This window comes from Notolepis coatsorum, assembly GCF_963971535.1.
Source record: "Notolepis coatsorum genome assembly, chromosome: 4".
Classification (NCBI taxonomy): domain Eukaryota; kingdom Metazoa; phylum Chordata; class Actinopteri; order Aulopiformes; family Paralepididae; genus Notolepis; species Notolepis coatsorum.
This window is the reverse complement of record NC_140168.1, coordinates 81947572-82019067: the sequence shown is the minus strand read 5'-3', so window position 1 is coordinate 82019067 and position 71496 is coordinate 81947572. Positions and strand designations below refer to the sequence as shown.

General features: G+C 45.2%; 3 protein-coding genes across 6 annotated transcripts in view; 2 read left to right on the top strand and 1 right to left on the bottom strand.

Moving 5' to 3' along the window:
* LOC311226581 (protein MTSS 1-like) overlaps nucleotides 1-27120 on the top strand; it is a gene marked incomplete at its 3' end in the record, with an annotated part of 147949 nt that extends 120829 nt beyond the window's left edge. The window contains exons 11-19 of the mRNA XM_084312001.1: nucleotides 7933-8090; nucleotides 10706-10813; nucleotides 11730-11827; nucleotides 12849-13062; nucleotides 19052-19183; nucleotides 21584-21832; nucleotides 23681-23836; nucleotides 24717-24873; nucleotides 26465-27120. Coding sequence (XP_084168127.1) covers nucleotides 7933-8090; nucleotides 10706-10813; nucleotides 11730-11827; nucleotides 12849-13062; nucleotides 19052-19183; nucleotides 21584-21832; nucleotides 23681-23836; nucleotides 24717-24873; nucleotides 26465-27120 — 1928 coding nt within the window. The remainder of the gene's footprint in view (nucleotides 1-7932; nucleotides 8091-10705; nucleotides 10814-11729; nucleotides 11828-12848; nucleotides 13063-19051; nucleotides 19184-21583; nucleotides 21833-23680; nucleotides 23837-24716; nucleotides 24874-26464) is intronic.
* Nucleotides 27121-35208: 8088 nt separating this feature from the next.
* Nucleotides 35209-44110, bottom strand: ndufb9 (NADH:ubiquinone oxidoreductase subunit B9). Its single transcript, XM_084312507.1, has 4 exons — nucleotides 43978-44110; nucleotides 42945-43137; nucleotides 40434-40547; nucleotides 35209-36122 (listed from the first exon to the last, which is right to left on the bottom strand). The coding sequence occupies exons 1-4, from the start codon at nucleotides 44064-44066 to the stop codon at nucleotides 35991-35993; spliced, it is 528 nt and encodes a 175-aa protein (XP_084168633.1). The 5' UTR covers nucleotides 44067-44110; the 3' UTR covers nucleotides 35209-35990.
* Nucleotides 44111-44673: 563 nt separating this feature from the next.
* Nucleotides 44674-58205, top strand: tatdn1 (TatD DNase domain containing 1). 4 transcript variants are annotated; one of them, XM_084312967.1, is made up of 12 exons: nucleotides 44674-44806; nucleotides 47627-47692; nucleotides 48591-48640; nucleotides 50359-50422; nucleotides 51105-51248; nucleotides 51418-51460; nucleotides 51581-51666; nucleotides 53066-53106; nucleotides 53468-53544; nucleotides 55654-55724; nucleotides 57515-57641; nucleotides 57900-58205. In XM_084312967.1, the coding sequence occupies exons 1-12, from the start codon at nucleotides 44725-44727 to the stop codon at nucleotides 57994-57996; spliced, it is 948 nt and encodes a 315-aa protein (XP_084169093.1). In that variant the 5' UTR covers nucleotides 44674-44724; the 3' UTR covers nucleotides 57997-58205. The 4 variants fall into 4 exon arrangements, with proteins under 4 accessions (XP_084169093.1, XP_084169092.1, XP_084169091.1 ...); XM_084312966.1 differs by lacking the exon at nucleotides 57900-58205 and adding an exon at nucleotides 56243-56583 and having other exon boundaries at nucleotides 57515-57566; XM_084312965.1 differs by lacking the exons at nucleotides 57515-57641; nucleotides 57900-58205 and adding an exon at nucleotides 56243-56896.
* Nucleotides 58206-71496: the final 13291 nt, after the last annotated feature.

Sequence of the window (71496 nt, the reverse complement as noted above, 5' to 3'; positions counted from 1 at the left end):
GCGTCGCTCTCGGGGGCTAGGTGGAGCAGTCTGCTGTCTGATGGGACGGGCTTTGCTCCCTGTAGACAGGCTAGCTCATCGGGGAACGAGTCTCTCTGGGCTCGTTGTAGTAGAAGAAGTTCTGCTTCTTCGTAGTCAGCTGCTGAAATGTCAGTCGTGGGCTGAACCTCTGGGTGGTGCCACAGAAATGTCTTTAGCTGCGCACTCTGTAGGGTGAGGCAATCGTCTATGTCGGGGTCTGTGGAGACGAGTGTGTTCAATCCACAGAACATAGATTTCTTGTTTTCGGCCTCCTCTTTACTCGCCTCCCGTGGGGTGGGTGTAGGCCACTCTTCTTCGGGGAGCTTGAGAAACTCTGGTCCGTCACTGTAGAGGTTGTGACGGGTGAGGTCATCCAGGGACATTCCCCGGGTGATGACGTCAGCTGGGTTGTGTTTGGTGTCCACATACCTCCAGCTCGCTACTTCTGTTAACTCTTGAATCTCGGTGACTCTGACTCCCACGAAGACCTTGTATCTGCACGAATCAGACCGGATCCATGTGAGTACTGTCGTGGAGTCTGACCACAAGATTGTTCTTTGCACCGGGATGGTGAGTTCACGTTGGATTAACGTGGCGAGCTGCGCTCCTGCTAGGGCTGCGCAGAGCTCTAGACGTGGGATAGATTGTTGCTTTCGTGGGACTATTCTTGAGCGAGCCAGGATGAAAGCAGTATGTATTTCTCCTCCCTCCTCTCGGGCACGCAAGTAGGCCACCGAACCGTAGGCTACTTCGGAGGCGTCGCTGAATACGTGCAGGTCCATCTTGCATGTCTCTGGCCTCACTGTGGGTGGGAAGTAGCTGCGGCGTATATTAACACCTGGGAGTGAGCGGAGTTCCGTCTCCCACTCTCTCCATGTGGATGCAAGGTGTTCGGGTATGGGATCGTCCCAGCCCTGGTCCTTGTCCCATAGCGCTCTTACAATCATCTTTGCCCTGGTGGTGTAAGGTAGAATACATCCCAACGGGTCATATTGTCTGGCGAGTGTTCTGTATACACTCCGTCTGGTGGTCGGTATTGCCGTCGACCTTCCCTGCTCCTTGGTCAGGGGTTTGTGTCTATAATGGAGCGAGTCTGTTTTGAAGCGCCAGACTAGTCCTAGTGTCATTTCTTGGGCTTCTCCTGGGATGGTCGCCATCCAGGTGTCGCTGCTCGCTGCCTTGTCCTCGGGGGAGAGGCTGCGCAATACTTGCGGGTCGCTGCTGGCCCACTGCCTGAGATCAAAGCCGCCTTTGATCAGGGAGGCGCGGAGCTTGAGTAGAAGAGCCTCGGCTTCTTCTGTCGTCGAGACGCTTTGTAAACAGTTGTCCACGTAGAAACTATTTGTCACACTTTGTCGGACCTCTTCATCTGCTGCTGGGTCCTCTGCGACGTGTTTTTGTAGTGCAAACGTAGCACAGCATGGGCTGCATGTGGTTCCGAAAGGGAGGACTTCCCATTGATAGATGGCTGGGTGCTCATCTCCGATCCTCTCTCTCCATAGGAACCGCAGCAGGGGCTTGTCCTCCTCCACTAGTCTCACCTGCAGGAACATCCCTTTGATGTCGCCGCTGATAGCCACCTTGTCCTGGCGGAAGCGTAGTAGCACGCCTAGTAGAGAGGGGCCGAGTGTTGGGCCGGGCAAGAGCTCTTTATTCAGATTTTGTGATCCGATCTGGTAGCTGCAGTTAAACACAATACGATCCTTGCCGTTGTGGTGGACCTTGTGGTGCGGCACGTACCATGATTCGGTCGTCTGATCGGCCTCTTTAATGTAAATTTTCTTTATGTGTCCCGCTGTGATTAGCTTGTTAATCTCAGCGCGGTACACAGCCTCTTGAGCGGGGTCTTTGGCTAGGCGCCGCTCTGTGTTCAATAGATACCGCTCCGTCGCTTCTTTTGTGGCGTGAAAGGTGGGCATTCCCTCTCGCCTCAGGAGTGGAGTTGCGTATCTCATCACTCCGTTGACTGTGACTCTCTTTGTCCCTTGCTCGAGGAGGGCTATAGCGTAAATATCTTCCTTAGAACGAATGTCTTTCTTTTCGTTCTTAAAGGGCATTGTCTCTAGTGTCCATAGCCTCTTGACATGCTGCAGGAGTGTGGTGTCTTCTTCTGTCACTCTGGAGTGGAGGCAGCTAGTGGCTGCTGTTCTGTTAAGAGACTTGGCGAGGGGGCCTTGTAATGTCCATCCTAGGCGGGTCTCGACTGCTGCAGGACAACCTCTGGGTCCTGTATGGACCCGGTCTATCGGGACTATGAGGTCTGCATGGTCGGAGCCTATCAGCAGGGTCGGGGTGGCACCGTCTATGAGCGGGATAGGTAGTTGACGCAGGTGCACATATTTATCCATCAGCTTGGCGATGGGGTAGGTGTACTGCGATAGTCCTATTTCTTGGCTGGTGAAAGCATTAGTAATCCTATACCGTCTCTCTGGCTGCCCGCTTGCTGCGATAGTGAAGGAGACATTCTCGCCCTTTATCGTCTTTAGATCTCTTCTTATTGTCCGAATCGTCATCTGGTTCTCGCTCCCCCGCAGCCCCAGCTGGGCCGCAGCGGACGCGAGGAGAAGGGTCTTCTCTGACCCGTCATCAAGGACAGCGTAAGTGTCCATGACCTTATCTTGGTAACTCAGTGTTACGCGGACCACCTTTAAGAGCACCTGGGCGCCCCCGCTGCTAGCGGGGTCAATGTACATAACACTTGCCTTTGTGCTGCTGGATGGTGCAGGCTTTCTTCTGTTACTGTCGTGTAGGACATCTAGGTGGGCTCCGTCACACCGACTACACCTCTTCTTGAGGCGGCACTCGGCTGCCATGTGACTGCGCGCACATCGGTAACAGCGTCGGTTGGACTTTATCCATTGACTCACTTCTTCAGCGGTCATCTTCTTGAACAGGTCACATTGTGACAACCAGTGTTCCTTTTCGCAGTACGGGCACACCATCTTCCACTTCTCTTTCATCGAGGGGGTACTGTGGTTCTTGCTGCTCGGTACTGATTCTGATTGGTGCATGACAGTCACCGATCTTCGGCCATCGTTTGCTCTCCTAGGTCCCTCTCTGGAGCTTGGTGTGCTCCGCACGAACGTATCCAACCGTAGGCTGCTGACTTCTCTCGCCAGGAAGTCGGCTAGGTCTAGGAGGGATGGCTCGGGACCGTTAGGATCACGGTGGTCTCTTTGCCGCCTGAAGCGCTCCTGTCGGGCGGGCGGCAGCTTCTCTAAAATCCTCTCGACATTCGAGTTTGCGTATAGTTCATGCATACCCTTTTCTCGTTGCGCCCCCAGCATCCCTACCAGGGATTGTACTTTGATAGACAGGTCGTCTAGTGAGCGATTGTCTGTTGCTGGGGGTAGGCGGTCAATATGCCTTATCTCTTGTATTACGTAATCCCATATACGTCCATATCTTTGGTCTAGTGCTGCTAGAGCCGCTGTGTATGGGGTAGTAGAGGTGGCATAGGCCAGCGCTATGTTGTGCGCTCTGGGCACTTTCAGGTGCTTCAATAGGATAGCATACTTGTGGCGTTCATCAGCTACATCCACCATCATTGTCTCTAAGCACATCCGTAGCTCCGTGTACTGTGCTCGGTTCTCATGGGTGAAGTCTGGAAACGTCGGTGTGCCAATGTATGACGCCGTGGATGGCTGGCACATCGGTGAGCGTTGGAAGAGAGGCCTCCTAGGCGAGTCTCCTCTTACGCCTCTCGGTGGGCTGGTACCGGCAGGGTACCATGGCCCGCTGGTCCAGGTGCTATTCCTCGGGACTGGTCGTGCGTCATGCTCACCCGTGAATAGAGTCGGGGGTCTGTAGCGCAGAGCCGCGGGGGTATAGCCTGGGCTGTACTGGACCTCCTGGTCCTGTGGAGTACGGTGCTGCTGTCGGGCTTGACTCTCCTCTTCTCCCTCTTCTTCCTCTGTCAGGTCATCTAGATCCTGTAGTCGTCTATTTAGCCTCTCCGCGGTGTACGCCGTTCCTTCCTTGTAGCTGGGTCTCACTGGGACCAGTCGGGGAAGGAGTTCGGAGGGGGGTATAGGCTCTCTCTGGTGGTCGGGCTCAGGGTCGCTTAATCGGTTAGGGGAGGGTGCCCTTGACCCGTGTCTTGACGAGGCCCTGGAACCCCTTGTGGAGGGAGGGGGTGTTGCCCTGGCGATCAGCTGCTCCATTAGCTGCGCTTGTAGTCTGTCGCGCTCGGCTTCGCGCTTGGTGAGATCTGCTTCTCTTTGGGCACCGGCAGCGGCACGCTGGGTGTCGGCCCGGTCTCTTGCCATATTCTCTTCCGTCTGAAGGCGTCTCATCTCCAGACGTATGCGCTCTTCGTCGCTCCGTTGCTGCGCTTGGAGGCGTTCTCTTTCAATGGTAGAATGTTCGCGCTCGCTAAGCATCTGTGCTTGGAGTTGTTCGCGCTCGCTAAGCGTCTGTGCTTGGAGTCGATCGCGCTCCGTAGAGGCTGCTAGGCTGGCGAGGAACGCCTGTGCCAGCATCTTGTCCGCCTCGCTGGGGGAAGACGCTGGTTGAGGTGATCCGCTCCTGGCAGTACTCGTTGGGGATGCGTTCCCCTGCGGGGAGTCCTGGAGCTCTATCTCCTCGGCGCTCTCCTCATCTTGTTCCGTGCAGAGTTCCATCTCTGGAGGGTTGTCTTCCTCCCGGAGCTCTTCGGGGACTACTTCTTCGGTCTTGGCGGGGGGTAAAGTCGTGTCAGTTCCCTCCTGGTCCCCACCGTGAGCTTGGTCAGTTACATTAGAACCCACTAGGGCCTCTGTGGTCAAGGTATCCTGGTTGATAGGGTCGGACATAATTTTACTTTCTACTTTTACCGCGTTTACCGTTTGTAGAAGGCTAGGTAGTATACTGGCGGCGTAATCCTCTAAGTACTGAGGTGGCTGCCGTCTACGCTGCGGGCGTTCTACTTTAGGAGGACCGTTTCGTGGAGTGTTCATCATAGGCCATTTCAATATTAATACCACTATATTAATATTACACTAATTACCCTCCGGCTCGAAGGACCAATTGTAACTGAGGGGTACAATTCCCTGACTGTATTGATAAGTATGGTATCATTAAACCACTACCGCTTTATGTACTTTAACTACTGGCCATACAGTACACGATATCTAAATATGATGAACACTTTCCACAATGAAATCGGTTCCAGACAAAGGTAATAATCAAATATTTAATATAGCAAAAGGTACATATGATATTCACTATTACATTTATGATTTGAATGCACTTGTAAGGCAAATGAGTACTCGTAGGCAAATCAACACTGAATGTCCAATCTCTGGTTACGCAGGAAGCAAGTATACAACCTGGCTCTTAGGGAATTAGATCTATGGTACACTTAATGATATAGCGGGATACTCTGGAAGGGGTCCTCCCGGTTGTAAGCCGGTAGGGGGGGTAGGAGAGCCGTCGGTAGTAGACCGTCTGGTCAACGATATCTAGGGAGACTTCAAGTACAGAAGACAGTGCAGTAGACTCTTGATCCGCAGATGAATACACCTTGGTTCTCTTGTAGGCTGTAGCTCCACAATGAAGAAGAAGCTAGGCGACCTCAGTCTCTCTGAGCGCCGACTCAACTTGACTCCTCTCGGGGGTAAATCCAACACTCACAGGCGTCGGCGATTATCCGCTCCACAAATCACAGTACCAAAGCAAATATATATTCCAGCCGCATAGGGCTCAGCAGTCGTCGGGTAGGTAATCCAGTGTACATGTCCCTCGGTCCTCGCCTAGATCTCCTCGGATGAAAGCGCCATGTGGTCGGCCCAGCCTGGATAAGACTCTAGATAACACGAGGAAGCGTTGGAGATGCTGGTCACTTTAGAACTCTAACCGCACGATGCACCATACACGATAGACTATTATTACTTAATAGAAATACGTCGCACTCGACGGTACAGTGCCAAACTCTGACAATTCAGTTATTAATTCGCACGAGGTCTCGATGCTATTCTAAGGCCAAACAGGCCATACTTCACCGCACGTCGTATCGTGGGTGAGGCTTCGCGTTCTGTTACTAAGTTGGGTAGAAGGGTAAGGGACTAAGGGACTTCTACATTTACTTGCGCCATATTTATATGCACGGTGAACAAATAGTGCCACTCTCATTTCGGTAGCCGTATCCCTGAGCGGAGCCGGGGCTAGTACGGACATGTCTCGTCAGTACCTTTGAACTTGACGCCAGGGGCTGGTCCCCTGGCGCCTGGTCCTTTTGTCCAATAAGAGAATGAACTATTATGGGCTATAGTAGGCTAAAGGGATATTCCGTGTATATGTACAAGGAATATACAAGGGATATCAAACGATATACAAATACTATTCAATATATATCAATAAATAAATATATATACTCGGTTTAATCTGATCCTTCGTAACACTTGCTATCTAATACAATACATACATATATGCTCTCGCTCGCTCTCCCCCCTGGACCCCCACTTGGATAATCCATCCATTTTCATTAATTTCTAACCAGGCACTAAAATTCATATGCTAGTCTTTATTCTCTCTTATTAATACCAGCATTCTATGCTCTGCTTGGTGCCAGACTTCTATTGAAGCCTGTATAAAAATTCTAAATATACAAGCAAATATCTGAAGAAGTATATATCAACCAGTATATCAAACGTTAGCTAGTTAACAATGCAACAACTTGCAGGCGATTGTGACATCTGAGGTAATAACCTTATAAATTACATGATGTCATAAACGAGGAGATGACAATATCATTCAACACAGTGTCAGCCCAACTGAAAGTTCCCACACTTGTCACCGATGTGAGTTCACACGCTACACAGTGACGTGATGACCCTTCCTTCTTTTATAGTTTCCTTGCAAAAACACGAGAAAATAAACTTGGGTCTGTGTTAGAATGTTTATGTTGTTAAGAAACCATCACGATATTTTCAACAAAAACAAACCAGCATTCTAGAACTGCCACTACAGCCAAGGAGTAACTTGATGGGAAAAGATGTTGAACCAATATTCTTTGGGACTTTAAGATATAGAAGAGGAATGTTATTTATTTAGCTAAACTGCCCATAATGGCCATGATTTGATATTAGCACTAACATAATAACAAACCGTTTAATATAGTTCTGTTTATTTAGGATCCCCATTAGTTGTTACCTCAGTAACAACTACTCTTACTGGGGTCCTCTCAAAATAACATAACACATTCAAACATAAAATCATTGTACAATCAGAATAAAACAATACTTCCATGCACATTGTACAAGCAACAACACCAAAACAAAGAATAATAATGACAGTAAAGATAGTCATTTGTCTGTCTACGTGAATGAAGCTCCACAGAAGTGGAGAGGTGACAGAGGTCCCAACTCTCACCTACCACCACACAAATGCCCTCATTTGGATTTTTTTTCCCATCAAATTATTTCTTTCTGTAAAATCGCTGTTTTCATTTTATTTTTGAAACTTGTCTTACTGGTAATATGTGTTGGATGTAATGGCAGTTTGTTTCAGTTTGACATAACTCTATACATTACAGTTTTCTTTAATGAATTAGTTCATTAATGTAGTTCAGTTCGGTCTAGTCTGATTCTCTCTCTCTCTCTCTTTCTCTCTCTCTCTCTGTCTCTATCTCTCTCTGTCTGCCTGTCTCTCTCTCTCTGTCTCTATCTCTCTCTCTGTCTGCCTGTCTCTCTGTCTCTCTCTCTCTCTGTCTGCCTGTCTCTCTCTCTCTGTCTCTCTCTGTCTCTCTCTCTCTCTCTCTCTCTCTCTCTCTCTCTCTCTCTCTCTCTCTCTCTCTCTCTCTCTCTCCAAATAATCCATTCTACCTTAACCTCTAACAAATATCTGTCTTTCTTCTGTTGTGTGTGCGTGTGTGTGTGTGTGTGTGTGTGTGTGTGTGTGTGTGTGTGTGTGTGTGTGTGTGTGTGTGTGCAGGTCGTGGAGACATCCAGCCTCAGCTGGACAGCGCCATGCAGGACGTGAACGACAAGTACCTGCTGCTGGAGGAGACGGAGAAGCAGGCGGTCAGGAAGGCGCTGGTGGAGGAGCGGAGCCGCTTCTGCACCTTGGTCTCCATGCTGCGGCCGGTCGTGGTGCGTAGATCTCCACTGTCCATGAGAGCTACATGGGGGTTATTCATGGAGAGGAGGAGGGGTTGCCCCCTAGTTGAGCTATGATACCAAAAGCAACAGTTCATGTTCTACCAAAACAACAATATATATTCTATTAAAACAACAGTATACGCTCTACCAAAACAACAGTATGTTCTACCAAAACAGCAGTGTATGATCTTCTACCAGAACAACAGTATAGGTTCTACCAAAACAACAGTATACGCTCTACCAGAACAACAGTATATGTTCTACCAAAACAACACCAAAACAACAGTATGTTCTACCAAAACAACAGTATATGTTCTACCAAAACAACAGTATATGTTCTACCAAAACAACAGTATATTCTATTAAAACAACAGTATACATTCTACCAAAACAACAGTATGTTCTACCAAAACAACAGTATATATTCTATTAAAACAACAGTATATTCTATTAAAACAACAGTATATGTTCTACCAAAACAACAGTATATTCTATTAAAACAACAGTATATTCTATTAAAACAACAGTATATGTTCTACCAAAACAACAGTATGTTCTACCAAAACAACAGTATATGTTCTACCAAAACAACAGTATATTCTATTAAAACAACAGTATATGTTCTACCAAAACAACAGTATGTTCTACCAGAACAACAGTATATTCTATTAAAACAACAGTATATGTTCTACCAAAACAACAGTATATTCTATTAAAACAACAGTATACATTCTACCAAAACAACAGTATGTTCTACCAAAACAACAGTATATATTCTATTAAAACAACAGTATATTCTATTAAAACAACAGTATATGTTCTACCAGAACAACAGTATGTTCTACCAAAACAACAGTATATGTTCTACCAAAACAACAGTATATGTTCTACCAAAACAACAGTATACATTCTACCAAAACAACAGTATGTTCTACCAAAACAACAGTATATATTCTATTAAAACAACAGTATATTCTATTAAAACAACAGTATATGTTCTACCAGAACAACAGTATGTTCTACCAAAACAACAGTATATGTTCTACCAAAACAACAGTATATGTTCTACCAAAACAACAGTATACGTTCTACCAAAACAACAGTATATTATATTAAAACAACAGTATATGTTCTACCAAAACAACAGTATATTATATTAAAACAACAGTATAATGTTCTACCAAAACAACAGTATGTTCTACCAAAACAACAGTATAGGTTCTACCAGAACAACAGTATGTTCTACCAAAACAACAGTATACGTTCTACCAGAACAACAGTATATGTTCTACCAAAACAACAGTATAGGTTCTACCAAAACAACAGTATACGTTCTACCAGAACAACAGTATATGTTCTACCAAAACAACAGTATAGGTTCTACCAAAACAACAGTATACGTTCTACCAGAACAACAGTATGTTCTACCAAAACAACAGTATATGTTCTAACAGAACAACAAAGGATGGAATCTCGTTGAAGAATGGTGTTGTTTCTAATGGGGTTCCAGACAGCGGTGGGGTCTTTGTAAAAAGGCACATCAAAGCTGCTGTGGTTCCTGTTGTATTCTCTTTCAGGTCTTTATATGTGTCTCTAGTAGGAGGAAATCACCAGGACCCGCCTCGACAACACAAACTCTTATTGTTCCACTAATGGGCTTTTGTCGATTAGGAACACGCCAACATTATGGGAAATGTGCTTACCATCTTCTCCAGAGAAGATACCAATTTCCTCTCTGTGCCTTTAGTAGAAAGCTACCTGGCTGTGAACAAGCCTAGTTTAGCACAAATGAATGGAAGCGGATATGGACCACTAGCCTAGCTGTTGGTCAAAAACACCTCTCCCGAAGTGGTCCGTATCCGCTTCCAATATAGGATCGATGCAATGTAAAAAGATTGGTTCATATCAATACTCTTATTATGAAATTCCCGTGACAAGCCTCATTTACGCACAAGCGCAGCTCCGCCAGCTGGATTCGCGCGAGAACAAACCATCTGGCAGCAACAACAAGTCGTTACAGCAGGGCTCCATAGTGCACCTATTTGGTCACATTTTGCGACCCGGGTGAGCCAGTCCCTCGCTCTCTCTCCCCCTCCCTCTCTCTACGTTCAATCATTTTATGTAGCAAAAGGTTACACTGTAAAAACCAACTGGATAGTTAATGATAATAAACATTTAGCTGAAATATTCAAAATTCATTAAGTCTGCTATAAGCCATTATCCTTTTCTGTGTGTGTGTGTGTGTGTGTGTGTGTGCGCGTTTGTGTCCCAGACCAGATGAGGTCAGAGGAGTTTGATAGTGGCCAGATAATGTTGAGATTTAAACATAAAAAATATAATACATAAAACAATTGTTGTATGAACGGTTTGGGAGGGGTTTTAGGTTGTGAGTTCCAAAAAAATTGAACTTAAAAGTGATTTCAAGTTTCTTTAATAGAATGTGAACATTTTAAAGCTCAATATATCAAAACGTGGCACTTTACAGTGAACAGGTCTATTTGCCGGCTCTGCCAAGACGGGTCTGGAGAGATTCCCAGTATAATACGTTACTATAATATATGTATCTAACTGACAGTATATACCGGTGTGTGGCGTCTGTGCTGCAGGAGGAGGAGATGTCGATGCTGGGAGAGATCACTCACCTACAGACCCTGAACGATGACCTGAAGACCCTCACCATGGACCCCCATAAACTACCCCCATCCAGCGAACAGGTCTCTTCTCTTCTCGTCTCGTCTCTTCTCGTCTCGTCTCTTCTCGTCTCGTCTCTTCTCTTCTCGTCTCGTCTCTTCTCTTCTCTTCTCTTCTCGTCTCTTCTCTTCTCGTCTCGTCTCGTCTCTTCTCTTCTCGTCTCTTCTCTTCTCTTCTCGTCTCTTCTCTTCTCTTCTCTTCTCGTCTCTTCTCTTCTCTTCTCTTCTCTTCTCTTCTCGTCTCTTCTCGTCTTGTCTCATCTCGTCTCTTCTCTTTTCTTCTCTTCTCCTCTCCTCTGTCCTTCTTCTATTCTCTTCTCATCTCTCCTCTCCTCTGTCCTTCTTCTCCTCTCATTTCCTCTCTTCTCTTCTCTCTCTTCTCTTCTCTTCTCTTCTCTTCTCTTCTCTTCTCTTCTCTTCTCTTCTCTTCTCTTCTCTTCTCTTCTCCTATCCTCTCCTCTTCTCTTCTCTTTTCTTCTCATCTCTCCTCTCATCTGTCCTTCTTCTCCTCTCCTCTCCTCTTCTCCTCTCTTCTCTTCTCTTCCATGGACTGCCAAAGAGGCTGGTCATGTAATACAGATTTCCTCTAGAATATAACACAAATTCTATTCTATTCTATTCTATTCTATATGGAGAAATTGTTAGTTAAATTTTCAATACCTGCATTTATTAATCCCCCCCTCTCTCTCTCCCTCTCTCTCTCTCTCTCTCTCTCTCTCTCTCTCTCTCTCTCTCTCTCTCTCTCTCTCTCTCTCTCTCTCTCTCTCTCTCTCTCTCTCTCTCTCTCTCTCTCTCTCTCTCTCTCTCTCTCTCTCTCTCTCTCTCTCTCTCCCTCTCTCTCTCTCTCTCTCTCTCTCTCTCTCTCTCTCTCTCTCTCTCTCTCTCTCTCTCTCTCTCCCTCTCTCTCTCTCTCTCTCTCTCTCTCTCTCTCTCTCTCTAGGTCATTGTGGATCTGAAGGGATCAGAGTGTACCTGGACCTATCAGACTCCACCCTCATCGCCAAGCACCACCGTGTCCAGGAAGTCCAGCATGTGCAGGTTGGTTGTCATAAGAACATCGTGCATGACTGTGCTTTTTAAACTGCATTGAAAAATTACTGAAAAAAATTAAACAAGTAAGCCTAGATACTAGATTTTCAAACACACAACTTGGGTTACCATGACAACCTGCCACTACAACCTACATGTAAATACAGCAGCAGCAGCAACAACAAAAAACACCAGCTACACCCAAACAAACCTATCTCCATGGTTTGATGTGTCACCCTACAGTACTGCAGCTTACAATACATGACAGACACTCAACATATAGAGAGGTAGATAGACTTGGTGACAAATTAGACGTTTTAATATCCCTAGCTCTCTTTCTCTCCCTCCCTCTCACTTCATCTCCCTCTCTCTCACACACTCTCTCTCCCTCCCTCTCTCTCTCTCTTACACTCTCTCTCTCCCTCCCTCTCTCTCTTTCTCTCTCACACTCTTACTCTCTCTCCCTTTCCCCACATCTCCCTCCCTCTCTTTCTCACACACTCTCCCTCTCTCTCACATACTCTCTCCCTCGCTCTCTCTCCCTCTCTCTCCCCTCACCCTCTCGCTCCCCTCTCTCTCTCCGACCTCTCTCTCTATCTCTCTCCCCCACCTCTCTCTCTTTTTCTCTCTCTCACTCTCCTCTCTCTCCCCCTCTCTCTATCTCCGTCCCTCTCTTTCTCACACTCTCTCTACCCCCCACCTCTCTCTCCCACTCTCTCTCTTTCTCTCCCTCCCCCCTCTCTCTTTCTCCCCCCCCCACCTCTCTCTCCCTCTCTCTATCTCCCTCCCTCTCTTTTTCACACACTCTCCCTCTCTCCCCCCACCTCTCTCTCTCCCCCCCCCTCTCTCCCACCTCTCCCTCACCCCCCCCCCCCCCCCACACCGCTATCTCTCTCTCTCCCCCCACCTCTCTCTCTCTCTCCCCCCACCTCTCTCTCTCCCCCCCTCTCTCTCCCACCTCTCCCTCACCCCCCCCCCCACACCGCTATCTCTCTCTCTCTCCCCCCCTCCCTCTCTCTCTCCACCACAGTAGTCTGAACAGTGTGAACAGTAGTGACTCTCGCTCCAGTGGTTCTCACTGCCACTCCCCAACCTCCCACTTCCGGTACCGCAGCTCCTCCTCCGCGCTGCCCCAGCAGGCCCCGGCCCGCCTCTCCTCCGTCTCCTCGCACGACTCTGGCTTCATCTCACAAGACGCCTACCAGTCCAAGTCACCCTCACCGATGCCCCCGGAGAACTCCCAGGTAGGGGAACACACACCTTAAAGTCCCTAGTCCCAGGCACTTTGTACCACAAGGGCTAGCACCAGCCAACAGGCACTTTAAGGCAATATGCACTTTAAACTGGAACACTGAGCTATTTTAGATACTGTAGCATTTTTTCTTTATTGTTTGTGTAATACTTTTATCGTGGGGATTGTATTGCATGTATTCTTGTGTTTTTATATTGTATGTTATTGTTTTTATACTGTATGTATTGTATGTGCTGGCACCATGACAAATCCCAATCAACCATGTGTTGAAATGGCAATAAAGTTTTCTATTCTATTCTATTCTAAGAAACAGTCGAGCCACTACAAGATACCTTTATTGCCACACAACCAGTTTGGTGGTATTTGTGTTCAGTACAGAGTGTTTGAAGCTCTGGATATACATAAAACAAGAACATGGATACATTTACCCCCCCTTCCCAGCAATAAATACATAATTAAATACAGCACACCACGACACAACACAACATAACACACGGAAGAGACTATAGTCCATCCGGTCAGGAGCTTGGTTAGTGTAAGGGCCGGAGAGGGGGGCCAAGGGAGTTCAGGGTCCGAATGGCTGTTGGAAAGAAGCTGTCCTTGAAGCGGGTGGTTTTTGCAAGGATGGACTTGAAGCGCCTACCTGAGGGCAGGGGCTGAAACAGGGGGTGTGCTGGGTGTGAGGGGTCCTTTCCAATTTTCCTGGCATGGGTGGTTGTGTGGGAGGTGAAGATGGAGTCCAGGGAGGGAAGGTCACAACCAATCATTTTGGAGGCCTTGTTGATGATGCGCTGAAGTTTGTGAATGGAGTGTTTTTGTGCAGAACCGTACCAGACGATGATTGATGAGGTGAGTATGCTTTGAATGATGGCAGTATAAAATCGGACCAGCTAGCGAGATAATGTTAGCAACGTTACACAACATTAGTACATTTACATTTACATTTACATTTAGTCATTTAGCTGACGCTTTTATCCAAAGCGACTTAGTAACATTAGCTAGCAAGATAATATTAGCAACATATGTTAGCAACGTTACACAACATTAGTAACATTAGTAACATTAGCTAGCAAGCTAACATTGATTTTTTTTTTCAATTTAGTTAAAGAGGCCAATGTGCACATTGTGCTGTAAATGTCATTATCAGAAAGCATTTCATTGGATGCTAAATTAGTCTCCGCCCCCATGTGCAGGATGACTCATCAACATTTGATTCATTGTTTTCCAGGAAATAACCATTCTTAATACCATTTAAGAATACCTACAGAACAACTTTTCTGTCATTGTCGGGCAGATACTGGTGTATAAGTGACAATCAATGCAAGACATTATGTGATAAAAGAACATAAACATCTATTTTGATAGATAGAAGTGGAAACACTCACCAGTCACATAATCAATGCGTAGCCTCTAGCTGATTCATGGAGACCTGTGCTCAGAGGTTCTGGCCGTGTTCGGAGAGACCCGGACAGCTTCAGTACAAGCGCAACTCGCCTGAATCGCTACATCGTTGAAAAAACCACAATAACGGTTTGTGTTTTCGGTTGGGGCTAGGCGGGAGTTCTCACATAGGACCACATTAGGACATGCAAACCAACATTTCAACCATCCACAGCAGAATACAGTCTGCATGTGTCTCCAGACACTTGATTCTCCTCTCAGACCAATGCATCATTACTGTATGGGAGTGTGTAGTAATACTCACAATCCTTTGGGGTAACATTACCTATTTAATTTCATGAGCAAGCAGGTAAGGACACACACACACACACACACGCACACGCACACTATCGTGGTGATTGTATTCCACACCAGTCCTCTTGTCACCTATGAGGTCAGAGAGTCCTCCCAGGTTGCTAGGTGACCATTTGCTCATTAACTGTAAGAAGTGGTGGTTTGGCTGTGGGAGCTCTTGCGTGCGTGTGTGCGTGTGCGTGCATGCGTGCGTGTGTGTGTGTGTGTGCGTGCGTGTGTACGTGGGTGGAAGGGTGAATGTGTGTACAGTATGTGCATCTGTGTACACGGGTGTGTGTGGGCCTGTACGTGGGTGGAAGGGTGAATGTGTGTACAGTGTGTGTATTTGTGTGTGTACACAGGTGTGTGTGTGTGTGTGTGTGTGTGTGTGTGTGTGTGTGTGTGTGTGTGTGTGTGTGTGTGTGTGTGTGTGTGTGTGTGTGTGTGTGTGTGTGTGTGTGTGTGTGTGTGTGTGTGTGTGTGTGTGTGTGTGTGTGTGTGTGTGTGTGTGTGTGTGTGTGTGTGTGTGTGTGTGAGACTCTTTGCCCCTGCTAGTGATGAGTCACCATGGCGACTAGTCAGAATGACAGATGTGAGCCTGACAACCAGACTGTTGTTCCCTCAGTACAACCTAAAGTGACCAGGCAGTAAGCACAGACCAGACTCCACTACAGACCAGACTGCACTACAGACCAGGCTCCACTACAGACCAGGCTCCACTACAGACCAGACTGCACTACAGACCAGGCTCCACTACAGACCAGGCTCCACTACAGACCAGACTGCACTACAGACCAGGCTCCACTACAGACCAGGCTCCACTACAGACCAGACTGCACCACAGACCAGACTGCACTACAGACCAGACTCCACTACAGACCAGACTGCACTACAGACCAGACTCCACTACAGACCAGGCTCCACTACAGACCAGACTGCACTACAGACCAGACTGCACTACAGACCAGGCTCCACTACAGACCAGGCTCCACCACAGACCAGGCTCCACTACAGACCAGGCTCCACTACAGACCAGGCTCCACTACAGACCAGGCTCCACCACAGACCAGGCTCCACTACAGACCAGGCTCCACCACAGACCAGGCTCCACTACAGACCAGGCTCCACCACAGACCAGGCTCCACTACAGACCAGGCTCCACTACAGACCAGACTATCTTGTCTAGCACAGTCTCTGGAGCGTAACAGTAAGAATCATTTTGTATGAAAGTATTCTGTACTTCTGTATGACAACTATTAAAGAAACTTGAAACTTGAAACTTGACTGCACTACAGACCAGGCTCCAACACAGACCAGGCTCCTCCACAGACCAGGCTCCACTACAGACCAGGCTCCACTACAGACCAGACTGCACTACAGACCAGGCTCCACTACAGACCAGGCTCCACTACAGACCAGGCTCCACTACAGACCAGGCTCCACTACAGACCAGGCTCCACTACAGACCAGGCTCCACTACAGACCAGGCTCCACTACAGACCAGGCTCCACTACAGACCAGGCTCCACTACAGACCAGGCTCCAACACAGACCAGGCTCCACTACAGACCAGGCTCCACCACAGATCAAGCCACGCCGGGGTCGTAGTCCAGAAGCAGCAGCTCCCTCTTTGTGTGGACTAAAATGATGCACTAGTGGACCTGGGCATAATGTCCACTTACATGTAGACACGTCCGCTCACCACAGAGTGTCTCTGTCCACGTGTACATAGCGTGCGTGTACGATACGGCTCGACATGTGCGCCGATCAAAGGAGACGGATGGATCAAAAGGCTGAACGTGTGTCAGTTCACTCTTCCATACAGGTTAAGTTTATTTGGATCCCCATTAGCCACAGCAGTGCTGTGACTATTCTTCCTGGGGTCCATAACACGTAACGTAAAATACAGTTACAGACTTTATACACTCACAACATTCACATGGCATACAGACAATTAAAACAACAATAAATACTCCTTATCAAATTCATAATACAATACAACAATACCTACTCGTAATTTATTCATAATACAATACAGCATAATATACTATTTAGCTTTTACATACATTATCTATGTTCATATCAACCAATTATACAATCTTCTAATAATATATCCATACAGTATGACAGGATGCAGCATCAGGTCCAAATCACAAAGCCCCTTTATTCGCCCCGAGTACTGTACATGTTTCTGTGTGTTCCTAGACCTGCTTCACACATTACACACATGTCCTACATCGCAGATACCAGTTGTAGTCGAGTCACTACATCTTGAGTCCGAGTCGAGTCTCGAGTCCCCAGTGTCCGAGTCCAAGTCGGAGTCACCAAAGAAGAGCCAGAGTCGAGTCCCCATTACCTGGCCTAGTCCGAGTCCAAGTCATCAAGGTTGAGTCCACTCCACTCTGGCGGTCAAAGAGCTGACATACAAATAAATAAAGGTCTACATTAAACATAAATGACATCAACATTTCAAAGGGAGTTTATTTACTTTGTGACACAATAGCCAAACAAATGCACTAGCCATCAAAATCGTATATGCCAAATGATTAGGGCCTATTACAGAAAGGAAATAACTATTTATCAATTAACAAGTCTTGAGTCCTCGTCTTCACCTTCCGAGTCTGAATGCAGTCAATGCTCGAGTCCAAGTCGAGTCACGAGTCTTGAAAATCAGTCCTGGACTCCAGTACTACAACACTGATATGGATGCAGTGAAGCCTGTTATCAAAAGAGATTCACCATGTAGCTCATTATTCTGCAACACTGTCCTCTTCCCTCATCGGTCCATCTGCTGAAATGTGCTTCTGTCTCTCTGAACATGAGGACAAGCTGTGTCCATCTGCTCATCCCGGTGTCAAAGCTTCTTAGAGTATACCATAGACGTGTGTCCCGTCCACGACGGACTCAGTGTGCGCACTGCACCAAGGAGGCGAAAAGGAACGTAATCCTGGTCAGAACAACGGGGCAGACTACAATACAGTACAATATGTGTACAGTATGTGCATTTGTTAGCCATGCTAGCGATCTAAACAATCAATGTAAAAGGTGAGGAGAGACTCGCACTAACAGCCATGTTGATCTGTTTAAATGACATCCAGACGTTTTTGTTTGAAACAACTTTTCGTCAGGGGCGTGCCATGGTTTCTCCATAGAGCTCCATTATACTTTTAATCAATTATTTCAAATGTTGTCTAAAGGTGTGGAAGTCAGCAGGAGAACCAGGGACTGTCTGTTTTGAATTCTTACTTTTTTGACAGGGGCATGCATGTTAATAATCCATGCATAATAGTCCATGCATATTTCTGTGACCTGTTCAGTGCCATCATTAACAATTGATCTTTTTCAATTGATCTTTTTCTTATTAATCAGCGCCATCAGTCATAGTGATCTTTTTTAAAACTAATTAATCAACATCATCGATCACAACTGCTTTTCTGCCTTCTCCTTATTCTCTCCCTCTGTTTATCTCTTGTCTGTATGTCCGCTGTCCTGTCTGTCTCTCTGTGTGTCTGTCTGTCTGTCTTTCTCTGTCTGTTTTCTCTCCGTCTGTCTCTCTGTCTGTCTGTCTTTCTCTCTGTCTGTTTTCTCTCTGTCTGTCTCTCTGTCTGTCTCTCTGTGTCTGTCTGTCTTTCTCTCTGTCTGTTTTCTCTCTGTCTGTCTCTCTGTCTGTCTCTCTGTGTCTGTCTGTCTTTCTCTCTGTCTGTTTTCTCTCTGTCTGTTTTCTCTCTGTCTGTCTCTCTGTGTGTCTGTCTTTCTCTCTGTCTGTGTTCTCTCTGTCTGTCTTTCTCTCTGTCTGTCTTTCTCTCTGTCTGTCTCTCTGTGTCTGTGTGTCTGTCTTTCTCTCTGTCTGTTTTCTCTCTGTCTGTCTCTCTTTCTGTCCATCTGGTTTGTCCTTCTCTGCGTTGCCTTATGTGGCATTTTCTTGGCTGCCCTATGCGTCCTCCAAACTGCTGACTGTGTGTATGTGTGTGTGTGTGTGCGCGCATGGCATGCGTGTGTGTGTGTGTGCGTGTGTGTGCGCATGTGTGTGTGTGTGTGTGTGCGTGTGTGCGCATGTGTGTGTGTGTGTGCGCGTGTGTGTCTGTGTGCGTGTGTGTGTGTGTGCGTGTGTGTGTGTGTGTGTGCGTGTGTGTGTGTGTGTGCATGTGTGTGTGTGCGTGTGTGCGCATGTGTGTGTGTGTGTGCGTGTGTGCGCATGTGTGTGTGTGTGCGTGCATGGTCCTGCTCTGCGGCATGGCTCTGCTGTAGTCGTGTGTCTCTCTGTCATCGGCCTCTGAGACTCAGCCTGTCAGTGAGAACGCCTCCTCTTCCTCCTCCTCCTCCTCTTCCTCCTCCTCTCCCTCATACAAGGAGCCCTGCTCCACCACAGAGGGAGAACAGGTGAACTAACAACACATGGAGCACACAGAACACACACATGCAGTACATACACACTCACACACACACACACACACACACACATACATTACATACACAGTCACACACACACACACACACACACACACACACACACATACACACTCACACATACAGTACATACACACTCACACACACACACACACACACACACACACACACACACACACATACATTACATACACACAGTCACACACACACACACACATACAGTACATACACACTCACACACACACATACAGTACATACACACACATACAGTACATACACACACACACATACAGTACATACACACTCACACATACAGTACATACATACTCACACACAGACGTACAGTACATACACACTCACACACACACATACAGTACATACACACTCACACACACACATACAGTACATACACACTCACACACACACATACAGTACTTACACACTCACACACAGAACACACACACATACAGTGCATACACACTCACACATACAGTACATACACACTCACACACACACACATACAGTACATACACATACACACTCACACACATACAGTACATACACACATACACACACAGAACACACACACACATACAGTACATACACACTCACACACACAAACGGTGCTGTCCAGGTTCTGATTTCATACAATACACACACCCACTAGGCTACTACAGCGAGCCCCACTCATTTCATATAGTGCAAATTAATTGTTCAAATGAAGGCATCCAATATGATTAACCATTGTCTTACCTTAATGCAACAAAATAAAAATACGACGTTTCGCGCATCAATGATCTTTTCTGCTTTAAGTTTGTCTGTGAGATCACTTTCAATGTGAAGCGGACTCAGAGTTGACTGTCTCTCCTGGCGCATATTGTTGTTCTTCTTAGCCAGTTTCGGATGCGCCTCATTGGGAAAGACCATTCACAAGTTGCGGTGCCGACGGCAATGAAGGAAACGTTTTCCGTAATTTGGATCTCATCATGCTTTGAAAACAATGTACATAGTAGCTCTAAAAAGTTTCCACGGTTTGATTAACTCTGACTCAGTCTCATCATGCCCTCGTAGAGTAAGCCCTTGGCCTCAGGTGATCTGTGTTATGCCCAGGCGGCATGTAACTTGGAATGGAGTTCCAGGTCTTGGCAGCTCTCACGGAGAGGGCTGATTTGCTAAATGTACTTGTCCTTAATGGAACAGCCAAGTCACCCGGTACAACAGTTCTGGTGAACCTGGAGGTGAAAAAATCAGAAAGTGGGGGTGGGGCTAGACCATGGAGGATTTTGAAGACCAGACTGGCATCGGTTAGTTTGATGATGTGGCGTGATTGGTTACTGCCTGCAGTCTGGAATGTTAAACGGCCACCACACCTACTGCCATTGACACCTTGGTTGGCCAACCCTTGCGTATTGTCACCACCGGGCTGCAGCAGCCCACACACACACAATATCGTAGCCTAGGCTGCCTATAATAATGCGCAGACTGGGGCTGCCGGTTTGGGTAGGCATAGCCTAGCCTGGCCTTACATACCCGCCGCCTATGATACTCACACAGACAACACGCACACAGAACACACAACACACACACACATGTACACACACACAGAACACACACACATACACAGAGAACACATACGCACACAGAACGTGGAACACACACACACACACACACACATACACAGAACACACACAAACACAGAACATGGAACACACGTACAAACATGAGAACAGACAGACAGACACACGCACACACACACACACACACACACACATACACAGAACACACACAAACACAGAACGTGGAACACACACACACGTACAAACATGCACAGGGAGAACAGACAGACAGACACACACACACACACACACGGAACAAACACACACATGCCTCTTGGGTCAACTCAATTTCAATTCAATCAATTCAAAATGCAAATAGAAACGTCAAGTAATTAGGTAATGAGAGCGGTAGAGCATAACGCTTTCATCTGTAATTAGCACCTTTTCTTACCAGGGTGGATATGACACCTCATGAAACACCATCTTGAAGTCACACACACACACACACACACACACACACACACACACACACACACACACACCACACACACACACACACACACACACACACACACACACACACACACACACACACCTGCTAGGTTTGAAGGTTGATTCACTCTTCATTGCTTGTGCAGTAGGACCACACCTGGTATCCACATTCATCACGTTTGATCATAAAACATTTTTGACAAGTTAATTTATCCATATTATGCATTATCCCGCCCATTCTGTCACGACATCAGCTCATTGGTCAAAATCATTGTCACCGATTTTGAATGTTCATTCACGTTCTTCCTCCTTCATTCACATTCAGTTGTCAAATGGTTTTGACCACCACGCCGCCCCCTACCTGTACGGAGCGGTACCGCAGGCCCAGGACAGCCACCTCTTTCCTCCGTCATCCACCTGCTCCTCCCCCTCCCCCCTGTCCTCACCCTCCTATTCGTCCACCTCACCCATGTGGGCGTGGTCTCGTCCAGGCTCCGGCCTATTGGCAGAGTTCCCGCCCCTTGGCCCACAGGGGGCCGGAATGATCCCCTCATCCAAAGTCCCAACCTGGAAGGTTTGTGTCTCCCGAGTCCCGACCTGTCCACCTGTCTCCTGACCTGTCCCCCCATGTCCTGACCTGTCTTCTGACCTGTCTTCTGACCTGTCCCCCCATGTCCTGACCTGTCTCCTGACCTGTCTTCTGACCTGTCCCCCCATATCCTGACCTGTCTCCTGACCTGTCCCCCCATATCCTGACCTGTCTTCTGACCTGTCCCCCCATATCCTGACCTGTCTTCTGACCTGTCCCCCCATATCCTGACCTGTCTTCTGACCTGTCCCCCCATGTCCTGACCTGTCTCCTGACCTGTCCCCCCATATCCTGACCTGTCTCCTGACCTGTCCCCCCATATCCTGACCTGTCTTCTGACCTGTCCCCCCATGTCCTGACCTGTCTTCTGACCTGTCCCCCCATGTCCTGACCTGTCTTCTGACCTGTCCCCCCATGTCCTGACCTGTCTTCTGACCTGTCCCCCCATGTCCTGACCTGTCTTCTGACCTGTCCCCCCATATCCTGACCTGTCTTCTGACCTGTCCCCCCATATCCTGACCTGTCTTCTGACCTGTCTTCTGACCTGTCCCCCCATATCCTGACCTGTCTCCTGACCTGTCCCCCAATATCCTGACCTGTCTTCTGACCTGTCCCCCCATATCCTGACCTGTCTTCTGACCTGTCTTCTGACCTGTCCCCCCATATCCTGACCTGTCTTCTGACCTGTCTTCTGACCTGTCCCCCCATATCCTGACCTGTCTCCTGACCTGTCCCCCAATATCCTGACCTGTCTTCTGACCTGTCCCCCCATATCCTGACCTGTCTTCTGACCTGTCTTCTGACCTGTCCCCCCATGTCCTGACCTGTCTTCTGACCTGTCCCCCCATGTCCTGACCTGTCTCCTGACCTGTCTTCTGACCTGTCTTCTGACCTGTCCCCCCATATCCTGACCTGTCTCCTGACCTGTCTCCTGACCTGTCTCCTGACCTGTCCCCCCATATCCTGACCTGTCTTCTGACCTGTCTTCTGACCTGTCTTCTGACCTGTCCCCCCATATCCTGACCTGTCTCCTGACCTGTCCCCCGACCTATCCTTCCATGTCCACCTGTGTTCTGACCTGTCCCTCCATATCTTTCTTTCTGTTTCTTTATTTGTTTTCTTTCTTTGTTTCTTTCTTTCTTTCTTTGTTTTCTTTCTTTCCGTCTTTCATCTTCCTTCCTTCCTTCCTTCCTTCCTTCCTTCCTTCCTTCCTTCCTTCCTTCCTTCCTTCCTTCCTTCCTTCCTTCCTTCATTCCTCCTAGCCAACCAAAATGGCGGAATTCTGTACAAAACCACAAACCTTTTAGCACAAGACATTGGTTCTTTTGGGGACCAGTGTCTTGATGATTTTCACAAAACAATCCTATTTTTTTGCTCTCATCTCATTCTCTCATCCCTATTCTGTTATCTTTAGCAGCATTCCACACACACCTGTTGCAGACATAATGTAGCTGACATTGCGCTAAGTTTTCCTGTCTCCCGCGATATGTAATAATAATAATAATAATAATAACTTTATTTGTATAGCACTTTTCATACAGAAATTGCAGTTCAAAGTGCTTCACAACAGTAAAAAATACAGGCATAAGCGAGCATAAAAAATGAAATACAAAAAGATAGAGAGGTAGCAAGGTAAGGTAAATCACAGTTTTTCAGTAATACAAATAATAAAATAGAATAGATTAGATAGAGTAAAAAAGTGCGGTTTGATTCAGTTTAAAATAGGCTAAAAATAATATATATTTAATATATATTTGCTGTTGCAGTAATTTGCTGGCAGCTTTACATCCCAGTTTGACCCACGTCTGATTCTAACAAGAGCTCCTTACACAGGACTGGGCCAAGCCAGGTCCCTATGACCAGCCCACAGCCAACACCCTGAGGAGGACCAAGGACCGGAGGGAGACTACAGATCCCAGCAGCCACCTGGGCAGTGAAGCCACCACGCCGGGGGAGGAGCCACAGAGGAACGCCAGGGGAATGCCCAAGGTGAGAGGACGCTCTTAACGGGTCACTGTGCAACTTGACGAGTTGTTTACATTGGCAGAGCCTGCGTTTATTCTACAAAACACATTTACTATATACACGACTACACTATATACACTACACTACTACTAATGTTTTTATCTTGTGTTGGTCATGAATCTAAATCAAATAATTTTGAGGTACTGAACCAAACACAAGCATAGAAAGTAGTTATTTGAACAGTAAATTGGGTGGTACAATGACATGGCATATTTAATCTGTAATATTTAAATTCTACTGTATGTATTTTATAAATTCAAATAAATGATTTATCACCGACATCTAAGAAGGGAGATCCCCCCTTGAATGGCCCTTCTAAGGTTTCTCTCCTCCACATTGCCTGTGGTGCATTTTTTCCTATTGCTAGGTTTTAGTGAGTTTTTCCTTACCTTCGCATGGGGTATGTCTGGGAGTGTTGCATTTATTTTGCATTTATTTTAAATTGTTTGGACTTTATGGTGTTTTTGTTTTGTTCTTGATTGTTCTTATTCTTATTGTGATGTTTCTTCTTGACTTGTTTAAAGAAGACGTGTCCGGCCCATGGGGACATTAACGTGTGTTGTCGGGCCTTACAAATAAATTTGATTTGATTTGTGTGTGTGTGTCTGTGTGTGTGTGTGTGTCTGTGTGTGTGTGTGTCTGTGTGTGTCGTCTGTCTGTCTGTCTGTCTGTCTGTCTGTCTGTCTGTCTGTCTGTCTGTCTGTCTGTCTGTCTGTCTGTCTGTCTGTCTGTCTGTCTGTCTGTGTGTGTGTGTGTGTGTGTGCGTGCGCGTGTGTGTGTGTGTGTCTGTGTGTGTGTGTGTGTGTGTGTGTGTGTGTGTGTGTGTGTGTGTGTGTGTGAGCAGGAGGAAGCGGAGGCCCATGAGGAGCTCGCCAGGGCGCTGGCCAGGGGCCTCCAGCTGGACATCCAGAGGTGCAGCAGAGACTCACTGCAGGGCTCCTCTGGATACAGCACCCAGAGCAACACCCCCTGCTGCTCAGAGGACACCATACCTTCACAAGGTAACACACACACATACACACACACACACACAAATAAATGACAACAACAACAACAGACAGCAGTTAAAAACAGTGAACCAAATAAAATAATAGAATAAAAATAATTTTTTTTTTTTTTTATTATTGCTAAACAAAAATTATTAAAAGTCAGTACTCAACACATAATGCATAATGAAACTAACAGTCAAGGTGGTTAAAATTACATGCAAGTACAGAAACAAGACAAAAAAAAGTCTATAATAATATTTTAACCGTATACAGTGTATATCCAGCGAAATTAACAATTATACAAATGCTTATATAGGACATACCCCTAATACCTATTTTCTAAAACCCTACACACATATGCTCCAGCTCGAACCCCCCCATAAAAATAACTTAAATAAAATCATCAGTCAATAACTAAAAACTATAGGAACAGTGAGGACAAAGGGTGCCTATATCAAAAACCTGTCTGAACATGTGTGTTTTTAGCAGTTTTTTAAGAGTTGTCTGAGGACGCACACACACACACACAGCAGCACCCAGAGCACCACCCCCTGCTGCTCAGAGGATACCATCCCTTCACAAGGTGAGAGAGCGTACTACGGGTATTGCACTACCACCCCTGCAGGACTTATATAACAAGAGGTGCAAATCCAGAGCCTGCAGAATAATGAAAGACCCTCACCACCGCAACAACAGCCTGTTCAAGCTGCTGCGGTCAGGCAAACGCCTGCGCACACCAGCAACTAGGACAGAGAGACTTCGGCTCAGCTTCTTCCCCCAGGTCATCAGAGTCTTGAACACTGAACTCTCCACACACAAGCACACATGAGCACACACACAACACACAACACACATACTGAATACACTCACACCAAACGTCACTTTAGACTTTACTAAATGAAAAGGTCACTTTACTTTATAATTTTTTTTTTTTTTTTAATTAAATAAAGAACGGGAGTGGTTCTTGTATAGCAATAGATGGATATAGCAAGATAGCATAAGGATATATAGTATAACTGTATATTGTATAGTATAGTATTGTATAGTTGTGTATATAAGACCCAGTGCCTGTAAAGGAATGTGAATCACTACCCACTTTCAAAACCACTCTCAAAGAACACCTACGGGAGACTGCAATTCGAAACTGGCCCCTGTAAATGTCCTAACCCAACCCCCTCCAATGTACAGTAAATGACCTAACCCAAGAATACACGAGACCCTCCTCTTGGAACTAAGTATGGTTTCGTCGATATTACAATGTACAGTTACCCCCCCCCCCGCCTACCCATCCCAACCCCCTCCCCCCCCGCCACCCCACCCACCCAACCACCTCCAATGTACAGTCCACCACCCCCCCAACCAAACGGCCCCCCAACCCCCCCACACCACCTCCTACAATGTACAGTCCGGACCTGGGGCGACAGGGCCTTTGCCGCTGCTGCCCCCTCCCTCTGGAAAGCTCTTAAACTCATCCTCTGCCGTGAGACTGACTAACACGAAATCCCGTTCCCTCTTCCAGTGTCAGACTGCGACTAACACGAAATCCCGTTCCCTCTTCTAGTGTCAGACTGTGACTAACACGAAATCCCGTTCCCTCCTCCAGTGTCAGACTGCGACTACTTCTCTGTGGGCGTGGACCCGGACGGGGACCAGCAGGACTTCGACAAGTCCTCCACCATCCCCCGGAGTGGCGACATCAGCCAGTCCTACCGGCGTATGTTCCAGTCCAAGCGGCCCGCCTCCACAGCGGGCGTCCCCTCCAACGGCCCCGCCCAGATCGTCACCCCCGGCGTGGCCACCATCCGGCGCACGCCATCCTCCAAGCCCAACCTGCGGAGACCCTCCGGGCTGAGCCTGGGCCCCATCCCCATCAAACCCCCCATGATCCCGGTCAAGACCCCCACGGTGCCGGACCACCCCTTCTTCTCCGGCGGCGGGGCAGCGACAGTGGAGGAGAGCGACGGAGGGGGCCCCCGGACGCCGCTCTTGCCGAGCGGCGGCAACGGGCCCCTGTCGCCAAGGACCGGCGGCCCCTGGGACGGCGCTCAGAGGCTCCAGGGCCAAGGCGCGGGGTCCGACCCTCCCACCCCGCCGCCGCAGCCCGGAGGCCGGCTGTCTGAGTGGGACCGCCAGCCTCTCCCGGAGGTGCTGGAGGAAGCGGAGGCTGGCGAGGTGGAGGACGTTCTCGTGGCCATCCGGCGGGGCATCAAGCTCAAGAGGACGACGACCAGCGACCGCTCGGCGCCACGGATCTACTGAGGGGAGCGGGGAGGGGGGAGGGGGAGGGGGAGGGGGGAGCGGGGAGCGGGGAGGTGGAGCGGGGCTGCTTTCACTCGTGACATTTTACATCCCCACTATGATTTTTAACCAAACGCTTTCTAGACGGGATGCAAAATGTCCTCTGAAAAAATGCTCACAGATGGTGGGAGCTTTGACGTCAGGTGAAAAAGCAAGGGATAGAGGGGGGGGGGGGGTTGCTTCAAGATGCTGATCTGGTGTCAGTTTTGCAATTTCCGTTCAAAATGTTAAGAGGATATTTCACTTTGCGTAACATTGTTCTTTCTTGACGGGCGTTTTCCCGCAGAGGTTTCAGTAAACAGTTCACCCGCCAATACTGGCCGGTTGCCAGTAGGAATCTCACTATCAACAGACGTTTTCCAATGTAATTTTGCCAGTTTACAATCATGGAGAAAGAGAGTAAAGCGTATTCCTGATCATAATACATTCCTCAGGGCAAGCAAACATCTGGGACTTACCGTTCATGATGTCGGGCTGGAAAATGAAAAATAAAAATGCTGTACCAAAGTGAAATATCCCTTTTTAAGTTCAGGTCATGGAAACAGGAAACTGATACCTTGTCGGCCCCTAAGGGAGACCTTGGTAGTTCTTCACCAGACCTTGTCGGCCCCTAAGGGAGACCTTGGTAGTTCTTCACCAGACCTTGTCGGTCCCTAAGGGAGACCTTGGTAGTTCTTCACCAGACCTTGTCGGCCCCTAAGGGAGACCTTGGTAGTTCTTCACACGCTTGAGGGGGAGATGTTTCCACATAAAATGTCAAAAAGATTTCATAAAATTGATAATAAGGTTCCTCATTGAAACTATGGGGACACTGTTTGCTAGCAGTGGCCCCAATGCTAACATGGCAGGTCAAAGGAAACGTATTTCCCCCGATGTGACAGCTGTCTGGTTTAAGGGACGTACCGGTGCGGCCGTGAGCCTACCGTGACTCTTATCTCCCGGTTGCAAAAACAAAAATGTCGACCTCTCGTCAAAGACGATCGATGTGCGCATTGGACCAGGAGGGAGCATGTCTATGTTCCCCGGGTCCTATGTTCCCCGGGTTCTATGTTCCCCGCTTTGATTGATTGATTGATTGATTGATTGAAAATTTTAGACCACCAGCCCTCCAAACTCTAACCTTAACCAGTTCGAAAGAGGGCCTAAGCTTAACCGTTCGAAACAAGGCGGACATTAATAATTAATAAAATAATAAAAATGTATAAAATGTTCAATCTATTAATAAATCAAAGCGGGGGAACATAGGACCCGGGGAACATAGGAATGATCCCGACCAGGATAGCAGCGGTTTTGTGAACGTAAACAAGGAAGTACATATGCAGAGAGAGCGAGAGAGAGAGAGAGAGAGAGAAAGAGACAGACGTTTTCTTGGTAGTGACGTCTTTGCGTGAGCGACCAGGAGATCATTTTTGGGTAGATTTATTTCTATATAATTCAGATGGTTTCTTGTAAACAAACCAAAAATTCTATTAAATATAAAAAAGCAAGCTATGCTCAGGAAAATGATTGTCAGTAATATATGTGTGCTGATTAGTAAAACAGGCTAAAAAATAAAACATATTTAGACCTGTATGGGTCTTTTAAAGGAACACGCCAACATTATGGGAATGTGCTTACCGAGTCGGACAAGAAGATAGAGACCAATTTCCTCTCTGTGTGCATTCAGTAGAAAGATATCCGGCTGCAAGCTAGACTAGTGCAAAGGAAGCGGATACGGACCACGGGCCTAGAACTCCGGGAGAGGTGTTTTTGGCCAACAGCTAGGCTAGCTGGTCCATATCCACTTCCATTCATTCGTGCTAAGCTGGGCTAGCTTGCAGCCAGATATCTTTTTACTGAACACACAGAGAGGAAATATCTATCTTCTGGTATGATTCTGGAGAAGAGAGTAAGCGCATTTCCCATAATATTGGTGTGTTCCTTTAAGAAAACGACCAACGTTAAAATGACAAGATATCTTCACACGTAACTTCTGTCCGGAGTGGGAGGGAGAGAGAGAGGGAAGGGGTTTAGATCTAATGACCTCGAGAGGTTCAAGGTTTGAGATTATTGTAGCAGTTATGAATATTTAAAACACAACTAAATGTTTATGCGTGTAGTATAGGAAAGAAAGGGGGCGGGGCTGTCAGATGGAAAGTGAAAGGGAAAGAAATGCTGTAGAAAAGAGGGGGAGAGGGACGATGGACAAACAAAAGATAAAATCTTTACTTGTATGTACATATTTCTATTCCGTTGCGTTTGTACGTTACGTTGTCATATATTATGGTCCTCTCGCGTGTGCTCTTTCACACTGCCCCCCCCCCCCCATTTCTCACGAAAAGGTGCCAAAAGCCTCAGCGCTGAATTTAACTTAAAATAACTTTTTATTTTATCGCAATTTATTCTTAATATATTTTTTTTCTTCTTCTTCCTTTGCAAAAACATACTAGCAAGGTATTTCCGAAGAGGAAATATTTGACGGAGATCGAGGAGTGAACGAGAGAAATAAATTTCTAGATAGACGGGTTGATTTAGAATGTGTCCGCGTAGCATATTGAATAATGGTGTGTAAACCCTTTTCTAGATCCATGAGGATTCTCTTTTTTACTATAGTATTCAAAACCACATACGTTAACCTGCATGCACTAAAGGAGTTTACCCAGAGTATAAATCCCTGTGCCTCTCCGAATTAGAGTAACCATAAATGATGTCTATTTATTAGCCTACTAAAAACATGGCGGACGGTCTTGTGTTTGCCCTCCCACCTTATGAACAGTGACACGTTGCTAAAATGTCTGCCAATTGTAGACCTCTCACAGGTGACGTATTTTGCAGCAGCTCCGGAGTCTCCGATCTTTGTTGCAGCTGATGGATCTCCTGGCTTCGCCTGTTGGTTCATGCAGCTGTGGTCCTGTGAACGAAGCCTTCTAATATACATTTCTCTCTCTGATAAGGTAGTGGAATTTTTATTTTAAGCATCAGTTTAGACATTTTAAAAGAATTGCTAGCCAAAACTAGCCTAGTGTTGCTAAGCAGTCACCAGCGTCAGTGCATTCTCTGCAACATCCAGTCGTTTAAGGTTAGCAGTTTGGATTTTTTAAATAGGAACGTTCTAAAATCTGTCGGTGAAGCGCAGTGGACTAAGCACTCGCCTACCACCGCAGAGACTCTGGGATGGAATCCAGCCGTCAGCGGTACCTCCGTCTTGGTCAGTCGTCCCTACTAACACAATTGGCAGTGTTAGTGGGTGGGAAGCCGGTGGGGTATGTGTGTCCTGGTCGTTGTAAACTGCGACTCCTACTGGTCGGTCGGGGCGCCTGTTCAGCAGGGAGGGGATCTCTGGGAAATAGCGTGAACCTCCGCACACGTTACGTTCCCCCAGTGAAACTCCTCGCTGTCAGGTGAAAAGAAGCGGCTGTATCGGAGGAGGCATGTGGTGGTTCTACACCCTCCCCAGGCCGACAGTGGGGCAATGCGCAGAATGACGAGGAGGGGAAATTGGCATAACGACTAAATTGGGATGGGTGAAAAATACAAAAAGCCCCAAAAATAAATTGAATAAAAAATGTAATATAAATATATATTTATAAAAATCTGTCTGTGAAATGCAATTTTCCCATGAACCCCACATGCAGCATTATTGGTAAACGGTAAAGGACAAGACTTAATTTCTGCCGGGGCTCGGTGGCATAATGACGTGACCACGTGAGAGGTCTACAGCGACCTAGAACACCAGACTCAGTATACAGTTCTATCCTGTGGTAGTAGGCTAATTGTAGTCGCTTGCTCGTTACTATGAATTATATTGGCCGTGGTAATTGGAGTACTGTGGATCAGTGATCTGTAATACTGTTTCGTGATGGTAGGCTCTACCTACTAGTAGGTACAAATATAAACAGTTATTGAGCTATAACTGGGACTTCATTTCAGTAGGGATACGGTTGAATAAGCGCTAGTATTGGAACAGTGAGCCATTAATAATGGTTTAAAATGAGAGTGAAACTTTCTTGTTACACTCTTCTCGATTACATGGTCAGATTTAGTCGCTGTCCCAACCTGGACTCACTTCCCCTCCTCTGGGTCATATAAGACTCTTTCTCTCTACCGGTCCTCGGTGGTGGAGTGACAGGCTGACATCGCTGTAACTCATTCTACGTAGTCGTTATAGTTGTTTGCTGTGCGTTCGCACACAGACCGATAATCGAAAAGGTGACCATTTCTATTTATTTTTTTTACATTCTGATATTTAACCCTTTAAAACACTGTAGACGAATTAGACGACAGCCAGGACTTCGGCTCACTTTCCCAACACTGAGACTTCTTACTGTCAACCTCCCGCTTTATTAAATGGAGAATATTATAAGATTATATGTGCCTCCATTGAAATGTACACCCAAATATATAACTGAAGAATGTAAACGCGACGTAAAAGTACACAACATCCTAATAACAATAACAACATACTGTAAACTAGTTTTTGAGTGCTTCCTATATCCGGTGATGTTCTAGGTTAGCCCCGAACTGTTTATGCTTACTACTCGCAAGATGATGGACAGATGGCGTAGGCTACAGTGGATCGCAACACATACAGGCCCCCATGTCTAGTGACGTTCATAATGTAACTAGAGCACATTTACAAACCCATACGTTTGTATTCAGTAAGTGTGGAACAGCGCAGCTGGTTACAAAGTTGACTTGTTTGTTGTCGTCTAGCGCAGCAAGCTAATGCCCTCAGAGGTCACCCTATTGCCACTATATATGCTTAGATACTGTTATTTATCATTAAAAGTCATAATTGTCTATCTATTTATTTCAAACCCCATTACTTTGTCCTCTGTTTCATTGTTGACATATGTTTGTTTGTGGTGTTTATGAACTACCCCAGATGTGGCATTTACCATTTCAATAAGATCTGACAAGAAATGCATGTTTTGTTTTTTCCCTCCATTTGATTAAAATGATTTAATTACTCTGTTTTCCAACTGGACCTGTTTATCTCCAAAACGGGTTTTCCTTAATAGATTTAGAGTGCACTCTTTTAGAATTTCTACTGATCCTGTTTTAAAACCTCTATCGGAACTCGAAAAAATTTGAATGTATTCTAGAACTCCTACTGGAAACTATAATAATCTCCCAAAAACGGGGGCTTTCCCTGTGGAATTAAGAACGTGTTCTAGAATCCATCTGTTCTAATTCTGTGTTCTCCCACCGCATTTTTATTTTTTTAAATGCAGGTTTAGGGAACCCTGACCATGTAGCTGATGCGCCGACATGCATATGAAGCTGAATGTTCAAATCTGTTAAGGATCCTACCGTATAACTCAATGTATGAATACTGAATCAGTGGGCCAGGCGGCCCTGGTGCACACAGAGCTTTGTGAGAGTTTCTTAAGATAAAGATAAGATATTCCTTTATTGTCCCCCTTGGGGAGGTTTCCCATGGCAGATAAGATAATAAAGTGGTGGATCCCCACTGAACGTATACTTTAATGAGCCCGGGTCAGAGGACAAGACTTAATTTACTCAGTTTGGAGAGGGGGATGAAGGATTATAAAACACATCCATACACTGTAAAAACACAATTTAATGTCCCTACTCAAGGTACAACACGCTTGACCCGTCGGGCACGACGCCGGTACACGCACACCTCCAGTATTGTCAGTTTTGATCCACTTGAAACTCTCTCAGTTCCAGTGTGCTGGCCGGGCCGTCTTCTCCGCGAGCTGTAACTATACTGTATAGCTGCCGTCGGTGTGTTTCTCCTCCTCCAGGTACAGCTTTTGTTATTGAGACGAGTTGCCAAAATCTTCTGTATCCTAAATGGTTAAAGGTAATGTTTTAAGTTTTGTGTTTTTTAAAACCTCGGTTTGATGAAGAGAACTGGAGGCCGTTGTTCTCCTGAAGCGGTTGACCACGACCCCCCCCCCCCCCCCCCCCAACTGAGACATAGACAACACGCGGTTGCTCGATTCACTTTCAAAATGTTAACAGAAACCGCAAACTGGCTAACGATAGAACATTCATCCTCAGTGATTTCATAATAAGTTTGACAAAGGGGTTCTCCTTCTCATCTCCATCCAATAAACATTCAACGGTTATTTCTCCCTAAGGTGACCCAGGCTTGACGTTAGCCACCGTGTTTTCACATGCGTGCGTTCGGCCCAACAGGCACACTGGTTTGAAATTGTACCATGGCCTGTCTGGTCATCACTGTTTAGAGATGTCAGTCCTGGCTAGCCATATTTGGCCCTGTAGTGGAAACGAGAAGCCATTTTCCAATAGAGGCCAATACGGGCCCCCAATCCCCTCTAAAAGTCGTAATAACCCCCCCGATCCCCTCTAGAAGCTGAAAGAACCCCCCCGATCCCCTTTAGAAGCTGGAAGAACCCGCCCGATCCCCTTTAGAAGCTGGAAGAACCCGCCCGATCCCCTTTGGAAGCTGGAAGAACCCGCCCGATCCCCTTTGGAAGCTGGAAGAACCCCCGATCCCCTCTAGAAGTCATAAGAATCAATGTTCTTTGACCCTGATCCGCTCAAACATATCTTCACTCTAATATCATCTTTGTTCCTTTGACTAATAATGGAGCAAATGCGGTCTTAATGTGAAGATGGCTTTTTTTTTTTTTTGTAAACTCAAACATCGTCTAGGAGTCTCGTTATCGATGAGGATAGATTCCGCTTTGGACTGAGCTGACCTCTGACCTCTTTCTGTACCTCTGGCACTTGATAATCCTGTTTGTTTATGGTTCAGTTCTTCTAGATCCTGTCTGCTATTTTCTATGTACCGGTTGTTACGACTACAAATAAAAAGATGTAGCATACGATGTGCGTCTGATGGAGACGAGTCCAAAGTGTTGCTTTCTTTTACCACACGTGCTCTCTCGTTAAAGGCTCAGTCGGCGATTCAAATGTAAACTAAAAAGGGTAGCCCCACCACCAAAAACGGGAATGGTTTGCTAGTCGATTGACAACATGCTGTCATTCTCTAGTTGTTGACTGACTGAACTCTTGATACAAGGACTAACACTAGACAACATGCTGTCATTCTAGTTGACTGAGCTCTAGATACAAGGACTAACACTAGACAACATGCTGTCATTCTAGTTGACTGACTGAGCTCTTGATACATGGACTAACACTAGACAACATGCCGTCATTCTCTAGTTGACAGACTGAGCTCTTGATACAAGGACTAACACTAGACAACATGCTGTCATTCTAGTTGACTGACTGAGCTCTTGATACACGGACTAACACTAGACAACATGCTGTCATTCTCTAGTTGACTGAGCTCTGGATACAAGGACTAACACTAGACAACATGCTGTCATTCTAGTTGACTGACTAAGGACTAACACTAGACAACATGCCGTCATTCTCTAGTTGACTGAGCTCAGGATACAAGGACTAACACTAGACAACATGCTGTCATTCTAGTTGACTGACTAAGGACTAACACTAGACAACATGCCGTCATTCTCTAGTTGACTGAGCTCTGGATACAAGGACTAACACTAGACAACATGCTGTCATTCTAGTTGACTGACTAAGGACTAACACTAGACAACATGCCGTCATTCTCTAGTTGACTGAGCTCTGGATACAAGGACTAACACTAGACAACATGCTGTCATTCTCTAGTTGACTGAGCTCTTAACCACTAACGACCGCCCACCGGGGGCCGTTTTTTTCACAATCTAATATAATTATATTAAAAAAAAAATTACAAGTCGATTATTAATTTCAATATAGAATATTCGTTGACAGCCCTACAAGTACAATTAGTTACTGCAGACTACATCACCCCTGAGTGGAACATGGAAAGCCAAACTTTCCCCCACTGTACCGAAAACCTGTACCGTACCTCGACTTCAAAACCGAGGTACGTACCATACCGTGTTTTTTGTGTACCATTACACCCCTAGTACATACTGGAGTAAAACACTGAGAAAGTTGTAAATGATGTATTTTATATCTACAGATCAAACTCTTCAAGAATCTAAGTGAATATATCAGTGATATGGTTAAAGGTGCTCTAGAATCTAGATAACATGTATGTAGAGTAATCATTAAAAAGAAAAGAGCACACACACATAACATTGTTGAGTTAAAGTAATGGATTGCATCAGTACCTGGTTGAAGACTCTGATATGGATCTAATTTTTGCTGTGGCAAACTCAAAAGTCTTAAAGGAACATCCCAACATTGTGGGAAATGTGCTTACGTTTTCTCCAGAATCAGACTAGAAGATGGATGTGTTCAGTTAGTAGAAGGATATACAGCTGCAAGCTGGCCTAGCTTAGCACACATGGAAGTGGATACAGACCACTAGCCTAGCTTAAAACTCAGGTGTGTTTGGCCAACAGCTAGGCTAGCTTGGCCCTTATCGGCTAGCTTGGCAGCCGGATAGCCTTCTACTGAACACAGAGAGGAAACTGGTATCCATCTTCTTGTCCGACTCTGGAGAAGATGGTAAGCGCATTTCCCATAATGTTGGTGTGTTCCTTTAAACAATGTACGTGACACAAAGGGGTTTTAATATTTATTTATTGGAACATGTGCATGTTCTTATACAGAGGAAGTGGCACGTTTATAGTACATTTCAAAGTCATCCACTATATTAACTAAAGATGCACTGTATGTAAATCAGGAAGGTGGTGTCATAACCCCTGATGAAATACAGCAGCGGGTTCCAAGAACATCTTCAAAAACCAACTCCCGTCAACACAGATATTCAGATATATTATATTACAGATTGACGCCATTTCAAAACAACGTCATCAACCGATCTCCATACTGTCGTTTTTGTTTCCATGGTTTCCATGGTGGGGGGGTGGGGGGTGGGTGAGTGTTTATGTGGGGCGTTCCCTGGGGCGGGTGACAAACTGCCACCACAGAGGGGGGAGGTCACCGTCCACGCGGGCAGGGGGCAGGGCCTCGGTCCTGGGGCCACTCGCTGGAGTCTCGGCCTGCAGCTGAGCAACCTAAAATCAACAGAAAATAAAATGTTAAATATGCTTCCTCTACACTCATACAGCCGTGGCGATGGACCGGCACAGCGAGAATATCACCAGCTGAATGCCATAGGGGATGAAAACAACGTTAGAATCGAGCTACATTTCCCAACAAATCATTTATTTGCATTTATTTTTAATTTGTTGGACCTTATGGTGTTCTTGTTCTCAGGGCCCCGTTCCCCGTACCTGGCTAACTGAGTTAGCCGGATCATTTTCAGCATAGCTTGACTTAAGCCAGACATTTCCATTCCCCGACGTCGGATTTTCTAAATCGCCATGGTAACAGATCAGAAAGTTTGAACCTGGTCCGGAGCAGGGTTAAGTTCAGTTAGCTGGATGAACCATGGCCACGCCCCCGCAAAGAAATGCCAGCTCGCTTCCTGAAATTATTCTCACAGTCTAGATCTGCATTATACCATTCTGAATTATGTTTTTGTGCTTCATTTTTCTAGAGGGGGCTTTTGAAATGTAAAATAGACCTAAAATTCTGATACTAAATCATATTCAGCCTATGAATTTACTTTGTCCTATATATTGCACGTCATATTTATACGGATACGGCGCTCGCGACAGTTATTTTAATAACGGACTAAACGGATCATTGCAAATGTGAATCCCGCTGGGATATTTTTAATGAATGAAACCTATCGGGTGTTTGGCTCTGATTAGTTTAATATTCTTCGCTGTGTATTTGCTTAACGGAGCACCCGGATGCGTTTCATTCAAGCATATGAAGCGTCTATGCGCGGATTGTGGATATGAATTATGAGGAATCTGAATCTGTGGAGTATTTAATTGTATCACTGTCACTGTGACAGTGTCACACGTTATTGTGATATTGTAACTGGGATTAAAATATATGAGGAGATGCGCTGTTTGATGGATTTGATGACGTGACGTGACTTGATAAATTGAATGAGCCTTTGACGTTTTTGATGAATGAATTTGAGAAAATGCATTTATCTTTTCAAGCACTGTTATCTGATGATGAACATGAGGTGTCACTGGTATAAACCAAAGGGTAATCAATTCAATGCATGTATGGATTAGGTCCGAAACAGATTAAAACCTGATTAATAGTGTAACTGCAAGCCTCCTTCCAAGCCTCTCTTTGGAAACCATGTATTTATATAGTACATAATACTTAATAGTGTTGTCACGATACTGGAATTTCGACTTCGATACGATACCTTGAAAAGTATCGATACTTTGATACCATTTCGATACCAAAAATATATATATATATATATATATTTTTTTTAATAAACAAATTTAGCTTTTGTTGCTGGTTGATTTTCCTCAGCTTCTCTCTGGTACTATAAGAGAAGATAAATATAACACTTTTAAAACCCTTTGTTTATCTTTAGATCACACATTTAAAAAGAACTGTTCATCTCACTTCAATCATTTTTATTGCAGATGCAGAACATGGTATTTTCTCAAGCAGACAGATGTAAACACTGTAATCTGTGTTGCATGTACCTGACAAACTGAACTGTTTGTATTACAGTTAGTAACAGTTTCGATTTTTATTTAAAGATAACGAGAGAGAGAGAGAGAGAGAGAGAGAGAGAGAGAGAGAGAGAGAGAGATAGAGAGGGGTAGAGAGAGAGAGGCTATGCTCGGAGCATTTTAGTAACGTTACATTTTCAACAAGATTGCTGCCATTTAAACACTTCATGGAAACGGGGTAACGTTAACCTTATGTCGACTGTAGTATTGTATGACCTCGACATAACGTTTAAACGTTAACGTTACTCCGACCGTTTCCATGCAGTAATTATAAAGGTGCCAGCTAAGCTAACGGAGCTAACGGCTAGGAGTAGCTAACGTTAGCTGATAGCTGCCTGTAACGTTACTAACAACTTATCAGCTGTTGATATTATGCGCCATCAGTAGACAACGTGTCATGTATTAAACTAGAGTTAATGGTTTAATGCTTCAGTCACAGTGACGTTGAAAGAGCAGCTGTCACGAACCTCTCATTTCTTTATGGAGATCCGTGTTGGCACTGATCTGTAACACCGCTTGCAAATAGCATTGGGGCATCTTCTTTAGCTTGTCCTTCGTTGTTTACTTTAAACCCGAAGTACCTCCAAACAGCACTTCTGCTGTTTTCTTTATCCACAAGCACAAATTGCGGATGCTCTGCATTTGCCATCTTCAGCTAAAATGTTTGTCGGCTCTGTGAGGGGGAGGGCTGGAGGAGCCGGAGGGGCAAGCGCGCTCTGAACAGCGTGTCAACAACTTGCGGTAGAACACTCGCCAGCTGGTACCGATACTGCAGAAAGTATCGGTATTTCAGGAAATGAGTATCGAAACCATTTTAAATATTCAGTATCGATATGTATCGATACTTCGATATTTTTTACAACACTAATACCTAAGCACATACAGTACAGATATCCTCATAATATAATTCGTATCAATTAGATATACTATTTGGGCTTGTTTTTATCCTTATTCTGAAAGAGTTGAACTAATTATTTTCGCTAGCAAGATCTCATTTGATTATTCATTCCATAAGCCTACTGCCAGCAGGCACGTTTAAAGAAATATAATCTGATTGATTGGGGTAATGAGGGATTTAAAATTAGCCTATAGATTATGCATTTAACTTGTCGGCGAGGCTATTGAGCCGTACTGCATTGTACCCATTCTGCAATCTGTTAATAAAGTTTTAAATCAATCAGTGCCGTTAGAAAATCAGGATTTCTGCGATCGACACCTGCTGTCTTTTCAGCTGAGGCGGCCGCGCGCAATTATCCTGAGTCTCAAGTCTGGTTCGAATGAACGAGACTGAATCAGCGTTCGAGGAACAGGAAAATCCCGGATTCAAACATCGGGTTAATTGAATCTGGATAATGGGACTTTTGATCGACTTAGTTGAACCAGGTACAGGGAATAGGGCCCTGTTCTTGACTTAGTTATGTTTTCTTCTTGACTTTTTTAAAGAAGACATGTACGGCCCATGGGGACATTAACGTGTGTTGTCGGGCCTTATAAATAAATTTGATGGATTTGATTTGATTTATGGACCAAGTGATTTGATCAAAATCAATCAAGTATACGAATATGAATGTTTTTAGTGCTACACTGCCAAGAGCAACAGGGGTGGACATGGGACAAACACCGGAATAATGACCCATCATCACTGGTACAAAACAATTACAGAAAGAAAACAATCCTATTAGACGGGTATAGAATTCAAGCAACTGTACAAACTTGATGCATGAATCCGTCCTCTTTTTCACTTTGCCCACATGATGACACAAAGTAAAATGCTAACTTAGGATGACTAACGGGTCACCGACACCGATACATTGACCTGTTACCTATGTAGCACTAGAGATAAGGTCTTATTTAGATACGTTAACAGTAGGCATTTGCTTCTTAGGCCATGTGTCAAAAGTCATATTCCTTGCAATAGACGGGTGTCTCGTCCACGTCGGACTCAGTGTAGCGCGCGCATCAAGGAGGCAAAAGAAACTTAATCCTGGTCACAACAACGGGGCAGACTACAATATATTTGTTAGCCATGCTAGCCATCTAAACGATCAATCCATGTCAAAGCTAGATATGTAAGAGGTGAAAGACTCACTAACAGCCATGCTGATTTGGCCAAATAACATCCAGCCATTTTCATTTGAAACAACTTTTAGTCAGGGGAGTGCCATGGTTACTCCATAGAGTTCCATTATACTTTGTCGGGAGTGCCATGGTTTCTCCATAGAGCCCTGTTAAACTTTTAGTCAGGGGAGTGACATGGTTACTCCATAGAGCCCTGTTATACTTTTAGTCAGGGAGTGACATGGTTACTCCATAGAGTTCCATTATACTTTGTCGGGAGTGCCATGGTTTCTCCATAGAGCTCCATTCTACTTTTTGTCAGGGGAGTGCCATGGTTTATCCATAGAGCTCCATTCTACTTTTTGTCAGGAGTGTCATGGTTTATCCATAGAGCTCCATTATACTTTTTGTCAGGAAGAGTCATGGTTTCTCCATAGAGTCCCATTGTACTTTTTTAGCACAGCAGCTCACGCAGGTAACGGGGAACGTAGTCACGTAATTCAGTGAGTATTGATCATTGGCTCAAACACAGTATGTTTATAAACAAGAAACCTCGACTCAAATTGAATTAAAATGCATCAAAACTGACCTAATGGAATTTCTTATTAATTCCTGGAAACCTTTGTAGAAGCAAAAGATTATATTTTGGAAAGACTTGGCCTGTGGGCCCAAACCCTGACTAACACATCTATGAATCCTCCGGCTCACCTCTTTGTCCCAGCTCTGCTCCCTCAGCTGCTTCCACTGCTCCCTCTTGGAGAAGTAGTCTGGGTACATGGCCTTCTCTGACGGGTGCCAGTGCTCCAGGACCCACTCAGGGACCTAGAGAGACGAGGAGGTCAGGAGATCATCAAGACAACAAACACTTTAATGATATGATAGGATACAGGCCTGTCCCCGACTAAGGATTTATATAGTCGACTTTGATTGGCCAAGATTTGCCGATAGTCGACTGGCAATTCTTGTCTGATTTAACATTAAGCACCCCCCACAGCCCAAATGGAATGTTCCAAAAAATATATACAATGTTGTTGTTTGCAATCGACTGAGAGATTGGCAGTTGACTACGCTCCTTTCAATCGATTAGTCGACTAGTCAAGGTCAGCTCTATGATATTATATATTTATTATTTATATTGCGCCCCTCGACCAAATAGTTATATCGGCCCAGGGCGCAGCCCGAGAAAAAGATAAACAGAAAGACAGGAACAATAGGAAAACTGAAAAAAATACATCCAAGCAGACAGAACAGATGGACATAATACACCTGTCATACTACAACACAAAATTAGCTCAAGGATTTTTTTTTTTAATGGCGAAAAGGTGGGTTTTGAGCATGGCCTTAAAAGTCTGTAGAGTGCTTGCAGATTTGATGTGTTTAGTGGGAGCTTGTTCCAGAGTTTCAGCGCTACAACTGCGAACGCCCGGTTTTCCTTTATCACCAGTCTTGAGTGTGGGATCTTAAGGCAGATTTTGACTGTTTGATCGGAGGGATCTGGAGTTGGCCGATTGGACCAGGAGTTCCTTTATGTAAGCTGGGGTGAGAACGTTTAGGGTTTTGTAAGTGAACATGAGGATCTTGAAATTAATTATTTGTTTAATTTGGAGGAGGTAATGAACACGAGGGCTAAGCAGCAGGATATTGTGAGCTTCTACTATCATTTACAGTCATATCGTGTGGAAGGCAAGCGTGCGAATGGGTGAATGTGAGGCATAAGTTGTAAAGCGCTTTGGATAAAAGCTGTTTTTTTATCTACTTTTTCTCCCCATTTTTCTATTTTTTCTCCCATCCCAATTTTCGTATTATCCAATTCTACCCTCCCCTGTCTCGAACGTTGTTAGACCATGCCTCCCACTGGTCGGCTGCAATGTGGACCAAGCCTTGCATCACGTGTCCCCTCCGGTACACGAGGAGGCAGCCGTCGCATCTTTTCACCTGCACAGCGCGATCTCTCAGTGGCGAGGAGTAATGCGTGGGAGGCTCACGCTGCCCCTGTTGCTTCCTGATTCTGCTGTACAGGCGCACCAACCGACCTGTAGGAGTCGCTGTCCACAACGTCCGATCCCCACCCACCGGCTTTCCCACCCCCTAATACTGCCAATTGTATTAGTATGAACGACCAGCCAAGCCGGAAGCAACGCCGAAAGCTGGGCTCGAACCCAGCGTCTCCTGCGTTAGTGGCGAGCGCCTTGCCCACTGCGCCACTTAGCCGCCCAGCTGTCATATAAATTCAGCCCGTTTACCATTTAGAACATGTTCTGAAGAAGGTCTTGTATTAAAAGCTCAACTACTACTAATCCATGGTGTTTGCATTACGGTGTTGTACGACATCTCTACTTTTAATAAATGTTCTCCTTTTGCACCCTTTCTACAATTTTTTTTGCTATGCAGGTTTCCTTTTTTGCTACTAGTCTTTCGCAATATCCTTTATATATACCTATTTAATATACATCTATAACTCTGTATGATAGCATGTACAATAATGCTGTATACATATATTTACCATATATATATTTATCCACATCTGTCTGAATATACCTGCATATATAATCCCTTTTACATACCAGTCTACTATATATATATATATATATATATATATATATATGCCTGACCTACTTTTACTAGTTATACCACTGGTGGCCAGTATGATGTACTACCATAGTGTGTCCTTGAACATTGCATTTATTCATACTGGGTGTTATGTGTGGCTGTATTTGTATCCCTGTTAGGTTGTTCGTCTGTTCCATGTATTTTGTGTTCATGTAATCTTGATCTGTGTTTTCCAGTGTTTTGCATTGTGTTCCCCGTCCTGTGCCCTAGTTGTAGTTCCTTGTCTTGGCTTCCTGTAGTTCTTTGCAGTTTCCCTCCCAGGTGTATCCATTTGTAATCAGCCCAGGTGTTCCTTGTTCTCGCCATCCCCTTGTGAATATCCGTTTTGTTCTCCCTCGTGTTCTGTGGCTGATTCTGTCTGCACAGTCCTGTCCTTTGTTTGTTATCCTTTTATTGTATTCCTGCACCCTCAAACCAGACGGTAGTCATCATTAAAAAACCTTTTTTGTTACTTTTGGCTACCGTTTCACATTATGTTCCATTGATACCAGACGACGAGTATTTTTACGTTAATCAATGGTAACGTAATACTGGGATACCACACTATGAATGTGATCTAGTGTTCAGCCCTCAGCCGTACAGGAGGAGTAGAGTTGACACTCGTGATACCTTGTAGCATTCATATCTCTCATAGGAGGTGCCACCGGGGGAGTCCGGGAAGATGTACGGCTGGGGGTGCTGGTTGACCCAGAACTCCTCCTCTCCGGATTTCAGCTGCCTGGTGGCTTTCATCATGTCCTTCTCATTCTTGCTCTCGTCAAAACGAGCCCGCATCAAGCAGGCGTAGAAACGGTACTTGTCCCTGGAAAGAGGCAATGGATACAAAAAAAAACGACAGTTTGTGAAATAATAAACTGGAACGTTGAATGACTTCACCTATCGATTAAATCTGTAACCAATCAATCCAAAAAGAGAAACAAGCCAACGATAAATGTGATTGACAGCTCTTTTGCTGTCATGCAATGCAGAAATCATGCAACCCCCAGATAGCTTATTGCATTTGACATGTTGCCCGACTAAAGAAGTCATAATTGATTTATTGATTGAAAAGTTTATTAACAGATTGCAGAATGGGTACAGTACAGATCAATACATACAATTGTTAAGGGGATGCAGACCAGAGAAAGACTTTAGTGGTCCCGCATTTTCAATTCAACATAACATATATGACACACACGACATACAGATAGACAGTACTGCTACATCTATACATTTATGGTCCAGCATAACAACAAAGGAAATGGAATGCTGACAGCTAGGGTTTATTGTTCAATTCAAATGCTATGCAAACGTCAACTCCAAACACACTGAGAAAATGATGGGACTTGACTAGTATGGTCATTTTCCATGTCACAATAAATAAGTCAATGACATAGCTATCCGCAAGACACGAATCACAATATGTTCTTAGATGGGTGTCTGATACTAAATTGTATTAAATGAGGGTCTACATGAAACAGTTTAAGAACCACTGGTCTCTAGCTAACTTAGATGATGATGATTTGGTTGTGGGAGAGTGACCTGCTACTAGCAGACAGATGCTAACTAAAGCTAGCATAGAAGACAGGCTGCCTCGCAACGTCCAGATAGTGTGTTTCCCAGCCATAATTTAGAAATATGCAACGGAGAGAACTCTGCTTACCTGAATATGCACCATGATTCAAGGTGTCTCAAGGACTTCTTGTAGAGCCGCAGTACTTTTTGGTGGTGAGTAAGATATGCAGAGGCCATGTTCCCCGTCCCCTGTCACCTTCTCGCAGAGCCGAGGAGGATTCTGGGACTTTGGACGTGCGTTTGTTCCAATAGCATAAATCTGCAGAGCCGCAAGCCTAACGTCTATTTTCCCTAACGGAATTGCACTTCCGCGTTCGGTTTGCGCGATCTGATTGGCCACTGACGTTTTTCTCAGCGCCAATCGCGTTACTCCTAACAAACTGGTTAAGCTTGGCGACTCTTTAATTCGAAGTCGCTTTCTTTCGAAGTTGGTTAAGGTTAGGGTTAGGGTTAAAAATAAACAGCACAAACGGACTACTTCCGGGTTTTACAGGAAACAACACAGAGTACAAGCCCCGAAGCCCCGCCTCACACAGAATACAAGCCCCGAAGCCCCGCCCAGACGTTGGGCTTGCGGCTCTGCAGATATACCCTACTCGTTTGTTTGTATTGGGTTTTTTGGACGTTACCGTTTCTACATATAAAACGCGCCGCAATTATTGTTTTTTTTTATGTCAATATCCCCCGCGTTTATTACACCGATCAACGACGAGTAATCGACTATTGTTGTTGATTGTTTTGAATCTCACGTCGCGTCTCTACGGTTCTGAGACAGAGGCGGGTTCTCGTTAGGTTTTAGAATGCGCGTCTCTCTCTATAGGTACGGTATTGCAGAATGATGGGAATGGTAAGAGTCGCATGTGCAGTTCTTTCCAGGAGGTTCACCACAACAATCATGGCTCAACTACAATTCATTGGTAAGAGACACATCTAGAATACGCCAAAAAGACAGCAATGGATGTAACTCTAGCTGTATTCACTGCAGACAGCTGCAAAGGTGTGTTTTTGTGCAGTGTGCTTAGCGTTTAGCTTGTTAGCTAATAGCCTTTTACAGGACTGAGAAGGAAGAGTTGACTGCACAGCAAATCATATTATGAAGCCAGGCAGGCAGGAGCTGGTGTCTTGTTACTGAGCTGTCCCATTCACATGCTTGATTTGTTGTCTCATCTCTACCGATATCCCACAATAAACTCCATCCAAATCAAAGCCATTTAGAGATGGTCATAATTAGTTTTCAGCTTTACAAATACAGTCTACCGGTATTAGTAAATCAGTGGTTCTCCAACCTTTTCCTGTCAAGGACCCCCACGGACCCCAATCTGAGAAGATATTTTTGTTACATTGAATCCATAATGTCATAAGATTCAGATTCAGAATAAGATTTTATTTGCCATAATTATGCAACAAGTACAATGGAATTCTTACTCTGTTTGCGCCACAGTCCACAGCAATGCATTAAAGCTAAAATTAACATAATTTAAAAAGCAGGTACAATAAACTGTCTATGGTATGTGCGATAACATAAGTACAAATAAGTATAGGGGCCTGTTTGATTCCCTTCCCCAACCGCTTGTCTCTCGATATACCTCTTCAGGTAAATTCTTTGTTGTCATCCAGTCTGATTTTCTGTCGTAATCTGTTGAAAACATGCGTATGTCCAGTAGTGATTGGCGATCATATGTGATGACACATCTAACTAACAAAAAACAAAGGTTAAATAACACACTAATACTCGGGGGGAAAAATAGGCAATACATAACTGCTACATAAATCCATACATGTCTAGTAGGTCGAGAGAGTGATGAGAATATGATGAGAATAGTCACTCTTATTAACACCACAGCACTGAGACTACCCTCACCAAGGTCACCAACGACCTCCTCATTGCCTCCGACTCCGGTCACATCAGCCTCCTCATCCTCCTGGATCTATCTGCGGCCTTTGACACGGTCTCCCATTCCATTCTCCTCAACCGCCTCTCTGACCACCTGGGTGTTACTGGGACCGCTCTCACCTGGTTCGAGTCCTAACTCACAGACGAAAAGAGTTCATCTCCATCTGCAACTCCACCTCCACCCTGCCGCAGGGCTCCGTTCTTGGTCCACTCCTCTTCACAATCTACATGCTCCCCCTTGGTCACATCATCCGGAAACATGGTCTCAATTTCCACTCCTACGCTGATGACACTCAGCTCTACATCAGCACCTCACCCTCCACTCCTCTCCCCCCACAGCACCTCGTCAACTGTCTCCTTGACATCAAGGCCTGGATGTCATCCAATTTCCTGAAGCTAAATAGCAAGAAAACTGAGCTCATGGTTGTGGCCAAGCAGTCACTGCTCCGGAAGGTTGGAGACCTCCTCCTTGAAGTGGACGGCTGCCTAATCCACCCTTCCCCAGAAGTTCGCAACCTGGGCGTCATACTGGACTCCACCCTCTCCTTTCATTCCCACATCAAAACAATAACCAAATCAGCCTTTTTCCATCTCAGGAACATTTCCCGACTCCGGCCATCTCTCCCCGACTCCGTAGCAGAGACTCTCATCCACGCTTTCGTCACCTTAAGTTCCGTCTGGACTATGCAAACTCTGTCCTCATAGGGCTACCCAGCAATGCCCTGAACAGGCTACAATATGTGCAAAATTTTGCTGCCAGGGTACTCACCCGCACCAAGTCCTGGCACCACATCATCACACCCACCCTCATCCACCTCCACTGGCTTCCAGTCAAGTCCTGCATCAATTTCAAGATCCTCCTCATCACCTACAAACTTCACTCCCTTGCCCCCCGGTACCTAGCGGACCTCCTCCATCCCTACATTCCGCCCCGGAGGCTGCGGTCCTCTGACTCCGGTCTCCTCTCCATCCCCACCACCAACATGCGGACTGTTGGTCCCAGAGCCTTCTCTGTGGCCGCACCCACCCTCTGGAACTCCCTCCCTCCAAACATCCGTAGTGCTACATCCCTGCACTCTTTCAAATCCAAACTCAAAACCCACCTTTTCACCAAATTTGTAAATGACTGCCTGATTTCCCCTTTTTCTTTCGTTTTCTTTCTTTTCTTTCCTTTTGTTTAATATTTTGTTGTTACGTTGCTCCCTGTCCCCCTCCCTTAGCTGTTAAGCGCCTTGAGTCTCCTGAAAGGCGCTATATAAATTTAAGATATTATTATTATTATTATTATTATTATTATTATTATTATTATTATTATTATTATTATTATTATTATTAATTATCTCACTGTACGAAATTAAACTATTCCTAATTTTTCTCTGGACCCCCTGGCACCCCCCCCCCCCCCCAAGGACCCCTGGGGGTCTCCGGACCCCACTTTGAGAACCACTGGTCTAATCAAATATGTGAATCAAATATGGCCCCCATAGATTACAAATGAGAACAATATCCCAGCGACAACTTTACAGCCTTTGAAACTGAGGTGTGCTGCTGACTGTATCACTAATATTCTCTTGGATTTGAAGCATGAAACGTATCAGGCTATTATTTCAATTATGTACATTTGTATGCAGAATTTCACCAAATGCCCCTGGAAATGTGTCTCTAGGGGCAAAATCTGCCCTCAGCCCTACAATAGCGAATGTCCCCGACTGAAATGCACCTTGCATGAGTGTCGTGGCCGGGTCCAGCTTAACTAGGCTTGTTCAAAATGTACTTCTATGGTTATGATGGTGATGGTGATGGTGATCAAGGGGAATGGCTAGTGATGACTACCTTCCCCCAGATATTGGTGTGAACCTGACAGACCCCATGTTTAGAGGACTCTACAGAGGAAAACAGAAACATGAGGGTAATGTGTGTGTGTGTGTATGTATGTTACTGTAGGGCTGCAACGATGAGTCGAGGACTTCGACCATGACATTTTGTCGATTTGCATACAACGTATCGTAACTTATGTACTTTGCAGTGGAAAGTCATAACATGTGCAACATGTCATCAAAGCACTAAGCAGAAATATTCTAAAATCTACTACTGTATGAGCTATTCTATGAGCTCATAGACATAGGATGATACCAGGATGAAAAAGGGTTGATACCAACATAACATTGGGTTGATACCAGGATGGAATAGAGGGAGAATTTCCACAATACTAAAATCTGATATCAAGCCAAATGTGAGGAATTATGGTAGATAAGTGATTTGATTCTCTGCATTTATGTTTATGTTTATTTAGGATCCCCATTAGCTTTTGCACTTGACAAAAGCTATTCTCCCTGGGGTCCGGCACTTACAACAATACAACAATATTCAAGACATTACATCATTATCAACATCAATTACATCATTATCATCAACATCATTAACAATCTCATCCTCAGTTAAGGATGGCATTGTACAAGATACTTATTAGTATACTATAAAGTATTAAAATCAAATAATTAAAATCAAATAAATAGTGTTTCGAAAAGTATCAAATGGATTGCGTGTATACCCCTTAGCCTCAAGAGATGTACCCCTCCTGCTTACTTATTGTACACAACTTGTAAGTGGCTTTGGATAAAAGTGTCAGCTAAATGTAAATGTATCTAAAAAAAAATTGTGCAGTGACCATACTCAAGGTCCATACTGATCTCTAAGAGTAACGGACTGGATCGGTACTCTGTATCACGTTTAGGACTCTGAATGAGAAAGAGGTGTTGGTTGATCGATGAAGTACATGTTTTAGAGATGTCTGTCTCTTTCTCCAGATGACTTTGATCAGATCGTTGACAGGGCTGTCCAGGTTGGTGTCAAAAAGGTAAGCCTTCATATTAGATGGGGTAGATAAGACAGGTTTGACACAATACACTGAATGTTTCTGTAGATCTCTTTTTTTCCAGCATGGCTGCCTGTAAAATAGCAACCATGAGATAGGGCTGGGCGATTAATCGATTGTATCGATGAATTAGAATAAATGATTTAGGACGATTTTGAACAATTTAAATTGATTTTCAAAAAAGATTATATTTTTTTCAGGAGTCACCTTTTATTTTACAAAAAGTGATGTTTGGTGAAAATTAGATTTGCACTTTATTAATCCCAATAGGGAAATTCATTCTTGTTTGATGATCAAGAGGCACCTTTTATGGGTGGCTGGGTGGCGCAGCGGACATTGTGCTCGTCACCAACGCAAGATAGACTGGTATTGAATCCGGCTGTCAGCGTTGCCTCCGGCTTGGGCCGTCATACTGACTCAATTGGCAGAGTTAGCGGGAGGGAAGTCGATGGGTGGTAGTCTGGTCGTTGTGAACAGCGACTCCTACAGGTCGGTTGGGGCGCCTGCACAGCAAAAGACAGGAAAATGGCGGGGGCAGTGTGAGCCTCCTACACGTTACTCCTCGCCAATGAGAGTCCGCGCTGGCAGGTGAAAAGATGCGCCTGGCTGCCTCCACATGTATCGGAGGGGACATGTGATGGGCTTCTATCCTCCCTACAACCGGCCAGTGGGGGGCACATGCGAGCAACGATCAAGACAGGGGAGGGGAGAATTGGCACGCTAAATTGGGATGGGAGAAAAATAGGAAAAAGGAGGAGAAAAAGTGGATACAAAAAAAAGAGGCACCTTTTATTTGTTTTAAGTGAAGTTTGGTGAAAAAGCAAGGTATTGCACTATTAATCCCAATAGGGACATTCATCTTTGTTTGATCAAGACTAACCTTTTATATATATATATATATATATATATATATGTATTATTATTTTTTTAAGTGAATATTGGTGAAAGTTAGGTTTGCACTTCAATCCCAATAGGGAAATTCATCTTGGTTTGATAAAAAAATGTTGTGTCAAATAAAAACAAAGGTTATTTTAATGATTTCCTTGGCGTTTCTAGTTTTTAGGCCATATCGCCCAGCCCTACCATGAGACAATAGTTGCTATGTGTTCATATATGAGAAATATATCAACAAAAACATAATTACTTATTTACTGGATGTCGTAAACGAGGCACAGTCGAACAATAATATCATGCTTTTCCAGTGTTTTGCCTACTCTACTACTGCACAGAAATTTGGCATTTTCCTTAGATTACCGATGGTTACAGGCAGCCATATTGGAAGAAAGAGAACCACAAAGACATCCAGTGCAAGGCATGAATCAGTGGGTGTCCTGGTCACAGCCATGCTCTTCATCCAGGGTGTAGCCGGAGCAGGAACCATATAATCTTCAATATCAAAGTAATCCAGCAGCACAACAGGAGTGTTCAAATCCCCTATAGTTTAATTCATAGTCGCCAATAAAATATAGGAGCGAACAACACGTTTCTCATCGTGACTTCCTTGGGCTGAAAGATATAAAGCTGTTCCTAGGGAACAGTTAAAACCCAAGTGTATTTCCCATCAGTTATTGCATTAGCAAATATTGCAACAGGAAATTAACTTGTGTCCTTTTGTAATGTTATTGTTGTGACTTTGAAACTGTCTATAAATGTATCTGGCGGACAAAGTAATGTCTGTAATAATTATCTGTATCATGCAGTTTATGATCACAGGAGGGAACCTTGAAGACGGCAAGGAGGCTCTCAAATTAGCAGAGACCCGAGGTAATGGCATTGGTGGCGGTGAATTATTACCTACTGTAATGATGACTGTGAATTATTACCTACTGTAATGGTGAAATATTACCTGCTGTAATGGTGACAGTGAATTATTACCTGCTGTAATGGTGAATTATTACCTGCTGTAATGGTGACAGTGAATTATTACCTGCTGTAATGGTGATTATTACCTGCTGTAATGGTGAATTATTAGCTGCTGTACTGGTTAATTATTACCTGCTGTGATGGTGAATTATTACCTGCTTTAATGGTGACTGAATTATTACCTGCTTTAATGGTGACAGTGAATTATTACCTGCTGTAATGAGGAGAGTGAATTATTACCTGCTGTAATGAGGAGAGTGAATTATTACCTGCTGTAATGAGGAGAGTGAATTATTACCTGCTGTAATGAGGAGAGTGAATTATTACCTGCTGTAATGGTGACTAAATTATTACCTGCTTTAATGGTGACGGTGAATTATTACCTGCTGTAATGAGGAGAGTGAATTATTACCTGCTGTAATGAGGAGTGAATTATTACCTACTGTAATGGTGACGGTGAAATATATTTAAAAAGTTCTACATTTTTGGCGTATTTTCTTTGATAAATTAGGTCCACTGCATGTGTTTTAAAAAGTATTTTTTCCTGATTTAGATTTCCTCACTTGTGTTTGTTTGTGTACAGATGAGTTCTACAGCACAGTGGGTTGTCATCCCACGCGTTGCAGTGAGTTTGAACAGAATGGACCAGACCAGTATTTCTCAGAACTGAGGGAACTGGCGATGTCTCGCAAAGGGAAGGTGGTGGCCATCGGAGAATGCGGTCTAGGTGTGTACAGGGTTGGGGGGGGGGTAAACAGTGGTGTAGTTATATTATTGATGATGTAGCATGATAGTTTTATATTGATGATGTGATAACCTGGTAGTTCTATATTGATGATGTAATAAGCCTGATAGTTCTATATTGATAACCTGCACCTCCTTTTTAACCATTTCAGATTTCGATAGGTTGGAATTTTGTCCAAAGGAGACGCAACTCAAGTGAGTTTCTCTTTCTCTACAGTATGTTTACACATGCCGATGAAAATGATAAAAGAACGGCTAGTTCCACATCATGATAAAGTTTTATTCCATCTCTTCCCTGTGTTTTCCCTGTCACAGGTACTTCGAGAAGCAGTTTGATCTGGCAGAGGAGACCAAACTGCCCATGTTCCTTCACTGTAGAAACTCTCACCAGGAATTCATAGGTAGGTTTGTGGACCATATATTTTTAGGCATTATTAGTCTCTGTAGAGAGTTGTTTTTCCATTGGTGTAGGTTAGCCCCGCCCCCTATGCTTTAGACACGCCCCATTTAATAAGTGTTGTTAACCGAATGTCGTTAAGAATTGCGGGACATGTAAGATGCTCTTACAATTGTATTGATTTTCATTACAGCAATGATTTTCAACCTGGGGGTTTGTACCAGTACAAATAATGCACCATCATGTTTAAAACCTTTTGTATAGATACTTTCTTCTTGTGAAATAATGAATATTATTCCTTCCTCCAACTCCAATTAATTAAATGAAATCCACTGAGAAATAAAAATCATCACAAATTGTAAAGCGCTTTGGATAAAAGCGCTATATAAATGCACCATTTACCATTTACCAAATAGCAGCACAAGGTAATTGTAAATAGCAGCACAATGTGATTGTAAATAGCAGCACAATGTGATTGTAAATAGCAGCACAATGTGATTGTAAATAGCAGCACAATATGATTGTAAATAGCAGCACAATGTGATTGTAAATAGCAGCACAATGTGATTGTAAATAGCAGCACAATGTGATTGTAAATAGCAGCACAATGTGATTGTAAATAGCAGCACAATGTGATTGTAAATAGCAGCACAATATGCTTGTAAATAGCAGCACAATATGATTGTAAATAGCAGCACAATATGCTTGTAAATAGCAGCACAATATGATTGTAAATAGCAGAACGTGCAGCATTGATTTCCTAATAGGTCATGGTGCACCCATCGGCCATCGTGTCGGTAGTGCCATATAGCTCTTTTCAAGAACCCAAAGACGCTGACAATAAGCAAAACAGAGAAACATAGAACCACAGGGAACATAGAACAGTATGAATACACAAGACATAAAACCACAAGTAACAAGCAACCAATACAAAAGCCAGTAGGGGAACAATCAGGGAAGTAAGGAAACCGAGGGGGGGACAGGAGAGGGAGAGAAAGTAGGGAAGGGGGAGGGGAGGTGGTAGGTTGGAGGAGGGTGGTTCATGGGAGGGGAGGTGGTAGGTTGGAGGAGGGTGGTTATGGGAGGGGAGGTGGTAGGTTGGAGGAGGGTGGTTATGGGAGGGAAGGTGGTAGGTTGGAGGAGGGTGGTTAATGGGAGGGGAGGTGGTAGGTTGGAGGAGGGTGGTTATGGGAGGGAAGGTGGTCGGTTGGAGGAGGGTGGTTATGGGGAGGGGAGGTGGTAGGTTGGAGGAGGGTGGTTAATGGGGAGGGGAGGTGGTAGGTTGGAGGAGGGTGGTTAATGGGAGGGAAGGTTGTATACTTGGGAGAACAGGTAGGTTACATGACCAGACGTGAGAATTTCAACCGAGCGCTTCTTTGTTTCCCCTTCTTTTACTTTGACAGACATCATGAAGAGACACAGAGACAGGTGTGTTGGAGGAGTGGTAAGTGGACAGTTTAAATCACTTTAAGACAGAGCTAGAGAGAAGTAAGAGGTGAATTATAATAATCTGTACGATAATCTGTATCGGATCCGATACCAAGAGACCTGTGTGTAACATGTGAGAAATTAAAGCTAAGTGACTTGATTTGCTGCATTGTTGGCACATAGAAGCATGTTAGATCTATAATGGAGAACATATATTGTTTCTAATTACCCCAAACTGATCTATACTGTTCAGTAAGCGGATGGTTCAAGTCTATTGGATCAGGACTCTGGTATCGGTGTGTCCCTAGTGATGATGTCTCCTCTGAATGCACTGAAGTAGGAAACAAACAATGGTGTGTTTCTAAATGTACCTCCAGGTCCACTCTTTTGATGGGAGCGTAGAAGACGCTGCTGCGCTTATAGACTTGGATCTCTATATTGGCATCAACGGATGGTGAGAAGAAATCTAGATATAACGTTTAATGTCCAGTAAGTTGTTTTTATTTTCAAAGACATCGAAAGGATAACATCAGTATAGTTTTACCAGTGGCGTCAGATGGAACTATTCTGAACCGTTATGGCGGTCCATTCCTCCTTTCCCTGTTGGTTTTCTGTCGTGTTTTCAGAAATCAGTATCTCCATTATATTCCTAACTCCATGAAAAACAACATTCACAGACACACGTCTCGCTTACATTTACATTTACATTTAGTCATTTAGCTGACGCTTTTATCCAAAGCGACTTACAAGTTCTGTACGACAAGCCATCAGGAAGGGCACAACTCTATCAGCTGAGCAACAATGTTCATCAAAGTGTTGAGTGCTACAGTGTAGGTTAGTTTATTAGGACAAGTGCATGACAGTACGGTTAGTTAGGGTTAGATTTTTTTTTTTTTTTTTTTTTTTTTTTTTTTTTTTTAATTCAGATAATGGTTGAAGAAGTGCGTCTTTAGTCGACGGCGAAAGATTGGACGTGATTCGGCTGTCCTAACTGGGGTGGGTAGTTCATTCCACCATTGTGGGGCAAGGACTGAGAATAGGCGACTTCTCTTTGATGACTTCGCTTCAGACGCAAAAACTGAAAAAGAATATGATTCAACGAGCGCAAATTTGCTGCAACTTTTTTTGCAATAGGCCACTCCCATTACCACGCCTCCTTTTAGACATTTGGTATAAACACACATACACACACCTTCACACACACACACACACACTTGACCTCCATGCAAAATTTCTGCTTCAAAGGGCAAAACCTGTGGCTACTAGAAGAAGAATAAGTAGTCTTTATTTGTCATGCAGATTTAACACACATGCATGCGATGGGCGACCCACAGGAACACACACACAGATGCTGGTCGCAAATTCTCTGTATACCTTATTCATATCTCTGTGTAGCTGTCATTGTAGCTGTCATTGTAGCTGTCAGTGTAGCGCTCAGCGTAGTTCTCAGTGTAGCTCTCAGTGTAGCTCTCAGTGTAGCTGTCAGTGTAGCTCTCAGTGTAGCTGTCAGTGTAGCTCTCAGCGTAGCTCTCAGTGTAGCTCTCAGCGTAGCTCTCAGTGTAGCTCTCAGTGTAGCTCTCAGCGTAGCTCTCAGTGTAGCTCTCAGTGTAGCTCTCAGTGTAGCTGTCAGTGTAGCTCTCAGTGTAGCTCTCAGTGTAGCTCTCAGTGTAGCTCTCAGTGTAGCTCTCAGTGTAGCTCTCAGTGTAGCTCTGTGTAGCTCTCAGTGTAGCTCTCAGTGTAGCTCTCAGTGTAGCTCTCAGTGTAGCTCTGTGTAGCTCTCAGTGTAGCTGTCAGTGTAGCTCAGTGTAGCTCTCAGCGTAGCTGTCAGCGTAGCTCTCAGTGTAGCTCTCAGTGTAGCTGTCAGCGTAGCTCTCAGTGTAGCTCTCAGTGTAGCTCTCAGTGTAGCTGTCAGCGTAGCTCTGTGTAGCTCTCAGTGTAGCTGTCAGTGTAGCTCTGTGTAGTTCTCAGTGTAGCTGTCAGTGTAGCTCTCAGTGTAGCTGTCAGCGTAGCTCTGTGTAGTTCTCAGTGTAGCTGTCAGTGTAGCTCTCAGTGTAGCTGTCAGTGTAGTTCTCAGCGTAGCTGTCAGTGTAGCTGTCAGTGTAGTTCTCAGCGTAGCTGTCAGTGTAGCTCTCAGTGTAGCTCTCAGTGTAGCTGTCAGTGTAGCTCTCAGTGTAGCTGTCAGTGTAGCTGTCAGTGTAGCTCTCAGTGTAGCTGTCAGTGTAGCTCTCAGTGTAGCTCTCAGTGTAGCTCTCAGTGTAGCTCTCAGTGTAGCTGTCAGTGTAGCTCTCAGTGTAGCTGTCAGTGTAGCTCTCAGTGTAGCTGTCAGTGTAGCTCTCAGTGTAGCTGTCAGTGTAGCTCTCAGTGTAGCTCTCAGTGTAGCTCTCAGTGTAGCTCTCAGCGTAGCTCTCAGTGTAGCTCTCAGTGTAGCTGTCAGTGTAGCTCTCAGCGTAGCTGTCAGTGTAGCTCTCAGTGTAGCTCTCAGTGTAGCTGTCAGTGTAGCTCTCAGTGTAGCGGCGTCATGTAACAAAAACTACAGTGCTGTGCTTTTCTTCTGTTGTCTCAGCTCCTTGAAAGCAGAGGCCAACATTGAAGCCATGAAATCCATCCCTACTGAGAGGCTTATGATTGAAACAGGTATGTGGTCAAAGGTTTGTGTCCTCCAGCACCCAATATTACACCTTCACCGTCTACACCTGCCTCACACTGTACTCATAGCTACCTACCTAAACTATAGGGAGGTGTAGTCTGACATCACTTTAGTTTCCCGCGCGGTCCACCCGTATAGGGATTTATCATTGGGAAAATGTATTATCGGCTATTGTAATAATTCTGCCTCATGAACATTGGCACGCTTTCCATTTTTGCACTAAATGAGTTTCCTTCTATCACTAACATTATTGTTTAAACATTTTTGGTTTAAATAAAGTTAGTTATAAGGTTTTCAATTTGTCGTTAAAAAATAACTACACTTACCAGCCAGGAGTCTATGTGTAGTTCCTCAGTGAACGAAAATATAAACGTTGTTATTTTGCTACTTTTACGATTAATTGCAATTTTTTTTTTCTATCTACTTTTTCTCCCATTTTCTATTTTTCTCCCATCCCAATTTCGTATCGTCCAATTCTACCCTCCCCTGTATCGAACGCTGTTAGGCCATGCCTCCCACAAGCCGGCTGGAATATGGACGAAGCCTTGCCCTTACATCACGTGTCCCCTCCGGTACTCGAGGAAGCAGCCGTCGGATCTTTTCACCTGCACAGCGCAATCTCTCAGCATCGGGGGTCTGCGTGGGAGGGCACGCCGGCCCCGTCGCTTCCTGATTCTGCTGCGCAGGCGCACCAACCGCCCTGTAGGAGTCGCTGTCCACAACGTCCGATCCCCACCCATCAGCTTCCCACCCCCTAATACTGCCAATTGTATTAGTATGAACGACCAGCCAAGCTGATAGCAATGCGGAGAGCTGGGCTCGAACCCAGCATCTCCTGCATTAGTGGTGAGCGCCTTGCCCACTGCACCACCTAGCCGCCCATAATTGCGAATTCTTTCATGTTGAGCTATAGATTGTGGATGAATACATACTGAAAGGTACACCGTGCCAATGTTCATGTTTTATTTGTTTTAAACGAGGCGATTTGGAAATGGGTCCATTGGAAATACATAGCAATTTCAAGGAGGGTGGACCACGTGGGAAACACCAATGACGTAACCACTACACCTCCCTATAGTCTATCCATATAACTCTGTATGATAGCCATGTACAATAATGCTCTATATACCATTTATATATTTATATTCACTGTATATATATATATATATTTATATGTATCCGCACCTGTCTGAATATACCCGCATACCCGTCTTTATCATGCTGTGATGTTATGCATACACTCATGTAAATGATGTTCATTAATTTGCATTGTCCTTAATAATAAACAAATCAGAATATATTCCTGTTTGTTTACATACCTGTATTTACTATCTACATCTGTAAATATACCTTACCTACTCTTACTAGTTATACCACTGTCTAGTATGGCTTCCTTACCATAGTGTATACATACCTGTATCACTTTACATAATAACACTACAACACTGTACATACATCAGATTAGAAGTATTACTCACATTTGAATCTAATCTAATATTGATGACATATACTATACGGATGGAAACGACTGTCCTCTGCTTGCAGTCTCATTGATATCTGATGCTACTGTCCAAGCTGGTCTGAGTGTTGTTCAGTGCCGTTACTGCCCAACACTGTAGTAGATGTACAGTGAGTTCTCTTCTCTTTTCCTCCTCTCCTGTCCCCTTCATATCTCCTCTCTTCTCCCCCTTAATCTCCTCCCCTCCTCTCCCTTTCTCCTCTCCCTTTCTCCTCTCCCCTCCCCTCCTCTCCTCTCCTCCCCCCCTCTCCTCTCCAGATGCCCCATGGTGTGGGGTGAAGAACACTCATGCAGGCTCCAAACACATCAAAACTACATTTCCCACCAAGAAGAAATGGGAGGCGGGACACTGTCTCAAGGACAGGAATGAACCCTGTCACATCATGTATGTCCTCCCATGTAACTGTGGACATCTAGTATACTATTTTTTACTAATTCAGTCACTCACCCACACGCCTGGTTGGGAAATACACCTTTATTTATTATTACTTGCATTTTCTAACATTCTGTAAGTCTAAACTATGGAAATAAACTTACATTTTATTCTGTATTTTTCTGGACGGAGTTGCATCAAAATGTTTTCAATCAATCAACCAACCAACTAACCAATCAATCCAATATATGTATTTGTTGTGTGTTCCAGACAAGTTCTAGAGGTAATTGCGGCAGCGCGGGATGAGGATCCTGTGGAGATGTCCAACACCATTTACAACAACACCCTCAAAGTCTTCTTTAGCTGATCATCTTTATTTTATTTTATTTTTAAATTGTATTTGGCCAAACTGCTAATTAAAAAAACGATATGTTCAAATCACAAAGAAATTTGATAAAATCATATCTATTTAAGTGCCAAAGTAGACCATCGATCTCAGGCGACTGTTTACTTTTATTTTCATTAATTAGTCCATTTGTCCCTATGAAGTTAAAGTTTTTGTTAATGATAAAAAATAAAGTGAAGTTGTAATTGCAATTTTTTTTTCTTTTTTATCAAATATTTCTTTTTTATTTTTATTTTTTTTTCTCCAACATGAAACAAAACATATCACAAACAATACAATAATAATACATATTAAAAAGACTTCCCAAGACAATAACTTAACACCACATGACAAGACAATAACTGATACAGACTGTACAGTGATCATCCTACATGGACACTCGCTCGTTTCCCCCCCCCCCTCACCCAAGGACCTCAACATGAGTCACACTCACAATACATTATTCAGTAAAAAAATACAAAAATCAAAACAAATTCCCAAACTTATATGCGTTCTTTTAACTTTGCCACTGCAGCCAACCAAATTGCGATATTAGATTCCTTAATCCCTACAACACGTGCCGTGGATATCTCCAAATAGATCACATCAAAGGTAGGTGAGAAACCATACCTTTGGGCAGAGTTTGTCTGGGTGAAACCAACGTGAGGCAATCAATTTTTTTGTGGCTGTGAGGCCGGCCAAAATTAGTCTTTTCACCTGTATAGAGGTCGGTAATTGAGAGAGATCATTCAATAACAATACAGAAGGAGATACAGGTATGGTTAAAGAGAAAATGTCCGAGAGCTGCTATGTAACATTTTCCCAAAAACTCACAACAGGGGGGCATTCCCAGTACATATGCATAAATGTACCTGTGGCGCCGTTTGGACAAGGTACATAAAGAGTCAGGTCTGAGACCCATTGAATTCAATCGTCTAGGGGTTAAATAAGTCCTGTGAATAAAATGTAGGTGAATCTGTTGGTGATCTGGGTTGTGTGACGATAACTGAACATTTTCCCAGACTGCATCCCAATCAAAATCTTGCAAACATTTTCATATACATAAATAAATGCCTGTTTTGCCGCTCTGTCACTAATTGATATATAACACAGCGACAGCAGTGATCCTATCTATTTCCAGTTCATGAAGTAGTTGAATTCATGAATTTTGAAACGGGTCATGTTAGCTCATGTTGATCTATTAAGGTTGTGAGTGAGATTTTGTGAAATGCCTTGCTGTGTCGCATGAAAGAACAATGTTATTTCCTGTTCCATATAACTACTGAAAACAAGGTATGGTTTCTCCACTAGGCCCTGCAGGTAGGCCTTGCAAAATAGTGTACGATCAGAGGTATAGTGTCAAACGAGGTGGGTATACACTATACTCCTGTCCTGACGGTATTTGAAAATTACAGCCATTGCTGTACCCCCTTTTGTTTTTTGTATGTTTTATCTTTTGCCACACCTGGAGCATATACTGTAGGTTGATAAAACGAAAAATAGTTCCTTCAGTCCATTAAGCAATATACTATGGTGTAGGACCAACGCATCCCACTCTATAATGGTGCATCATTAAGGCCCGCTTCCACGTGCGCGTGACTGCGCGTATGTATGTTTGGGGGGGGGGGGGATACATTGCCTCTCCACGTATAGCAGAATGAAGAGTATCGACCCACAGTATTCATGCTATTTATTCAGGTGTTAAAGTACATTTTCAGACACAGGAAACCTATGATGGTGTTTACGCTACTAGCAATGGCTACCACACGAGGCATATTGAACACAGGTTTGATATGACATATCAAGGCAAATATTTAATTGGAACCACATATCAAAATGAGTGATCTGTACGATAGTATTTTTAAGATTCAACTGTTGTCCCCAAGTCTATGCTTGTTCTTCCATATCTTACCTTTCAACCAGGGACGTGCACAGGACTTTAGAGGGGCAGGTGCTCAAAGGCTGAAAAGGGCACTGGGCCTGTGCTATTTTTGGGGGCCCTTTTTGGGCGGGAGGGGCCTTTTTATGCTTTTTGGGGGGTTTTGGTGATCAAATATTGAATATTGAACTATAATAATGAGTGCAGGAGCTCACTTATCCTTGAGACACTTTTATCACTGACTTAAACGGCCCATACATCTCCATAAATGTTCAGGGCGGAGGGAATAAGTGCTTACCCTACAGACCCCAAGTCTGTTAGGACCGCAGACTCGGTTGGCACTGCTCAAAACATACCTTTTTAAAATAGCTTTTAAATGAATTATTATCTTTATTTCATTGTCTTGTTTTTCTTTATTTCTATCAATTTTACTTAAATATTTTATTATACTTTGTATTATACATTTTACTCAACCTCAGCCAATCGCGCACTGCCCACTAACCAAGGGAAAAAAGTATTGCTTCTCAGCGCAGAGATCTGTCTGATGAAAAAAACAGCTTCAATTATAGTCACGCGCCGCATTTTTTGGCAGTAACAGTAACGGCGTTATTAAGATTGGAAGAGTAATCCGTTAGATTACTCGTTACTGTTAGTTACGCCGTTATTTATAACGCTGTTATTCCCATCACTGGATGTCACAGTATGATGTCATAATCAAACATTGTAGCACATTTGTGATGTCACAGTATGATGTCATAATAGAACATTCTAGAACATTTGTGATGTCACAGTATGATGTCATAATCAAACATTCTAGAACATTTGTGATGTCACAGTATGATGTCATCATAATAGACATTCTAGAACATTTGTGATGTCACAGTATGATGTCATAATAGTACATTCTAGAATATTTGTGATGTCACAGTATGATATCATAATAGACATTCTAGAACATTTGTGATGTCACAGTATGATGTCATAATAGTACATTCTAGAACATTTGTGATGTCACAATATGATGTCATAATAGAACATTCTAGAACATTTGTGTACAGTATATATTCAACAATTCTCTTCAGCTAGAACAGTTTGCCCCCTCTTGGGGGGGCCCTCCAAGAGAGGAGATGATGTTTGTATTGTGATTGTATGACAAGAGGAGCAGAGAAGAAGGAGACAGAGACGATAGAAATGTGTTTTGAAGATGAGAAGAAGAAGAGGAGTGTAAACTTTCTCAAGTGTGGGCGAAGCAAGAATTGTGGAGGGCAGTAATACGCCACGATGCGTCTACACAGCCGGAAATTCAAATAAGAAGAAGAAGAAGCTAGAACAGTTGGGGTACCGGTCGAGGTTACAGTAGAGCAGCTGGTGGAAGAGCTAAAGGAGGACAGGCGTAATGGCATAGTTAAGAGTGCAGCAAGGATGAAGAGGGGAGCGGAGAGGGCAGTGACGGGGACGGTAGTGATTACGTTTGAGGGTGGGGTTGTTCCTAGGGAGGTATTAGTAGGGCGTAGGATGTATAGGGTTAGGGAATTTGTTCATAATCCTCTTAGGTGCTATAGGTGCCAGGGGTTTGGCCATATAGCTACCACGTGTATGAAGGGGATGAGGTGCGCTAGGTGTGGCGGGGAACATGAATATGGGAAATGTGGAGAGGGAGTGAAGCCGAGGTGCTGTAGTTGTGGTGGGGAGCACAGTGTAGCGTTTCGGGGGTGCGAGGTGATGATGAAGCAGGTCGCGGATCGGAGAGAGAGAAGGGAGGGTAAGTTGACGTATGCTGGGGCGGTTAGCAGGGCAGGACAGGGGAGCCAAGAAAGGGTGCAGGGGGTTGAAGGAGGGCATTTGGCAGTGAGGGTAGAGCAGGTGGAAAGAGACAGGGGAAGGGAGGAGAAATTAGGTATTGTGGCCTTCGTGGCAGGGGTAGTTACTGGTATGGCAGAGGTTACGGGTAGAACAGAGATGGTGAAGATGATTGTTAGGATAGCGGTTCAACATCTGGGATTGGAAGGTCTGGACTGGAAGGAGGTGTGTAAAGAATTGGCTGAGGGGGCTGCGAGGGACAAGGCTGCGAGGGACAAAGCAGCCCAGGATAAGATAGCAGGGGGCAAGGAGGGTCCCGCGGAGGGGGGCTCAGACAGGAAGTAGCAGCAGTAGATGCACTCCAATGGACAAAGTAGTTGATGACGGGGTCCAGTAGAAGAAGAAAAAGAAGGTGAAGAAGGATAAGAAGGAGAAGAAGAAGAGCCCATAAAAAGAATTGCGGAGGGCAGTAATACGCCTCGATGCGTCTACTCTGCCGGAAATTCAAATAAGAAGAAGAAGAAGAAGCTAGAACATTTGTGATGTCACAGTATGATGTCATAATAGACATTCTAGAACATTTGTGTCACAGTATGATGTCATAATAGAACATTCTAGAACATTTGTGATGTCACAGTATGATGTCATAATAGAACATTCTAGAACATTTGTGTTCTATATATATTCAACAATTCTGGGAAAGAATTCTCTCAGAAGATGGTGAAGGTCTAGCTATGGAAAGATGGAATACTAACATGAGGGGGAGTGAGCGGTGGTGGAAGGCGAGCGCTGCAGCTTATGGAGAGCGGGGAGAGTGGATTCCTCGTGAATGGCCCCGGCCGGAGCAAGACAGTCCAGGGTTTTGGGTGAATCGAGATGGGAGCGAGTGGAATGAGGGCTTTCGTCAGGAGGGACGCGAGTCACCGGGTGCGAGCCCAGTGTCCCCTCGGGGTGTGACGTGTGGAGAGGGAAGTGAGAAGGAGGTCTCGGAGATGGTGGAAGACAAAGGGAAGGAGTCGGATGGTGTAAAGAAGAAGAAGAAGGAAGAGGAAGAACGGCAAATGGAGCTAACGACCGATAACGGAGAGGGAAGTGAGAAGGAGGCCTCGGAGATGGTGGAAGACAAAGGGAAGGAGTCGGATGGTGTAAAGAAGAAGAAGAAGGAAGAGGAAGAACGGGAGAGGGAGGAGGAGGGGTGGGATACGGTGAGGAAGAAGAGGAAGAAGCGGACGGAGAGGAACGACAGCGATGGGGATAGTGAGAGTAGGGGGGAGGAGAGGGGGGGAGAAGGGGGGAAGAGGAAGAAAGGGGGGGACGATAGCTCAAGTGGTCCGGGAGACGAGGGTGCAGGAAAAGATGTGGCAAAAGCGGAAGTGATCCATATAGTGGTCAGGCTTGAGGGGGAGAGGGATGAGAGGAAAGTAGGTAGGCTCGAGTGGCCCAAACTCATTGCCGAGCGATTAGGAGAGGTAAAGTACGTGAACGTTTTGTGGGATGGGAATCTGGCCGTAGGGTGTGGTAGTGAGGGGCAGGTGGAGGTGGCTAGGAAGATGCAGAGCATTGGGGGGGTGGGTATAAGTAAGGTGGCGAGAGTAGGGGAGAAGAGGGGGGGGGGATGTAAGGGGGTGATAGTTGGGGTACCGGTCGAGGTTACAGTAGAGCAGCTGGTGGAAGAGCTAAAGGAGGACAGGCGTAATGGCATAGTTAAGAGTGCAGCAAGGATGAAGAGGGGAGCGGAGAGGGCAGTGACGGGGACGGTAGTGATTACGTTTGAGGGTGGGGTTGTTCCTAGGGAGGTGTTAGTAGGGCGTAGGATGTATAGGGTTAGGGAATTTGTTCATAATCCTCTTAGGTGCTATAGGTGCCAGGGGTTTGGCCATATAGCTACCACGTGTATGAAGGGGATGAGGTGCGCTAGGTGTGGCGGGGAACATGAATATGGGAAATGTGGAGAGGGAGTGAAGCCGAAGTGCTGTAGTTGTGGTGGGGAGCATAGTGTAGCGTTTCGGGGGTGCGAGGTGATGATGAAGCAGGTCGCGGATCGGAGAGAGAGAAGGGAGGGTAAGTTGACGTATGCTGGGGCGGTTAGCAGGGCAGGACAGGGGAGCCAAGAAAGGGTGCAGGGGGTTGAAGGAGGGCATTTGGCAGTGAGGGTAGAGCAGGTGGAAAGAGACAGGGGAAGGGAGGAGAAATTAGGTATTGTGGCCTTCGTGGCAGGGGTAGTTACTGGTATGGCAGAGGTTACGGATAGAACAGAGATGGTGAAGATGATTGTTAGGATAGCGGTTCAACATCTGGGATTGGAAGGTCTGGACTGGAAGGAGGTGTGTAAAGAATTGGCTGAGGGGGCTGCGACGGACAAGGCTGCGAGGGACAAAGCAGCCCAGGATAAGATAGCAGGGGGCAAGGAGGGTCCCACGGAGGGGGGCTCAGGCAGGAAGTAGCAGCAGTAGCTGCACTCCAATGGACAATGTAGTTGATGACGGGGTCCAGTAGAAGAAGAAAAAGAAGGTGAAGAAGGAGAAGAAGGAGAAGAAGAAGAGCCCATAAAAAGAATTGCGGAGGGCAGTAATACGCCACGATGCGTCTACTCTGCCGGAAATTCAAATAAGAAGAAGAAGAAGTGGAATGCCCGGAGCCTGATCGCTAATGGACAGGAGTTAAAAAGATTTGTGGAGGAAGTCATAGTGAAACCTGAGTTAATTTGCATTCAGGAGACGTGGCTGAAACCTCGCCTTGAGTTTGTTATTCCAGGATATGAGTGTTTAAGAAAAGACAGAGTTGGTAGAAGAGGCGGAGGGTGTGCAACTTTCGTTAGAGAAGGGATCCAGTATAGGGCATTGGACATAACATCTAACCTTGAGTGTGTGGCAGTGGAAGTTTGGAGTAATCAGAGCCATAGTCCCATAACGGTGCTTAATTTATATAATCCGTGTAAACAACTTATTTTGCCTGAATTTGATGAAATTATGCAGAAGGTGAGATGTCCAGTTATATGGGTCGGTGATTTTAATGCTCGTAACCCATTGTGGGGAAGCAATAGTAAGGACAGTAATGGAGTCGTGGTTGAGGAGATCCTGGATAAGCATGAGCTAGTTATGATAAATGATGATAGACCGACTAGGTTTGATGTCACAAGGAATACTTGCAGTCACATAGATTTGTGTTTTGCCTCCTCGGGTTTGGCTAGGGTTGGAGAGTGGGAAGCGCTGGATAGTAATACTATGGGAAGCGACCACTGTCCTATTCTGTGCAAATTTGGAAGGGATCTGATAATAGAAATCGAGGAGAGGGTGCCCAGGTATAATTTTTCGAAAGCTAATTGGGAAGAGTTCTTGGAGGCGGCCCGAAAGTGGGTAGGAGAGATTGACTCTGAGGGGAGTGTAGACGAGTGGAATGCTTCTCTTAGTGAGATGATACATAGGGCAGCGCAGGGCACAATCCCTATGAAGGAGGAACCCAGAGCTAGAAGGATGGTTCCCTGGTGGAATAAAGAATGTGACGTAGCTGTAAGGAATAGGAATAAAGCATACAAGAGGGTGAGACGGTATCCAGGGTTGTGCCAGTCAGTAGAATATAAGAGGTTAAGGGGAGTAGCACGAAGAGTTATTAAAGATGCTAAAAAGAGTAGTTGGAGGAAGTTCTGTGAAACACTAGGCCCTGAGACTTCTGTGAGGCAGATGTGGGCAGTCGTACACAGAATGGCTGGAATATATAAAAAAAGCTCGATTCCAGTGATTCAGAAGGGGGGGGTAGAAGCAGTAACCAATAAAGAGAAGGCAGACATGCTGGTGGAGGCATTTCAGGCAGTGCATAACTCTGGGAGTCTGGGGGAGGAGAGAGGGAGAAAGAGGTCTGAACTGCTATCGCAGAATGAGTGGAAGTTGAGAAGAAGCTCAGAAAATAATAATCCGATTAATTTGTACTTTACAATGAAAGAGTTAGGGGATGCTATCCAGGCTGGTGCAAATACGACGCCTGGCAGAGATGGATTATCCTATGAATTATTTAAGAATTTGGACGAATTTGTAATGATTGAAATACTGGGTTTGTTTAATAATGTGTGGCTAGAAGGCTGCTTGCCAAAGGAGTGGAAGCATGCCGTCATCATTCCTATTTTGAAGCCAGGTAAAGTAGCGGCTGACCCAGGGTCTTACCGACCCATAGCCTTGACGTCTGTATTGTGTAAAATTATGGAAAGGATGATTACTAATAGATTAGTTTACTTTTTAGAAAGTAAGGATCTTTATGTTGGGTATCAGAATGGGTTTAGAAATGGCAGGTCTACAATGGAATCAGTAGCTGTTCTAGACCAGGACATTAGACAGGCTTTTGACAATAAGGAAGTAGTGATAAGTGTATTTTTGGATATTGAGAAGGCGTATGACTCTTTGTGGAAAGAGGGGCTGCTTTTGAAATTGTATGACCTAGGAGTTAGAGGGAGATTGTTTAATTGGATAAAGGATTTTCTATTAGACAGGACGATCCAAGTACGTGTGGGGGGGCAAACCTCAAAAACTGTAAAAATAGAAAATGGCACCCCGCAAGGAAGTGTGATTAGTCCGGTCCTCTTCGATGTGATGATTAATGACATTTTTGGGCAAATTGGAAAAGGATATGGGTTGTCTTATATGGAAAAGAGGGAAGAATGTTGAGTATTGTTTAAAGCAGGTACAAAGAGCTCTGGGGGATGTAGAGGAATGGGGAGACAAGTGGGGTTTTAAAATATCCGCCTCTAAGTCTAATTATATGATTTTTGGTTTTAGAAAGAGGGTGCCTAGGGGAAGGCTGGTTATGTATGGATCTCCCTTAGAGAGAGTAAAGGTGTTTAAATTTTTGGGAGTTTGGTTTGACGAAAGATTGAATTGGGCTGTTCATATAGAGAAAATCCTGGCAAAGTGTGAAAGAATAGTGAATGTGCTGAGAAGTTTGGCTGGGAGTGGGTGGGGAGCGGATAGAGAGACCACGTGCATGATATACCAGGCGATGATCAGGTCAACAATTGATTATGGTTGTTATGTGTACGGCTCTGCGGCCAAGTCTAATTTGCGAAAGCTGGATGTGCTTCAGTGCAAGGCTTTGAGAATCTGCTGTGGAGCTTTTAAGACCACCCCTGCTTCAGCACTATTGGTGGAAATGGGGGAGTTGCCCCTAAACCTGAGGAGAGTAAAGTTAGGGCTACAGTACTGGGCAAAATTGAGTGGGACAAGTCTGTCCTTCCCAGCTAGGTGTTTACTTTCAGGAGATGGGGATAAGTATAAACCTTTTTTGGCCAGTATTGATCAGTGGGCCAGGAAGTTGAGACTGCATCAGGGGGGAGTGGCGGAGCACACTCGTGGCTATCAGTGCCATTTTGGCTATTGCCTGATCGAGTCATTGAACTTAGGTTCTTGAAGGAGGAGGATAAGGGCGAGATTGTGGAGGAAATAGAGAGGTTCCTTCTGGAATCAGGGGCTCTGGAGGTGTACACTGATGGCTCTGTGGATCCTGAAAGTGGGAGGGCAGGATTTGGGTGGTGGGTGCCTTGGTTAGGGATCGGTAAGGGACAAAGAATATCCGATGGCAGCTCAGTATTTGTGACAGAGTTGCTTGCCATCCTCTGGGCATTGTGGTGGGTGGAGGAAGTGGGACCAAGCCAGGTGATTATATGCTCTGACTCGGCTGCTGCACTGATGGCTCTGAGTGCAGGTGGGTCTAAAGCTCGCCCTGATCTCATTCAGGAAATAATGTTGGTTTTATATAGGATTGCGAAGGCAGGCTGGTCAGTGGAGTTTTGTTGGGTCCCGGGACACGCTGGGATTGCGGGGAATGAGATGGCTGACTCCCTTGCCAAACAGAGCCTGGGAAGGGAGGAAGAGATAGGTATTTCAATGGGAAGAGTAGAACTCAGAGATAAGATAAAGAAAGGAGTTGAGGCTGAGTGGCAGGATGAGTGGGAAAGGGGGACCAAGGGAAGGCACTATTTCTCTCTGCAGCCTCGGGTCAAGATCAAGGTGGAGGGATATGGGTCAAGGAGTGATAGGGTGAAGATGTGTAGACTGAGGCTGGGGCACTGTGGGTTGAACAGTAGCTTGTTCATTGTGGGCAAACATCCAGATGGGGTGTGTGAATGTGGAGAGACTGAAACTGTCGGGCATGTCTTCCTAAAATGTGAAAGGTATAGGAAAGAGAGGGAAATCTTTTATAAAAGTCTGGTAGAGCTGGGAGTATCTTCCTTCTCTCTTAAATCATTCTTTGGCATGGATAATGAGAACCACCAGTTGATCACAGAGGCAGTGCTGACATTTCTGCATGCTTCAGAGTTGTACCAGAGGATATAGCGTTAGTGTATGTATTAGTATTGGACAGACAAGAGGAGCAGAGAAGAAGGAGAAAGTGTGAGTTGAAGAGGCCTAAAGATGGAACACCACTAGTGTAGTATAAGAAATGAGGAGGGAAGAAATACGCCAAGAAAGAAGAAGAAGAAGAAGAAGAGATCATCAAAAGAAGTGCGGAGGGCAGTAATACGCCACGATGCGTCTACTCTGCCGGAAATTCAAAAGAAGAAGAAGGTAGGTAGGCTCGAGTGGCCCAAACTCATTGCCGCGCGACTAGGAGAGGTAAAGTACGTGAAAGTTTTGTGGGATGGGAATCTGGCCGTAGGGTGTGGTAGTGAGGGGCAGGTGGAGGTGGCTAGGACGATGCGGGGCATTGGGGGGGTGGGTATAAGTAAGGTGGCGAGAGTAGGGGAGAAGAGGGGGGGGGGGTGTAAGGGGGTGATAGCTGGGGTACCGGTCGAGGTTACAGTAGAGCAGCTGGTGAAAGAGCTAATGGAGGACGGGCGTAATGGCATAGTTAAGAGTGCAGAAAGGATGAAGAGGGGAGCGGAGAGGGCAGTGACGGGGACGGTAGTGATTACGTTTGAGGGTGGGGTTGTTCCTAGGGAGGTGTTTGTGGGGCATAGGATGTATAGGGTTAGGGAATTTGTTCATGATCCTCTTAGGTGCTATAGGTGCCAGGAGTTTGGCCACATAGCTACCACGTGTAGGAAGGGGCTGAGGTGCGCTAGGTGTGGCGGGGAACATGAATATGGGGAGTGTGGAGAGGGAGTGAAGCCGAAGTGCTGTAGTTGTGGTGGGGAGCATAGTGTAGCGTTTAGGGGGTGCGAGGTGATGATGAAGGAGGTCGCGGATCGGAGAGAGAGAAGGGAGGGTAAGTTGACGTATGCTGGGGCGGTTAGCAGGGCAGGTCAGGGTAGCCAAGAAAGGGTGCAGGGGGTTGAAGGAGGGCATTTGGCAGTGAGGGTAGAGCAGGTGGAAAGAGAGAGGGGAAGGGAGGAGAAATTAGGTATTGTGGCCTTCGTGGCAGGGGTAGTTACGGGTATGGCAGAGGCTAAGGGTAAAACAGCGATGGTGAAGATGATTGTTAGGATAGCGGTTCAACATCTGGGATTGGAAGGTCTGGACTGGGAGGTGGTGTATAGCGAATTGGCTGAGGGGGCTGCGAGGGACAAGGCTGCGAGGGACAAAGCAGCCCAGGATAAGATAGTAGGGGGCAAGGTGGGTCCCGCGGAGGGGGGCTCAGACAGGAAGTAGCAGCAGTAGCTGCATTCCAATGGACAATGTAGTTGATGACGGGGTCCAGTAGAAGAAGAAAAAGAAGGTGAAGAAGGAGAAGAAGGAGAAGAAGAAGAGCCCATAAAAAGAATTGCGGAGGGCAGTAATACGCCACGATGCGTCTACTCTGCCGGAAATTCAAATAAGAAGAAGAAGAAGACTTCAAGAATTCTCTCAGATCTCATTGTGGGATGGAGGGAGAGTATAGGCCTAGTATGTCAGATGAGGAAAGGATGGAGGTAGAGTGTAGGCCTAGGGAGAGGACGAGGTATGTTTGCTGTGGAACGGTGGCCAAGCCTTGCCCACCGTCTTGCTGTGGCAAAGGGAAGGAGTCGGATGGTGTAAAGAAGAAGAAGAAGGAAGAGGAAGAACGGCAAATGGAGCTACGAATTTCCAGAACGACCGATATTCGCGATCAGTGGAAGGGCAAGGGGTCGGAGTACAGTGGGGAGGAGAGGGAGAAAGAAGAGAGGGAGGAGGAGGGGTGGGAAACGGTGGGGAAGAAGAGGAAGAAGCAGACGGAGAGGAACGACAGCGATGGGGATAGCCAGGGCAAGGGTGAGAGTAGGGGGGAGGAGAGGGGGGGAGAAGGGGGGAAGAGGAAGAAAGGGGGGGACGATAGCTCAAGTGGGCCGGGAGACGAGGGTGCTGGAAAAGATGTGGCAAAAGCGGAAGTGATCCATATAGTGGTCAGGCTTGAGGGGGAGAGGGGTGAGAGGAAAGTAGGTAGGCTCGAGTGGCCCAAACTCATTGCCGAGCGATTAGGAGAGGTAAAGTACGTGAACGTTTTGTGGGATGGGAATCTGGCCGTAGGGTGTGGTAGTGAGGGGCAGGTGGAGGTGGCTAGGAAGATGCGGAGCATTGGGGGGGTGGGTATAAGTAAGGTGGCGAGAGTAGGGGAGAAGAGGGGGGGGGGGATGTAAGGGGGTGATAGCTGGGGTACCGGTCGAGGTTACAGTAGAGCAGCTGGTGGAAGAGCTAATGGAGAACGGGCGTAATGGCATAGTTAAGAGTGCAGAAAGGATGAAGAGGGGAGCAGAGAGGGCAGTGACGGGGACGGTAGTGATTACGTTTGAGGGTGGGGTTGTTCCTAGGGAGGTGTTTGTAGGGCGTAGGATGTATAGGGTTAGGGAATTTGTTCATAACCCTCTTAGGTGCTATAGGTGCCAGGGGTTTGGCCATATAGCTACCACGTGTAGGAAGGGGATGAGGTGCGCTAGGTGTGGCAGGGAACATGAATATGGGAATTGTGGAGAGGGAGTGAAGCCGAAGTGCTGTAGTTGTGGTGGGGAGCATAGTGTAGCGTTTCGGGGGTGCGAGGTGATGATGAAGGAGGTCGCGGATCGGAGAGAGAGAAGGGAGGGTAAGTTGACGTATGCTGGGGCGGTTAGCAGGGCAGGACAGGGTAGCCAAGAAAGGGTGCAGGGGGTTGAAGGAGGGCATTTGGCAGTGAGGGTAGAGCAGGTGGAAAGAGAGAGGGGAAGGGAGGAGAAATTAGGTATTGTGGCCTTTGTGGCAGGGGTAGTTACTGGTATGGCAGAGGCTAAGGGTAGAACAGAGATGGTGAAGATGATTGTTAGGATAGCGGTTCAACATCTGGGATTGGAAGGTCTGGACTGGAAGGAGATGTGTAGTGAATTGGCTGAGGGGGCTGCGAGGGACAAGGCTGCGAGGGACAAAGCAGCCCAGGATAAGATAGCAGGGGGCAAGGAGGGTCCCGCGGAGGGGGGCTCAGGCAGGAAGTAGCAGCAGTAGCTGCACTCCAATGGACAATGTAGTTGATGACGGGGTCCAGTAGAAGAAGAAAAAGAAGGTGAAGAAGGAGAAGAAGGAGAAGAAGAAGAGCCCATAAAAAGAATTGCGGAGGGCAGTAATACGCCACAATGCGTCTACTCTGCCGGAAATTCAAATAAGAAGAAGAAGAAGAAGAAGAAGAAGAAGACTTCAAGATCTCAGAAGACTTGTTTCCGGCTACTTGTCTGTAAGCTTGAATATATTCTGTAGATACCATTTTAAAATCACCACATGGAAAAGGAAACAATGTCCTGTACAATCCTTAATGAGCTGCGTCTGGAGGGAAGGTTCTGTGATGTGGTTATTAAAGTCAACAGCACTGAGTTGAATGCCCACAAGGCCCTCCTGTGTGACTGCAGTGACTATTTCAGGTAAGTTTAGCTTGGTTCAGGTTAGCTTGGTTCAGCTTAGCTT

What these genes read in the sequence shown, in the direction of transcription:
- ndufb9 (XM_084312507.1), bottom strand. Translation starts at nt 44,066, where the DNA reads ATGGCCTCTGCATATCTTACTCACCACCAAAAAGTACTGCGGCTCTAC. An exon ending in GAATCATGGTGCATATTCAG is followed by an intron (nt 43,138 to 43,977) that starts GTAAGCAGAGTT and finishes GCCTCTTTCCAG; the next exon opens with GGACAAGTACCGTTTCTACG. An exon ending in AGCAGAGCTGGGACAAAGAG is followed by an intron (nt 36,123 to 40,433) that starts GTGAGCCGGAGG and finishes TGTTGATTTTAG; the next exon opens with GTTGCTCAGCTGCAGGCCGA.
- tatdn1 (XM_084312966.1), top strand. Translation starts at nt 44,725, where the DNA reads ATGATGGGAATGGTAAGAGTCGCATGTGCAGTTCTTTCCAGGAGGTTC. An exon ending in CATCGGAGAATGCGGTCTAG is followed by an intron (nt 51,249 to 51,417) that starts GTGTGTACAGGG and finishes TAACCATTTCAG; the next exon opens with ATTTCGATAGGTTGGAATTT. An exon ending in CTCTCACCAGGAATTCATAG is followed by an intron (nt 51,667 to 53,065) that starts GTAGGTTTGTGG and finishes TTACTTTGACAG; the next exon opens with ACATCATGAAGAGACACAGA.